The 71,751-nt window shown below is 43.3% G+C and overlaps 6 protein-coding genes and 1 pseudogene across 6 annotated transcripts; 4 read left to right on the top strand and 3 right to left on the bottom strand.

The window, feature by feature from the left end:
• Nucleotides 1–5,605: 5,605 nt before the first annotated feature.
• On the top strand, nt 5,606–6,445 carry LOC130474420 (olfactory receptor 2T33-like). The gene has a single exon (XM_056846026.1). It carries the CDS (start codon nt 5,606–5,608, stop codon nt 6,443–6,445), a length of 840 nt encoding a protein of 279 aa, XP_056702004.1.
• Nucleotides 6,446–18,145: 11,700 nt separating this feature from the next.
• Nucleotides 18,146–19,018, top strand: LOC130474412 (olfactory receptor 2Z1-like). The gene is given in 1 exon segment (XM_056846013.1): nt 18,146–19,018. A coding segment is annotated over 1 exon segment (873 nt).
• Nucleotides 19,019–34,715: 15,697 nt separating this feature from the next.
• Nucleotides 34,716–41,303, top strand: LOC130474402 (olfactory receptor 2T27-like). The gene is made up of 2 exons (XM_056846001.1): nt 34,716–34,827; nt 40,342–41,303. The coding sequence occupies exons 1-2, from the start codon at nt 34,716–34,718 to the stop codon at nt 41,301–41,303; spliced, it is 1,074 nt and encodes a 357-aa protein (XP_056701979.1).
• Nucleotides 41,304–46,239: 4,936 nt separating this feature from the next.
• LOC130474393 (olfactory receptor 2T27-like) lies at nt 46,240–47,166 on the bottom strand (annotated as a pseudogene).
• A 2,988-nt stretch (nt 47,167–50,154) lies between these two features.
• On the top strand, nt 50,155–51,081 carry LOC130474373 (olfactory receptor 2Z1-like). The gene has a single exon (XM_056845955.1). The coding sequence runs from the start codon at nt 50,155–50,157 to the stop codon at nt 51,079–51,081; it is 927 nt and encodes a 308-aa protein (XP_056701933.1).
• A 5,916-nt stretch (nt 51,082–56,997) lies between these two features.
• Nucleotides 56,998–57,924, bottom strand: LOC130474354 (olfactory receptor 2AJ1-like). Its single transcript, XM_056845933.1, has one exon. It carries the CDS (start codon nt 57,922–57,924, stop codon nt 56,998–57,000), a length of 927 nt encoding a protein of 308 aa, XP_056701911.1.
• Nucleotides 57,925–64,634: 6,710 nt separating this feature from the next.
• On the bottom strand, nt 64,635–65,573 carry LOC130474346 (olfactory receptor 2A1/2A42-like). Its single transcript, XM_056845921.1, has one exon. The coding sequence runs from the start codon at nt 65,571–65,573 to the stop codon at nt 64,635–64,637; it is 939 nt and encodes a 312-aa protein (XP_056701899.1).
• Nucleotides 65,574–71,751: the final 6,178 nt, after the last annotated feature.

The raw sequence follows: 71,751 nt of genomic DNA, 5'->3' as shown, positions 1-71,751 counted from the left end.
ACAAGGTCTACCGGAAACCAACTCACACAGATCGCTACTTACACAAAAACTCCAACCACCACCCCCGACAGAAAAGAGGAATAATCAAAACATTAATGGACCGTGCAAGACGGATCTGTGAACCACAGTTTCTCAAGGAAGAAACTAACCATCTAAATCACGCACTGCTAGCAAACGGCTACTCCAAGAATGAAATCAGAAGGGCCATTGAACCAAACAAAAATCAGAAAACTCAAGAAAAACAGTCTCCCATAGGAAAGGTATTCTTGCCATTTATTAAAGGAGTCACTGATAGGACGGAGAAACTTTTGAAAAAACATAACCTACAAACAGTGTTTAAACCCACCAAGAAAATACAACAAATGCTACGATCAGCAAAAGACAAAAGAGACCCCCTCACCTCTGCAGGAGTATATCGTATACCTTGCAGCTGTGGAGAAGTTTACATCGGGACCACAAAACGCAGCATACAAACAAGGATAAAAGAACATGAAAGATACTGCAGACTTGGCCAACCTGAGAAATCAGCAGTGGCTGAACATGGACTGACACAAACAGGACACAGGGTCTTATTCCAAGACACTGAAAGACTGGACAATTCTACCAACTATTTTGTCAGATTGCACAGAGAAGCCATTGAAATTCATAAACATCAGCACAACTTTAACAGAAAAGAGGAGAGTTTAAGAATGAATAAGGCTTGGCTTCCTGCCCTGAAAAACCTCCAGACAAAGACAACATTCAACAATAGCCATACAGATTAGTTTTGGATTACACACATTAACAGATCACTTCAGGATACAATGGTTCCATATTAACATACCATACCCTCATTAGCACATTATCTTGATACTTACAGGACAATACTTTTGCAGGACAATACTCAGCTCAAACCCAACCCCTTTCTGACTATATATTACTCTTCCTACTCCCTTGACACTGAGAGACACTGTCCTTCAGTGTTACTACTCTGAAGATGCCTGCCACAGTTGCTGGCGAAACGTCAGGAAAGAAAATTCCAAGACCACGGTTACACAGCCCGGATAACCTACAAGAACCATATTTTCCCAATTTGTCAACTAGAATACTATGTGGAACCTTATCAAAAGCATTACTGAAATCAAGATAAACAATGTCTACAGCATTCCCCTGATCCAGCAAGGTAGTAACTTTCTCAAAAAGGAGATAAGATTAGTCTGACATGACTTGTTCTTGAGAAACCCGTGCTGCCTCTTAGTGATCAGATCCATCCTTTCTAAATGCTGAAGGACTGACTGTTTGATGATTTGTTAAAAAACTTTTCCTGGTATAGAAGTCAAGTTGACGGGTCGGTAGTTACCCAGATCCTCTTTTTTCCCCTTCTTGAAGATGGGGACAACATTTGCCCACCTCCAATCTTCTGGCACCTCTCCTGTTCTCCAAGACTTCTCAAAAATAATGGACAGAGGCTCAGAAATTACACCTGCAAGTTCTTTGAGTACCCTTGCATGCAATTCATCTGGCCCAGAGGACTTTGTTTTGTCACAGGCTCTGACATATCAGCACATGAATTAAAAGATTGTGTTGTACATATGCAGCAATTATTCATTGTAAAACCTAAACTACACATACAAACTACACAAACTGAACTGCAAACAGAATACAGCAGAGGTTTCTAAGACAGAAAAGCCTGGATATTCATTGTTAGAGATTTGTGCTTTTACAATTGCAATGTCAGCACAGATGTAACTTTTTCCTTCTTACTCTATGACTCATTGCCAGCTGGGGAAAGGAAAATAATTCTCAAGATAAGTTTAAATCTCATGACATTTTAATTCTCATGGCTAGTTCTCATGAGTGAATATTTTTATACAACAACAAGCAGCTATCCAGATGGTATGATAAGCTGACTGAGATGTAATAATGCAATGTAAGCAATAATTGTATTTTATTATTTGAACATGTATACAAGATGCTATTGATTCATGAATGGGTTTAATCAAAGCGTATTTTGCTGGAGATGAGAATGATGTTAAAATTGAATATGTAGAGTGATAATAAAGCTCAAAACTGATTGTTTATAGTTAGGCAAAATAGCCTGATGGACAGGATGCCCATATTTGGTAATGGGAAGGAGGCACGGGCAGTAAAGAAGGAAATTTTTATTCTTTCAAGATCAGCATCATTCAATATGCCTGAAACAGTATAAATACAGGCACAGAAAGGCTAGATCTTCAGACCTCTCTCAGAGGGTCTCAAGAAGAAGGCTATTGGTATGTATGGCTTTATAAATATATTATTCTAGATATTGTGAATTAGATACTTTGAACTAAATCCGACTTATTTGACTGTTATAATTTGAAGTTGGATTTTAAAAATAAATAGTATGTAGACCTTGCTTGCTTTACTGCATACATTGTAAAATACATTGTCACTGCATACATTGTCTGTGAATGTTAAGATTTTGTAACTTGCATATATATATATATATATATATATATATATATATATATATATATATATATATACATACATACATACATACACACACACACATTTTACTGTTAGTACACCAACAAAAAGACTTGCTTTTTAAAAGTAGGTAAAGTCGTTGAGTCCTGCTTAGTGGGTGACTGGCTGAATAAGATAACATATCGCTTCTCAGAAACTGGTCCTTTCTAAGAGCCTGTCACTTCAACAGCCCGACCCGCTTCAGTTTCATTTAAAGAAACTAAGTATTTGTGCACTACCCCAATGCCAATCCTAGGCTGTAAATCCCTTCCCTCATCATGTGTTCTGTTTATGCCATGTTGAGCACCGCTTCCCTCGCAAGAAAAGACTGAGGAAAAGTAGGAATTGATGAGTTCTGCCCTCTCTTCATCTCCTGTTACAGTTTCACTTTCTGATTCTCACAATGGGCTTATCTTGTCCTTGTACTTATTCTTACTCTGTACATAGGAAAAGAACCCTTTTTTGTTGTGTTTAGCATCTGTTGCTAGCCTAAGTTCATACTGAGCTTTAACGTTCCTAACACTCTCCCTACACGCACTAGTTATTTGTTTATATTCATCTTTGGTTATAAGGCCCTCCTTCCACGTCCTAAATGAGTCTTTTTTATTTCTTAAATCTTTAAAAAGATGTTTATGGAGCCACCCTGGCCTCTTTAGGCTCTTCCCATTTTTCCTTCCCATAGGAATGGTTTGTGATTGCGCCTTATGTATTTCATTTTTAAGAAACTCCCACCCTTCTTGAATTCCCTTCTCCTTAAGTATTTTTGACCATGGGATTCTACCCATCATAAGTTTAAGTTTGTTAAAATTTGCTCTCCTAAAGTCCAACCTATATGTCTGATCACGTACAGTTTTTCCTTTCCCCAAGATTGTAAATTCCAAGATTACATGGTCACTACTCCCCAGAGTGCCTACTACTTTAACCTCATCAACCAGTTCTTCCCTGTTGGTGAGAATGAAATCTAAGATAGCAGATCCCCTTGTTTCCCTGTCCACTTTCTGAAATAGGAAGTTGTCAGCAAGACAAGTCAGGAATTTATTGGATCTTGCAACTTGACAGCACTTTCCATCAGGATACTTTCCCTGTTGGTTCTCTAGAGGAGCCAGAACTACATGTTATAGCTGCCCTGAGGCAACCTCAGAAACCCCAAATCCTTTCCTCATTGCCCCTGAAACATTTAGAAAGGAAAAGAAAGCATGATGTGACATCTGGTCCACTGGAAACCAAAAGTAACAGGATGTGCAAAATTCAAAGTTTTATTGGCGAGGAGTAATGCTTTGTGTTCTCAAACGTAGAACATAATTGAAACCAAAAAGATGTTATACTCAATGATATAAGCATAACACAAAACAAAAAACCCGAATGCAAACTCTGCAGGGTAGCAATTTCCCACTTCTGACATGGCTCCTTAATTAAAGTCTTGGGGCTAAATTCCCCAAAGGTGGTGGAGGTTCAGAACTTCTTCTGTAGCTAAGCAGAATCCCCACCCCAACTTGAGGGCATGATATCATCTATGGGTTAGCATTTCCTTATCTACTTTCCTTTAAATCCTCTCTTGAACTCCTGTTTTGCTTGCAAAGTTATCTTGTTATGTGCTAATGATACAATATTTTGAAGGCTCTTTAATGCAGAAGTTGGGACATCTGGGTTGGCTTGAAAACAAATATGTTGACACTATGTTTTTTTGGGAGGGAAACAAACTGAAGGTGCATAATGAAGAGATGTGTAGAAACCCATGCTTGCCCTTTAATATGCCTTGTTTATTTGAATGCTTTACTGTGTGGCAATGTAAATGTCTCTGAGATGGGAAAAAATGGTTCTTTGATATGGAGGACGTTCCTGCTCATTTGTTTCCAGCTGTGAGATTTCATCGTCACACTTATGAAAAGCAAAACTTTGTTGTTCTTCTTTGTTGGGATTAAAGCCTATCTTTGATGCTCAGCGGTGTGGAGCAGAAATTTGTATGAATGTAACATTTTGTTTCAAGCTGATTCTAATCCATGCCCTGGCTTAAATATGGGCAGGGAAATAGAAACGGGCTACCTTCTAAAGAGCAAAAGGAAAAGGAGGTGCCTTCTCTCCATTTCATGAGGTAAGTCAAGCTGAGAGGTACAGATTGGTCCTTTCTGCAAGTTTCTCTTTGGTTACTCAATGAGGCAAACTGGTAAAACGGGGGAGCTTGGCTCATTTGAACTGTTTCATCTTAAACATGGCAACCCCCCCATGACACCTCTTTGACTATGCGTGTGTGTAAAGTGTCATCAAGTCGCAGCCGACTTATGGCGACCCCTTTTTTGGGGGTTTTCATGGCAAGAGACTAACAGAGGTGGTTTGCCAGTGCCGTCCTCTGCATAGCAACCCTGGTATTCCTTGGTGGTCTCCCATCCAAATACTAACCGGGGCTGACCCTGCTTAGCTTCCGAGATCTGTCGAGATCGGGCTATACCATGCTGCCCTCCCTCCTCTTTGCTTATAGCCAGTACTTTAAAATGGCATGCATGCACAAAACCTTTAGTTCACAACTAGTCCCCCTAGTTTTGTATATGTGGGGGCATGCTGTCAATTTATGTTTCTGTGGTTTTTATTGTAATGTTTTGCCATTTGTTAGCCCCTGTGAGCCTTTGGAGGAAGGAAGGGCATTTAAACGAATAAAGGTGCCGCGTGCTACTTGAAAAGCAGCAATCACATGAAGCACCTCTTGGGAAGGGGAAGCCTGAAGGCTGAATAGGATCCCTGAGTGCTCCTCTTCCCTGCCAAATCACTATTTGATGGTATTTTAGTGTTTAAGAAGAGCTTCCGTGCGCGCAGTTCAACTCATTCATATTTGATTGGATTGCATTAATACAATTGAAAAAATATTGGGAGAAGAAGAGCAAATGTTCTTCTAAGCATATTACATTTTGTAACACACTTTGTTAAATAAAAACAAGATAGGATATAAAACTAACTGTTGTCACAGTGTGACTTTAGTCCTCATTATCTCCTCATCTCTTTAGATGAAATATAGACAAACGAAAGGAAAATGCGAGAAGAGAATACTTCATGGACAGAATTTGTTCTCGTTGGTCTCCAGCAGCAAAAATCGCCCACCATCTTTCTTGGTGTGAGTCTCTTCATGTTCTTTCTTGCTCTGCTTGGAAACAGCCTCCTTCTGCTTCTCATTAAAAATGACTCTGGTCTGCAGACCCCAATGTACTTTTTCCTCAGCCAGTTAGCCTTCATGGACCTCTGTCAGGTTTTATCAGTTGTTCCTCAAATGACAGTGGATTTTGTTACCCAGAAGTATACGATTTCACTCTATGGATGTGTCATCCAGATTTTTGTCACATTGGTCCTAGGAGGAGCAGAATGCTTCACCCTGGCTACCATGTCATATGACAGGTATGTGGCCATCTGTAGGCCTTTGCTATACCCAGTCCTCATGAGGAGAAAAATCTGCTACACCTTGTCAGTGGGTGTCTGGCTTTGGTCTTCTGTACAAGCTTTGTGCTGTTCCATTTATGTCCTGCCTCTTCCCTACTGCAAGTCCAATGTGATTAATCATATTGCTTGCGAGTATACGGCCCTCATGCAGCTTTCCTGCTCTGACACCTCAGCATTTGAAAAGGCAACCTACCTTGGAGATTTCCTGGCATTTCTCCTCCCCATTTCAGTCATCCTTGCTTCCTATGTAGCCATTCTTCTGCAAGTCCTGAGGCCTCGCTCCTCTGAGAGAAGCTACAAGGCCTTGGGCACCTGCTTGTCTCATTTGTGTGTGGTGGGGCTCTTCTATGGAGCATCCATGTTGACGTACATGACGCCCGTATCCTCCTATTCAGCACAAAGGGCCATGATTAACTCAGTGTTCACTACCCTGTTCCCTGCCATGATGAACCCTTTCATATACAGTCTGAGGAACCGGGATGTGTTAGCAGCCCTGAGAAAACGTTTTGCAAAATATGGATTGCAGAAATGATTTGACAGAATTAGGAATCAACAAGCCCTCCTTTAGGAACCTAGGGGATTATGCTAAGATGAGTGCAACTGAAAATAAACTATGATATGATTACAGAAGCAAAATTTGTCTGATTGTATTTTAATTCTAAAATGCGATTTTTCACCAATGATAAAGTTGTTGAATAGGAAGGGGCCTTACAGGCCATCTCCTCCAACCTTTTGCTCAATACAGGAAATCAAAATCTAGAGCATCCTGACCTGGACATATGCCTGTCTAGCCTCTGCTTGAAGACCTCTATTGAGACCCTCCCCCAGTTTATTGGTTCCACTGTCAAGCTGCTATTTATGCTGGAAAGTTTCTCCTAATGTTCAGCTGAAATCCACCCTCATGGAACTTAAACTCTGTAGTCTTGCCCTCTGGAGAAGCAAAGAACAAGTCTTTGGTCTCTTCCCTATGGCAGCCCTTCAGGTACAGGAAGAGTTCTGTTTTGTCCCCCCCCCCTCAGTTTTCTCATCTTCATGTTCAATATACCTAATTCCTTCAACTGCCAGACTGTTGCAATTTGTCTACAACCAACAACGAAAAAATGTATTCAAATGTCACCTTATATAACATTGTTTAGGAACATTATAATATAATACTATCATGGCTTGGTCTTTAGCAAGCCATGATACACCACCACCACACAGAGCTAGGGTATATGTTTCTTCAAATCCGCGGGAACCCCAATGTTTGCTGAACAATATTAGAAGTTTAAAAAATAAAATTGTGGCATTAAATAGAATGTTGACCATAGGTCTCATAATCAAATGAATGACCAATTTTGCCAAGAAACTAGGACAATAGTTCCAACTGAACAAAACCACTGAATTGGTCTTTTTGATAAGAAAGGTTATATTCGATTTGACTTTCCAATGTGGACAATGTGCATAAAGTTCCAGCAGAATTCTGCAGGTGTCCTCCTCACCTTGATCTCTGAAACTCGGAAAGGGGGAAAAAAGCCAAAGGCTTTGCTTTTGCATCTGGCGGGCAGGCAGGGAAGGAGAGATCAGGAGGAATACAAGCAGTGGCCCATAAGATGAAAAAGAGACCAGTGTTAACAAATATCCTTGGAACTAATTCTGCTCAACACAGCTGCTGAATCAAGATCTGAGATCTCACAGGCATGTTTTTTTCTACTTTAAAGTAGAAAAAGTTGTGAGTTGAGAAAAAAAGGCCAGAGTCCATCCATGCATGTGTAAAGCAAGGTCTTTGTGTGTATCTCTTTCTCATCCTAGCCAGATCACTTGAGTGTAGGTGTGGTGCGAAACCCTTAGTTCGTTGTGCATGGTTCTCTGCCCGCTTCACTTACCAAAAAGCAACCCAGAGAGATCTGGAGAAACACTCTTACACAGCATACAGAACAGATAAAGTAAATCATGCAGCTTTATTATACTTACAAGGAAATATAAAGCAAAGAGAAAAAGCAATACTTAACTGAATATATATATATGACAGAATATAACAAAACTTACACACATGCAAGACAAACAATTACAGAGGCCCCTGGGTCGCTTCCAGAGAGAGAGATGGCATCAACTGGGAAGCCTGATCTCTTTCCCTAGAATGACAAAATACCAGGATTTTGGGAGGCTTTTTTATAGTTTAAACAGTGGGAGAAAGAGTTTTACAACAGCCCTCCTTTCAAGCTCTCTCGGAGATGGAATTGCCATATTTTTGCTTTGAAGCTTTCTGTTCCCAGAATGTTATTTTCAACAGAGTCTCTGACAATTTGTTTGTTTGTGACAAGTTTCCCCAATTTAGCAGGATAGATTGCTGCCGGACAAAATGTCCGTTCTCTCCTTAAACAATTACAAGCATCCTGGTGTGTTTTCTTTTGGGTAAACTAGCTCCTAGCCTGCAATTTCCTTTAAGATCAGAGGCCCTAATTGGAAACTGGGGTCAGCTAAAAAGTCAGGTCTTCGTGTGGCTATAGGTTATAATATTAAGATATAAGTGTGGTTATTTTTAACCCAAACTCATTTAATATAAACTAATATATTTAATAAGAACTAATGTTCAGTACAAAAAAAATTCTCGCTACAGCAGGGTGTTCACCCTCCTGTACCTATTTGAGATGAGCCCTGCTTATGCCTGCAATAGCAGACTTCCACTTCTGTTGGTGTATACATGAAAGTGTGAAAACGTCTCAGTAACTAAAATATTGTCGAAGGCTTTCACAGTCAGAGTTCATTGGTTCTTGTAGGTTATCCGGGCTGTGTAACCGTGGTCTTGGTATTTTCTTTCCTGCCGTTTCACCAGCAGCTGTGGCAGGCATCTTCAGAGGAGTAACACTGAAGGACAGTGTCACTGTCCTTCAGTGTTACTCCTCCGAAGATGCCTGCCACAGCTGCTGGCGAAACATCAGGAAAGAAAATACCAAGACCACGGTTACACAACCCGGATAACCTACAAGAACCAACGTCTCAGTAACTGATGAGAAGAATTTCAATGCCAGTCATTGTGAGGGTCTGTATGCCTGTCCCCTCTTGCCTTGTATGTTTTCCCCCTCCTCCCTGGACTCGTAAAAGCAGTCCAGGCCTCTTGCCTTTCCTTGGTTCAGGCGCGGCGTCTGACAGGGCCCAGGTTGGAATGTCTCTCCTCTCTTCCCACGTCCCTCCCTTTCTCTCTCTGACTCCCTTCCATCGGCTGTGGCCTTGGAGGGTAGATAGTACTAACAAGCTCCTTGAGTTCTTTGATGTTTTGTACCATGCACAGTTATCACTTCCCATAACATACGCTTGACGTCTGCTTCCCTGTAGGGGTTATAATTCTGTCTTTGTGAAACTGTATTCACTTGCAACTTTACCAGTGTAAGGCCTGTACTACCTGAAGCTTCCAATAAAGATCCTTGTTTCTGCATGACAGTCTGAGCAAGTGATTTTATGGAGTTTGCACAGGGAGGTTGGGAACCCTCACATTAAGTTGCAAGTCCTTGCCTTGTTGTCCTGCTCCTGTACCGTTCTTGGACAGCTATAGCAGGCAACGGGGATAACGACGACAAGAAGGACGACGCTGTACCCAAACAGCCCGACCTGGCCCCTTCGGAAGGGAAGTCGACTGGGAAGACGCCCAGTGGAGTTGACTCAGGATCGGATTTGGGTGCAAAGTCCAAGCCCACCCGCTTGGAGACCTGGCTGGAATCCCCCCGGCATTGGTCACTCCCGCAGAGCGACACGCAGTCAAGACGGACTGTAGTTCATGGGTTGGGGTTCGAGGAAGTTCCCGCCCGAAAGGATGCCCTGCTGCTTCACCAGATGGATGAGGAGTGGCAGCGCTGGCAGAAAGAGCGCCAGGAGTTACTGGAATGGATGGATGCCATGAACGCAGTGATGCTGGACATGGCCCAGGCCATGGACGACCTGAAGGTTCAGACCCCACCCGTGGCTCCGGCGGACGGAGGGCAACCAACAGGCCCACCCGTGGTCCCCGCACCTCCCATCCACCCCGCTCCACCGGCCCGCCGAGATCTGAAGGTCACGTGTGACGGGTCGAGTGACCAGCTGACGTTTTTTATGGTGCAAGTGGACATTTTTATGCGTGAACAGGCCTGGACTTTTGCCTCGGAGGAATCCCGGGTCCAATACGTGGCGTCCCTCCTACTGGGTGAAGCGGCCGCCTGGATGGTACAGCAGTATGAGCTCCGCTCCCCGGTCTTGCGAAGTCTCGATGACTTCATGGTCGCCCTCCGACACCGTTTCGAGGACCCGCATTTGGGTGAGCGAGCAAAAACCGCCTTGCAGCAACTGCGCCAAGGGACTAAATCTGTCACGCAGTATGCAAGCGAGTTGCAGTCGCTCTCGAGTCGCATTTTGGACTGGAGCGAAGCTACCAGGGTGCAGTGTTTCCGCGAAGGTTTGAACCCGGAATTGCAACACTGGGCCTTCATGCAAGGTAACCCTCCCGATGTTGAAGGGTGGGTTCGTCACGCCGCTGACATCGAAAACCAAAAGCAACTGCTGCTCCTGTCCCGGCAGCGCACCGGACGGGAGACCAAGACCCGTGGAGACAGGCCCGGCGGTCCGAAGGACTCTCGTCCCCCCTCGGGGGGAGGACCCTCCATGACCGAACGCCGCAAACACTTTGAGAGCGGGGTCTGTCTCGTTTGCGGGGGGAAAGGACACTTTGCTTCTCAATGCCCTTCACGACCCGGACGTCCGGGACCGTCTCATCCAGCAACGACCGAGCCTGAGAAGCCCCCTCCCGAGGGGCAACCTCGCCGCCGGAGCGGCGCACCGAGCCGACGAAGCGCACCCTCGGCCTTGCACGCACGCACCAAGGTCGAAGCCTCGGACTCTGCCGGCCCATCGGGGTCACGGATTACAAATGAAGCCTTTGACTCATCGGAGTCACGGATTACAAATACTGCAGCTGCTTCCTCCAGCGAGGAGGAGGACTGGGACATGCCGGCAAAAAACGCCATCGGTCTGCTGTAAAGGGGGCTCCTCAGCAGACCGCTCCGAACATTGTGCAAGGAGCTCCACTGATGGTAAGCGCTCAGGAGGACAATGTGCCTAAAGGGGGGCCCACGTTAGAATTTACGGCCCTAGTTGACTCGGGTTGTGCCCGCACCCTAATAAGCGAAGAGGCTGCCCAACAATTGCGCGTTAAGCGAAAGCGGCTACCTGAACCCATCCGCTTTTCCCAGATGGATGGCAGTGACTTTAAAAAAGGACCTGTAACTCACCGCACCGCCACGGTCGTCATGGCTATAGGGGAGCATTGGGAACGACTTTATTTTACCATTGCCCCCATCATCGCACCCATTGTGTTAGGGATGAATTGGTTGCTGGGGCACAATCCCTCCATAGACTGGGTTGAGCGGACGCTCACCTTTCCCCGCAACCCGTGTGATCTGCATGATAAAGACCGAGTACTGCACACTCCCGCAGCCGCCCTCGTAGGGGCCCCTTCTGTCGGGATTCCGCTGCCCCAGCTTCCTAACGAGTATTCCCAGTTTGCCGATGTGTTTGACGTGCGGGAATGCAACGAACTGCCCCCCCCACGGGAAACGGACTGTGCTATCGAAATAGTGGGGGATGGCAAATTGTCCAAGGGGAAGGTCTACCCCATGAGTCCAAATGAAAAGGCGGTGCTGCGAGAGTACTTGGACACCAATTTGGCGCGGGGTTTTATCAGCCCGTCTAAGGCTCCATACTCGGCTCCCGCCTTCTTTGTCAAGAAAAAGACGGGCGACTTAAGACTGTGTATTGATTTCCGTAGACTGAATGCTGTCACTCAGTCTAATGCATACCCCCTCCCTCTCATTCCAGACCTTCTCGCACAATTGAAAGAGGGCCGGATCTTCACCAAATTGGATTTGGTGGAGGCTTACCACCGAGTCCGCATACGGGAAGGGGACGAACCTAAGACTGCCTTCTCCAGTTGTTTTGGAATGTTTGAGTATTTAGTGATGCCGTTCGGACTTTCGGGGGCTCCGAGTGTGTTCATGCAATTAATTAATGAAGTGCTTCATGATTTATTGTTCCGCGGGGTGGTGGTTTTCTTGGACGATATTCTCATTTATACGAAAACCATGAAGGAGCACGTACAACTGGTGCGCGAAGTGCTGCAGCGGCTGGCCGAGCACAAACTGTTTGCTAAGGTTTCTAAATGTGATTTCCATCAACCCTCCATCACCTTCCTGGGGTATGTGATTTCCCATCAAGGCTTAGAGATGGATCCCGAGAAAGTTCGGGCAGTTATGGAATGGGACCCCCCCATTACGCGCAGACATTTACAGCAGTTTTTGGGCTTTGCTAACTTTTACCGAAACTTCATCCCTAATTTTGCCCAAGTAGCGCTCCCCCTCACTTCGCTCCTGCGCACGAAAGGGAAAGGGGCAGGAGCCGCCTTGCCCTCGGCTCGATTGCAATGGACTTCGGACTGCCAGCAGGCTTTCGATACGCTCAAGCTGCTTTTCTCGTCCGAACCCGTTCTTGCGCACCCTGATTGTGAAAAACCTTTCGTGGTCCAGGTCGATGCCTCTGACGTCGCCATGGGGGGGGGGCCCTCTTGCAACGGGACGAGACCGGTCAGCTGAGACCTTGTGCCTATTTTTCTAAAAAATTCTCCCAATCCGAAATCAACTGGGCCATTTGGGAGAAGGAAGCCGCTGCTGTTAAACATGCCCTCACCATTTGGAGGCATTTTCTGGAAGGGGCAGAGATCCCTTTTGAGGTTTGCAGCGATCACAAGAACTTAGAGGCTTTAAAAGGGGTAGAAAGCTCACCGCGAAACAGATTCGTTGGGCTCAGTTTTTTGCCAAATTCCGCTTTGTCCTGAAATATGTGCCAGGGAAGGACAATGCGTTAGCGGATGCGCTTTCCAGGCTTCCCCAATACCGCAATGACTTTGACCGGCCGGTGGATTCCCTGTTTACCCCTGAACAGAGAGGGGAAGTCTCAGGACTTGCAGTAACCACCCGGTCTCAGTCCCACTGCCAGGATTTTCCTCCCCTCAAGGGAATCCCGGAGGCTTTTCAACAGCGGCTCCGGGACGCTTCTCTGAGGGAAGCGGATCTGCAGATTCTCCCTGCACATCTCGACCAACAGGGCTCCTTGTGGTTGCAGGGGGGTAAGCTTTATGTCCCCGAAGCGCTCCGAAAAGAGGTGTTGGGGCTGGTTCACGGGGCCAAACTTGCGGGGCATTTTGGGTTTGTAAAGACTTTGCATCTATTGAGGCGTCAATTTTGGTGGCCAGGTATGAGGGCCGATGTGGAATTGTACGTGCGCAGTTGCCCCATCTGCGCCACGGCAAAAAAGCGGATGGGAAAGCCCCCCGGACTCTTAAAGCCTCTGGAGACCCCGACCATGCCCTGGGAAGTGATCGCCATGGATTTTATCACTGATTTGCCCCCTAGTCGGGGAAAAACCGTACTGTGGGTAATAACAGACTTATTCTCTAAACAGGTTCACTTTGTTCCTTGTGCGGGGCTACCCTCGGCCCAGAAATTGGCTAAACTGTTTGTTAATTACGTGGTGAAGCATCATTCGATCCCGAGGAAGGTCCTCTCCGACAGAGGGGCTCAATTCGTAGCCAAATTCTGGAGGGCCTTCCTGAAAGTCATGGGGGTGGAAGAGCAAGGACTCTCTTCAGCCTATCATCCCCAGACCGATGGCCAGACCGTACGTGTCAATGCTGTAGTAGAGTGCTATCTAAGATGCTATGTCAATTACCACCAGGATGATTGGGTAGACCTACTGCCTTTTGCTGAGTATGCCTATAATAATGCCCCCCATTCCTCCACAGGTTTCAGCCCTTTTCATGTGGTTTATGGAAAGGACTTTGGGCCCTTTGGTTCTCCTAACATCACTCCTGAACTTGAAGGGGTACAGGAGGTCCAGGATTGGATTCAAGTAGTGCAGACCACGTGGCCCTGGCTGCAGAAAAACCTGGAAAGGGCCAAGCGCAAATACAAAGACCAGGCCGATAAACATCGGTCTCCAGGGTGGGAACTCAAGGTGGGAGGGCAGGTTTACCTTTCCAAGAAAAACCTACGGTCACTTCGGCCCTGCAAAAAGCTTAGTGACAAATATGTAGGTCCTTTCCCCATCACCCGGGTAATCAATGACGTCACGGTGGAGTTGGAACTTCCCAAGTCTCTTCGAGGGGTGCATCCGGTGTTCCACATCAGCCTACTTAAACCGTATGTCGCTGCCCCTCAGTTCCACCCCCTCCCTAAGTCCGAAGTTCCTACAGTTGTGGGAGGGGAATCGCATCTTGAGGTTTCTAAAGTGTTGGACTCTAAGCTGAGAAAGGGAAAACTGTTCTATTTGATCCGCTGGAAGCACCTGGGCGCCGCCCAGGATGAGTGGGTGGCCGCTCCCCATGTGGCGGCACCCCGCCTGGTTCGAGAGTTTCACTCTGCCTATCCTGACAAGCCTCATCCGCCCGGACTCGGGGGAGGGGGGCCTTAAGGGGGGCAGAATGTGAGGGTCTGTATGCCTGTCCCCTCTTGCCTTGTATGTTTTCCCTCTCCTCCCTGGACTCGTAAAATCAGTCCAGGCCTCTTGCCTTTCCTTGGTTCAGGCGCGGCGTCTGACAGGGCCCAGGTTGGAATGTCTCTCCTCTCTTCCCACGTCCCTCCCTTGCTCTCTCTGACTCCCTTCCATCGGCTGTGGCCTTGGAGGGTAGATAGTACTAACAAGCTCCTTGAGTTCTTTGATGTTTTGTACCATGCACAGTTATCGCTTCCCATAACATACGCTTGACGTCTGCTTCCCTGTAGGGGTTATAATTCTGTCTTTGTGAAACTGTATTCACTTGCAACTTTACCAGTGTAAGGCCTGTACTACCTGAAGCTTCCAATAAAGATCCTTGTTTCTGCATGACAGTCTGAGCAAGTGATTTTATGGAGTTTGCACAGGGAGGTTGGGAACCCTCACAGTCATGAGTTTGGATCCAGCAGGGAGTTTATGGGATTTCTGTGTGTGGAGTGCAACCTACTTGCCTCCCCCTTGCAGCCCCCAGTGCACCCCCAAATACACCCCTAGATGCTGCTGCTATGAACCCCAGCAACAGCATTTCAGGGGTCATTTGGGACTGCAGAGGGAGGTGAGAAAGGTCTGCTACATGGGCTGAAATCCTCCCAAACATGGAAACACTCTGCTGGATCTAAGCCACCAGCAAAAATCCACCCCCAAAAGGGATTTTTCTCAGTAGAGAGGACCTTCCTCCTTTTCCCCCTCCTGCTGCATCTCACAGTGTCCCAGAAATAACAGCAGGTTGGATCCTGTGCAGAGGTGGGCAACTGGATATTACTGACCTAATAAAATACCCAATATTTTCAGTATCAGTATCAGATTGGTCAGCAATATGTGATATCCTGAAATACACCTCCCCAATCCACTTCTGATAATATCAGAATTGGGAAATGCGTTGGGGAGGTAGGAATACCTATGGAGGAGGGATAGAAGGTAGGAGAGAAGAACAATGTCTGCCACTTTGGGTACCCATTTGGGAGAAAGGTGTGGTACGTATAAACAAACAAACAAACACATTGTAACTATACATTTTAAAATATTTAGCCTGGAATTTATATAGTTGAAAAATCAGTCTTATCTCAGTTATCTCTTTTAAAGAGAGTTCTAAAATGGAAACAGGGCTTAGGCTGTGATAATCTCCTACTAAAGACACAAATACATGCAAATAAATAAATTCAGCCTCCCTCTTTTTAGAAAGATCTTGGAGTCTTCAGAAGGGAAATGTGTTCATCTGAAGGATCTTGCTTCTACTGTCAGCCATTTAATTAAAGTCTTGGGACTGTATTCCCTAAAGCATGACCAACTTTACCTTGGATGATACAAACAAAGCTTGGCATTTTTAATCAACAAAAGCTGTCTTTAGAACCAAGATAATGGATCATTGAGTTCAAAGACATTGTCAAAAAAAGCTACAGAAGTGTATTTAAACACCATTACCAAAGAAAGATCTGATTTTAAAGGAGCTGCTACAATGTTGGATTCTCATGTTGTGCAGTTTAGGATTCAGAACAATACAGGTATGGCTTTGCTTCAGGAGTCCGAAACTTGCTCCTGCCTAAACTGGCTTAGATGGGAGTAACTCTTTTTAGGATTACACCGTTAGTTCATTTATTCTAGAAGCAAGAACCATGGCTGAGCAAATATGAATTTTCTCTCTGAGCTTTTACTAGTCACCTTTTTATACCAAGCATTGCTCTAGGAAACATGTTAGTAAAATTAAAATGATTTGGATGATCAAAGCACATTAAAATTAAGCAACATGTGAACTACTCAAAATATCATCTTAAAGTATTAACTATCTCCATATACACTAGAAAGTCAAACACAATGACCAAGGTTTTCTAATCAAGTACAGACTATTTCCCCACTGGTCTGACGCTGAGTTTAGTTGCTGGTTTATAGTGGGCCAATCAGGATGTCACCATGCCTTTTCACCTCATGAAAGGTGAATTTATAAAGTTGTCATTTAGAGAGAACCACCAAATAAAAATTTTCTATGATGGAATAGTTTTCTAAAACTGCAGCAAATCTGCTCTTTGCTCCTTTTGCACAGAACTGAGTACTAAACGTCTCTCACGTGCATCTCAACATATATGGAGCTTTGAAAAGGGAGTGTTTAGAACTGTTGTGGCCCATGGTAAATTTCAGGGCATTCACAGCTGACCCAGTTATTTGAAAGGATAGTCATTTGAGGATTCCCTCCTCAAATCCAAATGAAGTGGGACATCTTTTAAGTGTAGTGATTTCTATATGTATTGAAGCATTCCTTTTTAAAAATTAAATTCAAGGTGGGATAAAAATTATTGTGACATCTAAAAATGCACATTTGAATGAATTGCTTTATTTATTTTAAATAAGCTGATGATCTGGACAACATAAATCACTCTATTACCACTTTCACTGAAGGCAAAATTTTTGCCACAGCCAGTGTTATACCAAAATCAGTACCAGCTAGCAGAAACCCGTGTTATTTGATGCCTTGACTGTTATTAGTACAACATTTGTGAATCACAAGTAAAGTGGTTTATTCAAATGAGTCTGTTTAGAGGACCATGCTGAAGGAATGTAGCTAAATGATGCAGTCTAGTTTTTCTGCGAAGTTTGACTCTATTAGGCACATGGGAAGGGATTTTGCCTTCCCCATGCAGGAGCAGAAGGCAAGTGATTTTTAAACACTATTTATAAGAATGTTGGCTACATATAGATTCTTAATTGTGTGTGTGAGCGTGCCGTCAAGTCACAGCTGACTTATGGCGAACCCATAGATAGGGTTTTCAAGGGAAGAGAAGTTCAGAAGTAGTTTGCCATTGGCTGCCTCTTTGTTTTGATATAAATATCTGTCCTGCTCCCATCACGGAGGAATTCTAACTGAAAAAGAAGGTAGGCCAGACTAATGATATTTTTTTATTGTTCCTTATTTTTCTTAAGTAAAAAGTTAAATACTAAGAACCAAACACAAGTAAAAGATTAAATGAGACAATAATTGAGTAGGTTGGTCCTATCCTTTCAAATAACTGGGTCGGCTGGGAATGCCCTGAAATTTAGCCTGGTCTACAATAATTCTAAACATTCTCTTTTCAAAGCTCCATATATGTTGAGAGGCACATGAGAGGCATATAGTACTCAGTTCTGTGCAAAAGGAGCAAAGAGTAGAACTGCTGTAGTGCTGTAGTTTTAGAAAACTGTTCCATCATAGAAAATTTCCAAGTTTTTCTTTGGCGGTTTCCTCTAAATGTCATCTTGAGTGCAATTTAGCAGCAACCCGAATTCAATTCAGCTTTTTGATAAGAAAAAAAATCTAATCCATTGGATAAAGGCAAGTTAACAGTTTCAATATAGAGAGAGAGAAAGTGGGGGAGAAAAAATTACATTGTTACTTTTTTTCTTTAAAAATAAGTTTTTGAAATCACTGATTATATTTAAACAAAGTAATGCAAAGTATCAGACATATAGGGGTATCTTTGGAATTCTTATGTAAATGCTGTTTGGATCCCATAAAAGCTACAGAATATGACCATTGCTTTTATTTAAAAAAATGTTGAATTAAACAAAAGAATAATGCTAGCATTCATAGAATTCATTTCCTTCCATTTCTGTCCTCTCGTAAGACCCCAGAGAACCAGCTGAAGAGGGATCAGAAAATAACAATTCCACATCATGGACAGAATTTATTCTCATGGGGTTTTTAAGCCAGATGAAGACCCCTGCAGCTATAGTTACCCTGCTGGTTTTTATGTTCCTTATGGTGCTCTCTGAAAACAGCCTCCTTCTCTATCTTATACAAGTGGACTCTGGTCTTCGTTCCCCAATGTATTTTTTTCTGAGTCAATTATCTGTCATGGATATCTGCCAAACTCTTGCCATTGGCCCCAAAATGACAATGGACTTTTTAATAAAGAAGAATGTTATTTCTTTGAATGGATGTTCAGCTCAGATATTTTTCACGCTGCTGATGGGTGAGGCAGAATGCCTCATCCTTGCTGTGATGTCATATGATAGGTATGTGGCTATATGCAAACCCTTGAAATATCCTGTCCTCATGAGAAGGAACGTCCTCATAATTTTAACAGTAGCAGTTTGATTTGGTGCTTTTTTGCATGCGCTGGTGCCCAGTATTTATGTGCTGCCACTGTACTATTGTGGGTCGAATGTGATTCATCATATCTACTGTGACCTCCCATCAATGCTGAAGTTGTCTTGTTCTGATACATCTCACTTTGAAAAGACTTTGATCTTCAGTGGGATTACTTTGCTGGTCATCCCTTCTTCCATCATCTTGGCCTCCTACATGTGCATTCTGGCAACCGTCTTGAGGGTCAACTCAGCCGAAAGGAGTCACAAGGCGCTCAGCACTTGCTTGTCTCATTTGTGTGTGGTGGGACTATTCTATGGGTTAGCCATGTTCAAGTACCTGAGACCCAGATCCTACCAAACACCATTGCAAGATGATATGGTTTCGCTGTTTTGTACCATTGTCACCCCCACGCTGAATCCACTCCTATACAGCCTCAGGAACAGGGATGTGCTAGCGGCACTGAAAAAGCTGTTCACGAAAAAAATTACATAAATAACAACCTAAAAATTTGACATCTACTTTGCCTGTAATACTTTAATTTAAACATGAATATCTCATACTGCAGCACTTCCATTTGCAGCCCACAATGATGGAATTTTCTTTGCCTTGTTACCTGGGACTTCTTTCTTAGACAGATGTCTGCTGCCTGCTCTGACTCGATCATTGGCTAAATTTGCTTTGGCTGCCATTTTAGGAGCTAGTAACATCATGCTTTGGAGAAGATGAGGTCAAGGCTTTCCTGAGGCTATGCTAATGATAGGCCAAAACTTTGGGCAGGAGACCAAGTCACTGACAGGACATCTGCATTCCTACCCATTGTCATGGGGGTTTGCAAAAATGAAAGAAAAAGGGGAATGAAACCCAACCAAGAAAACATTCTAGGTTTGTTTTACCAAGTTGATAATTGCACACATTTTATATGGGAGACATATTCAGCCCAGTATAACAACTTGAGACAATCTTACCAGATGTTTGTTTAATTGGTAATATATTATACAACCTATATACATCCCTGGTCTGATATATATTGTCTGTATATGTATATAAATCTGTAAATATGTGTGTATGTTTTACAAGGGTTTCGATTGACCACTGAGGAAGGCCAACAGGCCGAAACACATCTGGCATGTGGTTATAATATATCAACCATTGTGCTGTTTTAACATTTTTAAATAATGTTTATCTTGACATTCTGCCTTAAATAAATTATATTTTCATTATCTATATATTTTATTTATTCCACCCAACCTTTGGTACCCAGCATGGGGGCTTGCAAAACCAGGCACCCACAGAGATCCAGCAATGTAATTTAGGGTCAGGAATTTGGGGCCAGGAAGCAATTTCCCTCTAGGCCAGATTGGCCAGGGATCCTGGAGGATGTTTTTACATCTTCTGAGCATGGAGTGGTGGTTACTAGAGGTGTGTGGGGAGGTAGCTGTGAATTTCCTGCATTGTGTAGGTAGTTGGACTAGATGACCATGGTGGTCCTTTCCAACTCTATGATTCTGTTATTCTTCCTGAGTACAGAATCAAGATAGGCTTGATTCCTTTTACTGACCTTGCCTGAATGTCTCCTCCCAACTTGACTCAGGCGTGGGTGAAGCCTCCACCCCGCCAGCCCTTTTGTCCACTCTGCCTAGATTCAATCACCTTTAGTGACCTTTCTGGGAAGCCCCCCCCCCCAACTCAATCAAAGACAGGAAACCCACAGCGTCTCATCCTGGATTCACCCTGAATTCCTGGACTTAACAGTTATTTCTTTTATGGTCTATTGTGCTGGCTCTAATAACTACAGCTGTTCTGCCACCAGAAAATGTGTCGAGTGGTGGACTCTAATCTGTAGAACCAGGTTTGATTCCTCACTCCTCCACATGAGTGGCGGACGCTAATCTGGTGAACTGGCTTGGTTTCCCCACTCCTACACACGAAGCCAGCTGAGTGAACCTGGGCCAGTCACAGCTCTCTTAGAGCTCTCTCAGCCCCACCTACCTCACAGGGTGTCTGTTGTGGGGAGAGGAAGGAAAGGTGATTGTAAGCCGGTTTGATTCTCCCTTAAGTGGTAGAGAAAGTTGGCATATAAAAACCAACTTTTCTTCTTCTTCTTCTTCCTTCCTTCTTCTTCTTCTCCTCCTCCATCTCATCTGCTGGCTTAGAGGCTGCCCACTCTGTTTTTCTTTCTCTGGGACCTGGGACATTTTATTGCTACATCAGAGTGTCTCTCACCTTCACTAGCCTCTTTATTATCTATTTCAACAACATTCTCTACTCAGCTCATCAGATTGATAAGTAAACTTCTTATCTGTCCACTCATTTTCTCTTAAAAACTCTCCTTTCCCTTTTTCCAACCCCCCCCCCTTCTCATGGCCATTCCCAGGTGCAGAATTCTCACTCAGCCAGTGGCTGGGTTCTCTTTTACCTTCCCTTTCTCTCCTCTCATGTAACTTCATATGCACGTTGTTTTGAACACAGCAATTGCACTGTTGTTATGCTTGAGTTCCTTTTCAATCCCTGTACCCTTATATTTCCCTCAATAAATTCTAACCCTTGCTTTGGACAAGATCTGGTTGTTTCGTGGTTTCTGGTAGCCTACTAGAGGCACTTTGAGCTTGCTTGCCCACTATCCAGGTAAAGATTCTTAAATCACATGTTCTGCTCCTCCTCATTTTGGTGAATGTGTCAGTTTTCCAAGCTAGCTAGGCTGTGGAAGCAGGAAGAGGTTTTCCCCTGACACAAAGCTGAATTCTCCCACACTGGTTCTGGGCGAGTGTCCCAAACCCAAGACAGCGAGTCCATGTGTGTCAATACATGTGAAAAGGAGCACATGTAAACCCCTGTATCATGTTGTACTAGGGTTGCCAACTCCTGGTTTGGGAAATTCCTTGGGATTTTTGATTGGAGCAAGGGCAGGGTGGGGTTTGGGAAGGGGAGAGATCAGAGCAGGGTGTAATGCCTTAGACTCCACCCACCAAAGAAGCCATTTCATTCTGCAGAACTGATTTCTGTGATCTGGGGCCCAGTTGTTATTCTGGGAGATCTCCAGGCCCTACCTACAGATTGACACCCCTTGCTGTGAAGCTCATTTTCCAGGTCCCTAGAGCTCCTTGAAGTCATTTTTAAAGCAGCTGAATACATGAAACTGCTTAAGATCAAATCAGGCATTTGGTCTATCAAGGTCAGTGCTGTCCGCTGTGACTGGTAGTGGCTCTCTGGAGTCCACCCCCTGATCATCCTGTTAACTATAAATTCTGGGGGATTGAATCTGGAACCTTCTGCTGGCAAAGCAGAGGCACAAACATTAACTCGCATTATCCATTTCTGTTTGCGTTATCTGCAGAATAAATGCATGCGTGTATGGCTGGCTTTCTTTGTCTTGTGGTCCCCTAAACACTATTAGAGCCCTCCACTAGGTGGCTTTCTCAAAAAAGGATCAGGGGGAATCTTTTTGCTCTATTGGGAGCAGCCAAGGGTAGGGACATGCAGGGACAAGCGCAGCAAGTAGGAGAGCATCCACACATGGAAGGCAGTTCTGCCTCCAAATCAGCGGCTGTCTGAGGAAGAGCAGCCAGGCACATAACAGGAGGGGGCGGGCAAGTCAGGCAAAGCTTCCCTTTTAGTCAGTAGACACTCCATCAGCAGAAAAAACACCACGCCTCTCAAACTCGGGTGCAGCCCTCTCACCATACACCCGACCCCCACCCCACCCCCACACACGGAGGAACAGCACAGGGCTTTGGGGATTCTCAAGTGGCCCTGGTGTGAAGACCAGCCATATAATCCAGGGTTGGGAAAACTGCAGCTAAAAGTGGGGAATGGTAATAACATGGCCTTCTTGCTGTCTAAGCAAGCAGGGTCCTCCCCAAAAGCAGCAACAATTTGTCAGCTTTATAGGTGCTCATGACTTGACAAGAGAAACTCTGTCACCCACCTGAGGGACTCAAGCCCAGGTCCAAAGACCATTAATTTAGAGCCACGTCAGTTGTGTTTTCCATCTTGGCATGGGGCACTGGGACAGTCCTCTCATTCCTTACCAGCTAGAGTGCATTGATGACAGGGCTTCTCTGGGAGCTCTGTTGTAGACTCTCTAGGATTCATGTGGATCTCTGCGGTTAAAACCATAGGGTTTCAGGAGAATCCTAGAGCATCCAGCAACACGGTAACATTACTTCCAGTTACGTGGCTAGAAGTGACTTCATGACAGTGTGGGATGCCCTTTCACCCAAAGCACAATGTCAGGACATTGGCCACCGTAAACCTGGCCAGCCTATTTGGCTCTCATTGGGGGCATGGGGGTGTATAGCCAAGAAGCCTAGCCTCTCTAAGAACACTATTTCAGTGTATTGGTGGTGAGAACTGAGGGATGGCAATATAGCCACACTGAGATTTGAGCCACTGCAGATTCGCCTCAGCAGCACTGATAGCTAGACAGGCTACCCTCAGTTAAGATAACCACTCTGAGGAACTCTAATGAGTTGCTGATGCAGACCTGCTACAGCAGGGGTCCCCAGCGTGGTACCTGTGGACACAATGGCACTTCTTAACACCTTTCCTGGTATCCATCAAGGGTTTTCAAAACCATCTGGTCAAGTGGAGCATCTGCCTGAAATGTTGAGGAGTTACGATTAGAGTTATGCATACTTTCACTCCATGCCATTTTGTGGTGGTCTCCGCCTCCTGTGGCATCCATTTTGTGGTTGGCTCGGCCTCCAGAAAGAGCCATTTGGTGGATGTGCCCCACCACCTCTGTCAGAATTCCAAAGTCGCTCACAGCTTGAAAAGAAGACACCCTGGGAGGAGAGATTCTGCCCTTGCAAATCAGAAACTGTTGAGCATGCCCTCCTGAACTGCAATTTTTATACATTACCCCGTTCAAAGTTTATTGAGCCCCTCTTATCGAGAATGGGACCTGACAGGGCAAGAGAAAGGATTGAGATGCTCCTACAAGGGGATAATCCTTCAATCACTCTTCAGGTTGCGAAATTTTGCATGACAGCAATGAAAATTCGACACCATAGAACAGCCTCTTAGCGCAATTGACAGATGTGTCCCAGCTGTAATTTTCTTTTTAAGTGTTATAAGACTCGGACTGTAATTCTTTGTTTGTAAGAATTTATTAGCCCATGTTTTCTGTTTTATCTTGTTTTATCTGGCTGGACCATAAATAAATTATCTATCTATCTATCTGGTTGGTGACCCCTGCACGATAGCAATACTTCATTGTCTGGAATGGATTGTCTTGTTCTCAGAGGAAAAATGGGTTGTGAATAATTTCTATTGTGCAACAACGCATCAATAGCTAGCAATGTATGGATGCCGTATGAGTCTCATATCTTCATTTTGGAGAATGTGTGTACATGAGTGTTCCAACAGCACTCACTGTGTAGCCAGATTTGTTATATTTCTCCTGAAACAAAAATCCAGATTCTTTTAACTTCAGCCTTTGTGAATCCTAGGCTCTAGGATGGATGCAGCGATCTGCTAATGTAAGGACCATAGATGTTTGCACAAGGATCACAGACCTTCTAGGACCTTCCACACTTTCCCCTCTCCCCAGAAACCATTTTACAACCCAAGGAAAGCTGATTTTGCCAGGAGTAATAGCAGTGGAGTTTGCTGGGCTGCAACGAGGAGGGTTAAAGGAGTAAACTGAGCTCTTCCATCCATCAATGGAGCTCCTCCACTAAAGAAGAGCCAGACGGCTGACAGAAGAGGTTGGAAGGGCAATTTCACCCCTTCCCCTCCTCACTGTGCCCTGTGGAATTATATTGATATTACTCCATGTGGGTGTTATGACCCCTGGAATTAACTTTACCACTGTTGGAAATGACTGCTGTGGGAAGGGAAGAAGGGAAGGTGCGTGACCATCAGGGCTTTCTTTTAATGGGTTGCTGGATCCAACCTGTCAGCGAGGGCACCCAGTCGGACCCCGGATAGCAAGCTTCGTGTTCTTCCCCCCTTCCCGGTCTCGTTGGAAAGTATCTTCAGTTTGGGAGGAAGGTGTTAAGGCCGGAGGCACAGATGCTTCCTATTGTAAATCTGCTATCTGTTCTCAAGGTGTTATTCTGCCGGAACCCTGGCATCTCTTGAAGTTTGTAAGAACCCTGATGTTTTGCATTTCAAAGCCATTACGTGTAATCAATTCTAGTGTGTGTCCCCTATAAAGATGACCTGTAGTTTTCCCATCTTTATTCTGACCTTAAGTTTGTATAGACCACTGAACTCGTTTGCTTTCTTAATAAAACTTTTAAACTCTCTGCAGCGTCTGGAGCGAAGTTTATTATTCCTGAGATGCAACGAGGTCCTGGAGTCTGACACAACCCAATGAAAATTACCCAAGGTACCCATTATAAGACCTCTCCAAGCAACACACTAATATAATTATAAGGATTTTTTCCTCATAATTAGCAAGTGTTGCCAAAATAGAACAACACCGTGCAACACTTAGGACGTGGAAAATACCATGGACAGCAGCCCAGCTTGCTTTTGCACTGCAGATTTTCCTTGGGGAGTTTAAGCCTTTCCCCCCTCCTTTATATCTCATCCAGCAACCTAACACCGAACTAGCAAAGAAGAAGAAAAAACCCGGCTCTTTCTTGAAGATGCTCCTTCTCCTTAAGTCCTATTTTTATATTTAGATTGTAGTAACAGTATAGTTCAGTGTGGCCTGTTCCTCTGTCCGTGATCATTGATAGCAGAGTGCATTCCAGTATTACAAATGTCATTATGATCAGGGACAATAAAAACTGCACTGCCCTTCCCCTTTCTATGAAGACGTGTGAGGACTGTGACTGTGACATGTCTCTAGTTTCATGTTCCAAAAATTCCTTTGTAGAAAAACAGGATTTCTTCCGGAGCAATGAATGCAAATTTCTCTAGGAAAGGTAGGTTGTGTGTGTGTGTTTAAAGTTCCTACAAGTCGCAGCCAACTTATGGTGACCCCTTTTGGGGTTTTCATGGCAAGAGACTAACAGAGATGGTTTGCCAGTGCCTTCCTCAGCACAGCAACCCTGGTATTCCTTGGTGGTCTCCCATCCAAATACTAACCAGGGTTGACCCTGCTTAGCTTCTGAGATCTGACGAGATCAGGTTAGCCTGGGGTAGGTTGCTTCCTTTTAAAAATTTTCTCAGTTTACTTGGACCAAAGTTTAAACACAAGTATCTTATGCAAACCCTCTCCAAGCATCATCTTGACAGATTCAATAATTTTACATCACTCTAGTTTCATTTGAATGTTACAGCAGGTTGAAGTTTGAATAGTGATATGGGAGAATTTGCTGAAGAATGTTTCTCTAAATTCGTAGAAGCCCAATATCATATTTGGACAATGGACGTCCATCTATTTTAGAATTAAGCTGGTCAAGGCCACTGAACCAAGTCTGACCATGTCCACTGAGTCAGGGTACTGACATTTTATCCAATCTATCAAACAAACAATGTGTGTTGCAAAAGCACAAAGGGACTTTGGAATGGATCCAATGGATTCCTTGTTCCAGTGAAGAATTAATTAAAATGATAATTTAGAGAGGAGCCTTCAGTTAGAGGGAAGAAATTTTTCTCTAGTAGAAGCCTGTTCATTTAGTAGGAGGGCATTCTTGGATCCAACCCTATATTTCTCTGTAAAATTAGTGACAGTTTTGTATAGGATATACTATTATAGAACATCTTTCTCAAGTATGAAAACTGCTTAGTGTTTTTTGTTTGGCAACCTGCTCGGCTGACAGGTGAGTGGTTATATCTCCTCTGGGGGTTTCTTTGTATAGGCAGCTCAGTTGTAGAATTTCTTGCCCAGGGAACCTCGCATTCTCTTTCTCTCTGTTGTGTGTTATGTTAGAAGGCTAGCAAACCCAATTCCCTTTACATACTAATTTGCCATCTGGGAAGCCTATCAGATAGTCAGTCTGTCCTAGAAGCAACTCTCACATTAAAACCAACTGAGAGTCTCTGTGTGTATGTGTGTGTTTGTGTGTAGAAAATGTCCTTTTTTCTGAAGCCAAAATGGTGTTTGGAAGTCATCCCCTAATGAGAAAGGAGATACAAAGAAATAGACACACAAAAATGGTACAGATGTGTTTGTTTTAGGATTGTTGTTCATGACGTTGCTTTGTTATTTCACTGTCAGCCACTTTACTATGAATTGACCAAACAACCTGAGAAATAAACACACACACACATTCATATAGTCCATTCCTTATTATTGTCTTATTTGTTTCTAATTCAGTTAACTATTTCACATTAGAAAGTCAATTTTAATGGGAAAGGAGATATATGACTCTTCCAACATCCTCAGTCTGGATCTACCAGGCATTGCCATAAAACACACAACTGGTCCAAATAAAATTATCAGCTGCAATTTCCTGTTGGGCTGTGCTGAGTACTTCCAGCACCATAGAATCATAGAGTTGGAAGGGACCACCAGGGTCATCTAGTCCAACCTCTTGCACAATGCAGGAATTTCACAACTAGCTCACCCACACACCCCCAAGTGACCCCTACTCCATGCCCAGAAGATGGCCAAGATGCCCTCCCTCTCATGATCTGCCCAAGTTCATAGAATCAGTATTGCTGACAGATGGCCATCTGCCTCTTATTAAAAACCTCCAGGGAAGGAGAGCTTACCACCTCCCGAGGAAGCCTGTTCCACTGAGGAACCACTCTAACTGTTAGAAAATTCTTCCTAATGTCTAGATGGAAACTCTTTTGATTTAACTTCAACCCGTTGGTTCTGGTCCGACCTCCTGGGGCAACAGAAAACAACTCGGCGCCATCCTCTATATGACAGCCCTTCAAGTACTTGAAGAAGGTTATCATATCCCCTCTCAGTCTTCTCTCCAGGCTAAACAGACCCAGCTCCTTCAACCTTTCCTCATAGGACTTGGTCTCCAGACCCCTCACCATCTTTGTTACCCTCCTCTGGATACGTTCCAGTGTCAGTACAGACAGACAAAACCTATACCTAGGCTTAAGACATTTCAAAGCCCAAACAGTCATATAATTTCTGCTAGCCAGAGCAGTTCCAACAGTGTATGCCCAGAAGATTTAGTGTTTTAGAAGAGTACAAGGCTGGACACAGGCCTTCACACCTCATTCACGAACTGCTATAAAACAGAAAAGTAAGGTGTGGGATTTCTAGGGTTGAAAAGGCCGGGGGGGGGGGGGGAGAGAGAGCCACAGCACACCTTGTTGTGTCCTCACAACATTTTTAAATCTCTCTTAAATGAAGGAAGCTTCCACAGGTTGGATCTTTGGATCCTGCTATGTCTATTTTTGCCTTGATTTCCTTGGAAGAAGTGAGCTAAAAATTAAAAATGTATATCAGGGAAGGAGAAAAAAGAAAGTATAAAGTTAGTCTGTGGGATGTGTAAGATTTTAATTAATTTAATTTTAGCATATTAGAAAAATGTTATTTTTCTGTTATATTTGTAAGCTGTGGTTATTTATATAAGTCAGTAGAAAACAGTATTGTTTAACAAAAGTTTAAGGCTTCTTAATCTTAACACTGTACCTTGGGACGAACTGACACCAAGAAAACAACATGTGATCACGAAAATGAGATCATAACTGGGATGGACTTAGAAGGAGGAAATATTATAATGGCTCTTGTAATTTGATCAAACAAAGGGTTCTGGAAAAGTATAAAATATGGGAAATAGGCGGGGTTGGTTAGGAGACTTTCACTTTTGAAGCCGAAGGGCTGAAATTCTCTCCACTTTTGCCTGGCAAAATAAAAAAGCTTTTTTCCCCTTTTTGCTTCTTAATCTGGTGTCGTCTCTGTTCATGGTAAAACACCAAAAAAACAACATGTGATCACGAAAATGAGATCATAACTGGGATGAACTTAAAAGGAGGAAATATTATAATGGCTCTTGTAATTTGATCAAACAAAGGGTTCTGGAAAAGTATAAAATATGGGAAATAGGCGGGGTTGATTAGGAGACTTCCACTTTTAAAGCCGAAGGGCTGAAATTCTCTCCTCTTTTGCCTGGCAAAATAAAAAAGCTTTTTCCCCCTTTTTGCTTCTTAATCTGGTGTCGTCTCTGTTGATGGTAAAAAATCTGGCTACTAAACAGAGTGCAATTGCATCCAACAAGTCTACATCTTTCTCTTCAAATCATTTCATTCTCCTTTCAGACTGAATAATGTCATGTGGAGGAGAAACTGGAACGATGAATTCAACATCCTGGACAGAGTTTGTACTCCTGGGGTTTCTGAGCCAAACAAAAATAGCCACCTTTGCTTTTGCTGCAATCTTCCTTATGTTTGTTATTGCTTTAGTTGGAAATAGTCTCCTCCTGCTGGTCATTCAAGTCGACTCCGCTCTTTGGACCCCAATGTATTTTTTCCTCAGTCAGCTGTCCTTCATGGATATGTGCCAAGTCCTTGTTATTGTTCCTCAAACCACGGTAGGCTTTGTAACACAGAAAAAAACAATCACACTTTTTCAATGTGCCGCCCAGATATTTTTCATGATGAACATAGGAGCAGCAGAGTGTCTCCTTCTAGCTATCATGTCCTATGATAGATATGTGGCTATCTGTAGGCCCCTTCAATATCCAATTCTCATGAGGAAGACAGTCTGCTTATTCATGTCAGTAGGTGCCTGGGTTACACCTTTTCCATACGCGTTGGTAAAAGCAATTTATTTATTATATCTGTCATACTGCGGCTCAAATACGATGAACCATTTCTTTTGTGAATTTCCAATTGTGATCAAGTTGTCGTGTTCAGATACATCCTTCTTTGAAAAGGTGCTCCTATTCTTCGGTGGCAATTTATTCCTTCTCTTTCCCTTTTCAGTCATCGTGGCCTCCTATATATCTATCCTTTTGCAGATCATGAAGGTACAGCATTTGGCTGAAAAAAGCCACAAAACTCTGTATACCTGCTTGTCCCACTTGTGTGTGGTAACCATCTTCTATGGGTCAGCCATACTCAGACACCTTAAACCATCATCCTCTTACCCAGGAGAACAAATGCAGGTTTTTTCTGCACTGTGTACGATTGCCACATCCACAGTGAATCCTTTCATATATAGCCTGAGGAACCGGGATGTGTTAGCAGCATTAGGAAGGCTGTTTAGGAAACTGAAGGTACCAACATAATTTCAGGAAAAACTTAGAATATGCTCCTTATTTTATTGAAGGCTGTGCGTCTTTTTGAACAGGGGCCATCTTACCACTCTATTTAATGCTTTTATAGCCTTCTTTTGTAAGACTTGGAGATGACTTGGACGTTTGAAATAGTGCAAAATGCAACCTTTGCAAAATGCAAACGTTGTCATCATTTTAAATAAATATTCCTCTGATGAAAGCTTTAAATGCATTGCATAACATTGGTCAGCTAACCAGAAGTAGCATTATGCGGAAAAAATCATCAATATTTAAATGTATTAATTCTTGAACATCTTCTCTCTGGACAAGGAACAGCTTTTGGATTTTTGTAAAGTAGGCATTACACCTTCTATAAGCATGTCTGGTTTCTTTTATTCATTTCTGTTAGTATCAGAACAAATGTGATATCCATGATTATTTCTGATTTTTAGCCATCCTTGATGGCTCATATCATCCCAAAAGAGATCACGTTCAATCGCTACAAATAAACATATCATCCAATATAGCTAATGGACCACTCCATGTATCTATAAAACAATTTTACGAGAAGCTATTGCAAAGTGTAACATTCAACTATTTCTTATAAAGGGCAATAAGTGACTTTAACAACTATAAAATACAGAATCTACCATCAACTCCATATAATAACTAGTGACTCAATAAGAAAGGTTATGATTAAAATGTTAAAGCTAATATATCTATGGATATCAATACACTCATCGTGCCAGTAGGGTGATATTCATATAGTTTGGAGATCCCCTTTTACAGCACAACACAGTGCCTGGATTTTCATATCCCCACTGCTTACTTTCCTCTATTGTAAAAACATTATCTTTACTTCTACCAACACCTTCCTGTATTGTAAATGGTTATTAATTTACCTAGTTCTTTTCATTCCACACTACCTAAAAAAGCCCAGGGCAACATGCATGGTTCTCCATTCCACATTTAACCTTACAACAGTCCTGTGAGTTCGGCTAGGCTGAAAGTATATGGCTGGCCCAAAGTCACCCAGGGAACTTCTTGGCAGTGTAACAGTTCTCACAAAAATATACCAGTACTCATATTTAAAGTTGCACCAATTTCCACCAGTTTCTTCCTCCCTGTTCAGATCCCCACTATACTGTTTCTGAGGGTCCACTCTCTCTTTTTCTGGCCGAGTATGGCAGGCTGGCACACAAAAATCAGGACTTGGTAGGGTCTTGAACAAAAATGCCAATCCCCAATACTAGTGAGTACTGCCACCAAACGCCCTGGTACAAATACTTCTGCCAACTACCAATCCCCTCTTGAATGCACACAATAACGTGGTGAGGGGGTGATACCAGGGCTCATAGTCATCCATAACGGAACCCCCATATTAAAGTAAAGTTAAGATGGGGCTCCAGCAAAATTCCATTGAGTCGGAAGGCACTCCCCAGCAGGACAAAACGGAAGCACCCTGAACAGTTCTGCATGGGAGTTAAGTGAAGGACTTCCTTCCCCATTAAAAAAAGCAGGCAATGTCTCAATGATCAGTTATGATAACACCCCCTTAATGCACAAAAGGATCAAGTTGGCAATTACCCCTATCTTAAGCCTATTGTTTCCCCAGGGTATGACTATCAGTTCATACCCGGTTCTTTGTCCAACCTCTAGACCAGCTAGTGACCAGTTTATTCCAGTCACCCCCAGCCTTTGGTGTGTCATTCTTGCATCAGCAATTTTCCAGCCTGGCAGAATCAAATTGGCCAGTAAGAATCAAACTTTTTGGCTCCAAACCTATCTCTGCTTTGGAGCTCACTAGCAGCTCACCTTCCAACATTTTTACAGTACAAATATAGCCCTCAAACCCCATAACTTTGCGGCAGCTGTTACCCCTTGCAGACAGTCTCCGTTTGAGTTGGGGGAATTAGTGTCACCGAAACTGCTCTCTGATTGGGGAAATTAGCATGAGCAGTGGCACTAATCTATTTATATAGCAGAATCACCCAATGTATACCAGGGTTGCTTTCAGTGAGTCTCAGAATAACGACAGACCAAGGAATTCCAGATTAAAAGTGTTTATATATTCATTCATTCAGTGTTGCAAATATATACATACAAGAAACTAAGAATAAAAAGGAGGTAGGATTAGGGACGTTTCTCAAGGGAGAGGATGTTGTTGATGGGGTAATATGTTACCGATCTAGAAGTGGAGATGTCCAAAATCTGTGGCATATAGGTACAAAATGAAATATAGCAGGGGATGGGAGAGGGAAGTATCGGAGCTTTGAGCCAGCCAAGTCACCGGGAAGGAGGGGGTGTGGAGCTCCGCAAAACTCAACACACACGGTAGGGCAGAACCTTCTGCTTTGTCAGGGAGGGCAAAATATACCCTTCTCTGGGGTGGGGGTGGGGTTGAGTTTCCCCATATGGCTCCTATCTAAAACAATAGGGATCAAAGACTTCGGCTGCAGGGATCGGACAGAGTAACAATTTGTAAACTAAGCTGGCACCAATTATTTGCATATCTCCGGGATGGCTTGACTCGATCTTCTCATGTTCGACAATACCTCAGGAAAGTGTGAATCTCTATACTCCAGGGATGCGGCAGAGGAGTTCTTCCTAGTTGTTAATGTAGATTGCGGCTGATGTTTTTCTCACAGGATACTGGGGGGGGGGAGCTGCAGGAGAGAGCGACGTGATGCTCTCGCTTCAGAGTTATGGCTTCCCTTTGGATCAGGAGACAATCAGGATCATGGCTTCCCTTTGGCTGGTTCTGCAGGGGTGACCCACTCTCTTGTCCTGGACAGCCTGGTAATGCAGCGGAGCGCTAGCCCAGAGCAGCAGGCTATTAATGCTTAGACAGTACAGTGAGTCTCTGAAGTAGTTGCCAAGACCAGGGTGGGCGGTCAGGTAGCGCATGTGGCAACATTAGCTTTTTGGAGTCTACACTTAGCAAGAGGGAGAGGTACGGAATCTTTTCTCCTAATTTTACGACGATGAGCATGCCAGTGAAATAACCCTTAAATGAGAAAACATTTTATAATTTTAAGGAACTTTATTGAAAAATAATCTAAAAACGCACACATACAACTACAGTATCACATGCCCAATACACTCAAAAGCCTAAGAAATAGAAGAGGGGGTAGACACAAGGATCTGAGGGCATTGAGGGCAGTGCTGAGCAGCTAAGGAACTACCAGCGTCTCTCAGAAGGAAAGAGCCTTATGGATGTAAGTGGTGCAGCATTTAGATCCAAGAAAACACGCCCACACTTGAATGGTGAAGGGGCCAATGATTATACCCAGAAATGAGTCCTGGGGCAGTATGCTAACTGGCAACACAAAGGGTTTTGCCAGGGACAAAAGATTAATTACTCCTTGAGTAGTTGAGATATTATAGTATGAAAAAACATGAGGTAATGGCAACAGAGAAGACTTGGTTTTCCTGATTAAAAAGGTAAAGGTCCCCTGTGCAAACAGCGGGTCATTCTTGACCCATGGGGTGATGTCACATCCTGACATTTTCTAGGCAGACTTTGTTTACAGGGTGGTTTGCCAGTGCCTTCCCCAGTCATCTTCCCTTTACCCCCAGCAAGCTGGGTCCTCATTTCACCAACCTCAGAAGGATGGAAGGCTGAGTCAACCTTGAGCCGGCTACCTGAAACCAACTTCCGTTGGGATCGAACTCAGGTCGTGAGCAAAGCTTTGGACTGCAATACTGCAGCTTACCACTCTGCGCCACAGAGCTCCTGTTTGCCTGATTAAGTACCAATAAATACATTAGTATAGATTTTTAGATGTATGAAGATGTTTGGAATATTTTCCCAGGAAGGGAGGAGTGGACAGGAGATGTCTTGGCTTTAATCTACTCTGCAAGTTAGATGGAGCTGGAGGGTGAATCTAGATATGCTAAAAGACTGGTCACAGTTCTATGAATGGACTCTGATAGCTGATGGGAATAAGGTGCTGTGCTATCATTCCCAGATGTCTGCTTGGAATGTTTCATTAAGGATGCGAGGAAGGCACATTTACTTCCTGTTGTTCCAGCTTTTCCACCTTGAGATCAGAGGAATGCAAAGCAACCCATCCCTGTCTTACAGCATCCAAAGCTTTACACAGGTCACCAAGATGGCTTCCAGAGTCCTGGAAACTTTGGTTCACCTTAGTAGAGCAGTGCCTTGCCATTCCCTATTCACCTTGGTCCCATATGCCCTCGTGGCATTCCAGGTTGTTGGGATAGATAGGTGGCCAACAAAGCCATCCCCTGAGCTTCCTTGCTACTGCCCATGTGTATCTTGAACAAAGGCCCCTCAGAGATCGGGATCTGGCCTCAGACTCTGTCCTGCTTCTTTTGCCTTTGCTGTCCTTCCACCAGGACACCCTCACTGCTTCAGACAGGCTTATATATTTTCATTTAACTCCCTCTATTTTGTGCTTCTATTGCCTAGGTGTTAGATTGTCTGCAGTTAAGCTTTAATGTGTGTGCGCACGTGCACCTTTAGACTTTGATTCTATTTTCTACTTGCTTTAGCTCTGGAATCTCCCCATTCTCATAGTGAGGTGCTACTACCAAATTCTGGACCTTGAGATACACTGGCAATGGTCCCTAATTTAATTTTACCTGGATACATGTGTGTGTGCTCTTAACTTGCAAGGGTTACATTCCAAGTGCTTGGAGTCCCACACAGGTAGGCTATTTGGATAACAGGGGTGAGAGTGTGTCAATGAAACTGAGAGGAATACCATCAGGTGTTTAGATTCAATCAAGAGTCTAAACTTCTACCAGAGTCACTCATGGCAGAATGGTCAAAGCTGAGATACCAGACTAAGATACATCCACTTGTTCGAAAATAGGGTTGCCAGCACCAAGTTAGGAAATACCTGGAGATTTTGCTGGTGGAGCCCGAGGAAGGTGGGATTTAGGGAGGGGAGGGACTTCAGTGAGGTATAATGCCACAGAGTCCACCATCCAAAGTGGCCATTTTCTCCAGGTGAACTGATATTTGTCACCTGGAGATCAGTTGTAATCCCAGGAGATCTCCACCCACCGCATGGAAGTTGGCAACCCTATGAAGAATCAACAGTCACATCAGAAGAGAACTGGCAATTCTAGTGTTGATGGAGGAGGATGAATCCTTGAATAGTAGCTACTGGGCAGCAGGAGTAGCAAAAGGTGACAGTGGCGGAGGATCTTTCAGAGACAATGATAGTGATACTTCAGCTAACCCTGGTTAGTACTGTGCAGAACAAGGCAACATGAAATTATTGTGATCATTTTATACCTCAAAAATCCTACGATGAAACAACCCAAACCCAAAATGGAAGAACATCTAGTACTGGAAAACATGACCGCTAGGTCAGAAAACACTCAGCTACTGGGGTAAAGCCAAGGACAAGTACGAATGGTGCTATACTTAATGGTGCATATGGATTAAAACTGAAAGGACGTTCGTAGCTGATGCAGTTCACACAGAAGAAACGGTGTTCCTCTGATAGAGAGGCGAAAAACAGCACAAGCAATCAGGGGCTATAATGCAACATCCGACTGAATGCAAAAGAAAAATCTAAAGCTGTTTGATGCCTATTTCAGCCATGTTGGTCTGCTGTAGAACCGTTAGATTCCAGTCCAGTAGTGCCTTAGAGACCAACAAGAGTTTCGGGGTATAAGCTTTCAAGAGTCAACACTCCCTTTGTCAGACATGAGTACAGTAGAAACAGGCATCTCTGAGTCCTTTTATCCTAGTTAGAATGTGGAAGGGGTGTTGTAAAGAATGCTTGTAAAGGATGCAAAGGTATAATGCATTTTGTAATCAGATTAATTAGAGCAGAGGGAAAATGCTTTGGGAAGCAGGAATGTGGCATGTGAGAAGTATGAATCCTGTAAACTTGAAATCATGAAATAAGAAATGGAATGTTTAAATACTGTAATCCTGGGAATGGGTGAACGAAACATGTTCAGTCAGAAAATTACTAAGTGTTTTACTCTGGAAATGATGAACACAGAAGAAACAGTGTTGTTCTAATAGAGAGGCGAGAGATAGCACAAGCAATCTGGGGCTATAGTGCAAAAGATACCATTAGCATTTTTTCTCACTGCATCACTCTGGCTGCTCATATTTAACTTACAATCTACCCATACCCCAAGATCTTGTTCACTCACACTGCTACCCCGAAGTGTATCCCCCATCCAGTATGCATGTCCCTCATTTTTGTTACCCAGATGTAGAACTTGGCACTTATCTTGGTTGAATTGCATCTTGTTCACATCTGCCTACTTTTCCAGTGTGTTCAGATCTCGTTGAATTCTATCTCCATCTTCTGGTGTATTCTCTGCTCCTCCCAATTTGGTGTCATCTGCAAATTTAATGAGTAGTCCCTCCATACCCTCATCCAGATCATTTATAAAAATATTGAAAAGTACCGGGCTGAGAACCGAACCCTGTGGCACCCCACTGGACACCTGTCTCCAGTCAGATGAAATGCCATTGACAACTACTCTTTGAATGTAGTTCTGCAAACAGTTCTCTATCCACCTAACTTCCTAGGGTCCAGTCCACAGTTCTCTAGTTTACCCATCAGAACATCATGGGGAACCTTGTCAAAAGCCTTACTGAAATCTAGGTAAACAACATCAACCTTATTCCATTGATCCAGTAAACAAGTGTATAGTAGAGAGGGATGGTGGGGGGAAGTGGGAGGTGATGTAATGATTAATGTCCCTTCCGCTCCCCTCCTTTCCCACACCATTCTCCATGTTATACCACAGGTACGGAGCTGGAACCAGCATACTGAAGAAAAGCATAGCTCCACCATTAAACCCCATTATCTGGCAGGAAAAAGAAAGAAACTGCCACAAAAAAAATTTAATTGAACAACAAAAATGGTATCAAACTTTGAAAGGTGGCAGCTTAAAACTTCTATAACTGCCTCCTAATTAAAGTCTTGGTGCAAAATTCCCTTGAGGTGGTGAAAGCTGAGAATTTGTCGTTAGAGGTTTTAAAAACTGGGTGATGAAAGTGCTGCTCCTGATTAGGATAGAACTGAATGAAAAGGCACTTTTTATGTTCTTCTATAAATAGTAGCTTAATAAAGGTTGTAACTTAGAAAATGTAATTTAGAATGTACTTAACTTAGAATGTAACTTAAGAGGTAATTTAGAAAACATCACTGTTACAATAAATGAATTTTTCCAAGTCCGTGACTATCTACAGGGGGCTAGCAGTATAGTGGCCAAGTTTGCAGATAACATGAAATTATTCAGGATGGGGAAAACCAAGGATGACTGCGAAGAGCTCCAGAAGGATCTCTACAAATCGGGTGAGTGGGCAACAATGTGGCAAATTAAGTTAAATGTTGGCATGTATAAGGTAATGCACATTGGAACAAAATCCCAACTTCCATCATGCTAATAGGGGTCTTGCAGACACTGAGAGGGAAAGAAACATGAAAATACATCTATTTTCCTAATGCAATTCGCTGCAAAATATAAATATTTTATGCTGAAGTGCTATATTTGATTTTGAAACACTGAAAACATTTTAAGAGTACAAACCATGGAAAGTACTAGGGTCAGCATTTGTGGCTGAAGGTTTTACTGCTTCATACAGACTAAAATATTTAAAATCATAATCTCTAAACCTTTTGACTTCAGATCACTTGCAGTAGCAGTACACAAGAAGAACCCTGCTGGATCCGATGATTGTTTTATCTAGTTCAGCATCCTGTCTCACACAGTGGCCAACCAGTTCCTTTGGAGGGCCAACAACAGGGCATAGAGGGTATGTAAACATTTTTGACAAAATCAAATTAGATAGTTTGGAGAACCTACAAAACAGATAAATCAGAGAATTAAAACATTTCCTCTGACCATTTGCACCGTCTATCTGCTCTTGTAAATATATGCAGTAGGCTCAAGTATGTGATTCTTAAGTGATTCGTAAATTCTGAAGGAAAACACAGCCAGTGTAGTATAGTCGTTAGAATCCTGGCTTTGAAAGATCTGGGTTCAAATTGATGCTTAGCCATGAAGCTCACTGGGTGATCTTGGGCTATCATATTCTTTTAGCCTAATCTTCCTGACAGGGTTGTTGTGAGGATAAAAAGGAGCAGAGTACTATGCATACTGCTCTTAGAGTAAGGGTGGGGAAAAATTGATAGTTTTATAGAAGGCATACCATTTTTGTAATTTGATATTCTGTAATGTTACCTGATGACAATATTTTTATACCCAATTTTTTGAGTGAAAGACAGGCAGACCAATCACCATCAAATGGACAAGCAAATGTATAGGTTTACTTTGAAAGGTATATTTTGTTCATATTTTGTTAGATCTTGCAGAAGTATTAAATGTTTTCTTATTCTTGACAATTAAAACATTTGTTGTTCTTTGGATTTAAGAAATACACACTAGAGACAGGTTAAGAAATACACATTAGAGACCTAATGTCGCTCATGCTCGGTTTAGTTATTTTGAAACTTTATAATCATTTTAATAACACAATTTTCAAGGCAGAGAATAAAAGTAAAATGAAGATACAATTTAATGCATCATTAGATCTATTGGATTGAGACAATAATCGGGGGGGGGGGGAAACCCAAGTACAACTTAATAGGATCATATACTATTAGCATTTTTTCAAAAAAGTAAGACTTCAAATGAGCCAGAGTCTTAAATCTGGAAAACTCAAGAGGCAATGGGTTCCATAATTTGGGGTCTGTGGCTGAGCAAGCTTTCCCCAGGGTAGCCATCACTGTTATAGAAGATGAAACTTCAGTAATTTTATTGGTACTACACTAAAGGAAAGATACACAGGTTAGGAGAAGGCATTCCTTTATGTATTCTGGACCCAGAACTATAAAAAGACTTTAAAGGTAAGCACCAACCTGCAGCTGCTGGAAGTATAAATGTGGGTGAAATCAGGATGGTGTGTGCATAGTCCCCCAACTTTATATTCATAACAACCCTGTGAAGTAGATCAGGCAGAGATGTAGTGATTGATCTTTTTTCCAAGTTGCCTGGTTGTTGTTTTTGTCTAAGCAGATAACAACTTTCCAGCAAAATTTGCGTAGTCTGTAGATAAAAATAGCATCTAATCCATCTTTCTGGCCACTATTGCATTATAATGGAGTCTACACAAAAACCTAAGAATTGATAATCTAGTTTTGCAAAAAATGTACAGATTTGGGGTCTGGATAGATGCAATTGTACACCGTACAGAAGTACACTGTTTTGTCAGTGATCGTCTATTTACCTTTAAAGTTGAGAAAAGAAAATGTTCACAAAATGGAACTAGATTCATTCAGCTCCATCTGAACTCTCCAGATATATTAAGCAGCATTTATTCTTGTGATAATCTTCCCAGGATCTGGGCTAAATGAAGTTTTATGGGTGAAAACATAATAAAAGACTGGGCACCCAAGGTTGGGTGGAAAAGATAAAAAATATAATAGAGAAATATATATATTATTTTAAGGTGCTAAATCAGAATTAAAACATTTAAAATGTTTTAAATTCTAATTTAACGCCTTAAAATAAAAAATATATTTCTCTATTATATTTTTTTAATCTTTTCCACCCAATCTTGGGTATGCAGCTTTTGGTTTTTAGGCTGGGTTTCTTTCCCCCTTCCCCCAACCCCCCAACATAATAAAAGGCTTCATAAACATGAAATATTTTTGTACGTTCTGTTTAAATCCAGCTGCAGTCTTTCCACTTACAGTCCACTTAAATCCAGATTCCAGCTGCAGTCTTTCCACTTACATTTCACACTGGTCTTGTTTAGCATGTAATGGTCATGTCGGGGGGACCCTCAGTCTGTTTAGCTAAACTAGATGGAAAATTCCTGGAGATTTAGGGGCAAAGCCTGGAGAGGTGAAGGACCTTCACAGGATATAATGGTACCGAGACCACCCTCCCAACCAGCTATTCTCTCCAGGGGAACTGATCTCTGTAGTCTGCAGATCAGTTGTAACTCTGGGAGATCTCCGGACCCCAGCTGGAGGTTGGCAACCCTAAGCTAAACTGACATGATGCCACAGCCAGCATCATGGTTTTTTGTAAAAAAAATCCCACCTCCACTCATATCAGCAGTGGACGGTGGGAACAGGGAGCGGGGGATCCCTCAACCCCACTGGGAGAATGGGAATTCTAGCAGTAGGTGATGTGAAAGACCGAGACCCGAGACCCTGGAGAGCTGCCAGTTTGAGTAGACAATACTGATTTTGATAACTCCATTCATGTTCAAATAAAGCAGATCGCCTGTCTGCATACATATGGCTAAAACCTTATTTTGATAAAAACAACAACAAAGATTTGTGTGAGGATTTTAAAAAAAAAAAATTCTTCTTTTCATAGATAATATTAATAATGCATTACATTCAAATTTTGCCATAGCTTTTAATGACTGATTCCATGGAGAGCCAGCATGGTGTAGTGGTTAAGAGCGATGGTTTGGAGCTGTGGAGTCTGATCTGGAGAACTGGGTTTGATTCTTCACTCCTCCGCATGAGCGGCGGAGGCTAATCTGGTGACCTGGATTTGTTTCCCCACTCCTACACATGATGCCAGCTGGGTGTCCTTGGACTAGTCACACTCTCTCAGCCTCACCTACCTCCCAGGGTGTCTGTTGTGGGGAGGGGAAGGTAAGGTGATTGTAATTCGGTTTGATTCTTCCTTAAGTGGTAGAGAAAGTTGGCATAAAAAACCCAATTCTTCTTCTACTTCTTCTTATCTTGTTATTTTTAGGTGAAATGCTGGCAAATGATGTCCCAAAGGGAGAGGCGAATACAACATCTTGGACAGAATTTGTTCTTGTTGGCCTTCTGTATCATAAGGCACCCACCGTGTTTCTTGGAATGAATCTCTTAATGTTTCTCATTGCTTTGATTGGGAATACTCTCCTTCTGATCCTAATTAGAATAGACTCTGGACTGCAGACACCAATGTACTTTTTCCTCAGCCAGTTAGCCTTCATGGACCTCTGCCAGGTGTTATCCATTGTTCCCCAAACAATAGTAAATTTTGCAACCCAGAAATACAACATTTCACTTTACGCGTGTGTCACACAGATTTTCATCATACTGGTCTTGGGAGGAGCAGAATGCCTCATCTTGGCTACCATGTCATATGACAGGTACGTGGCCATATGCAGGCCTTTGCAATATCCAGTCCTCATGAGGAGAAAAATCTGCTACATCTTGTCAGCGGGTGTCTGGTTTTGGTCTTCTGTACAGGCTTTGACCTGTTCCCTTTATGTCCTACCTCTTCCCTACTGCAAGTCCAATGTGATTAAACACAACATGTGTGATTATCCAGCCCTTGTACAGTTGTCCTGCTCTGACAATTCTGCATTTGAAAATACAGTATACATTGGGGATTTCCTGGTATTTCTCATCCCTGTCTCAGTCATCCTTGCTTCCTACATAGCCATCCTCCTGCAAGTCTCAAGAGCTCGCTCCTCTGAGAGAAGCCACAAGGCCTTGGGCACCTGCCTGTCCCACTTGTGTGTGGTGGGGCTCTTCTACGGAGCTTGCATGTGGACATACATGACCCCCGTATCCTCCTATTCAGCACAAAAGTCCATGATTAATACTGTGTTTTATACTATTGTGCCTGCCACAATGAACCCTTTCATATACAGTCTGAGAAACCGGGACGTGTCAACAGCACTGAGAAAACTCTTTGCAAAATGTACATTGCGGACATGATTTGGTAGGGCTAGGAAAAACAAATGAAGCTGTGTAAGCTATGAGCCCAGGTATGTATGTAAAGTGCTGTCAAATCACAGCTGACTCATGACAACCCAGCAGGGTTTTAAAGGCAAGAGGTGGTTTGCCATTGTCTGCCTCTGCATAGAGACCCTGGAGTTCCTTGGTAGGGTTGCCAAGTGCCAAGTGGTGGCGGGCAAACCCCCGCCAATCCACCTGGCTGCCCGCTGACCAACTGAGGGTCCGCAGGCAATGCATGCACACACGCCTGCCCGAGGCGCCGTGACACTTCCGGTTGTAAACCAGAAGCGCTGCATCGCACGGGGCCCTTTACCGCTCAAACTCCCAGTTTGAGTGGTAAAGGAAGGCCCTGTTGTGATGCCACACTTCCGGGTGTCAACTGGAAGTGCTGCGATCGTGTTGGCACTGCCACCCGCGTGCACGCGATCTCGCTCACCACCCAAAAAACCTCCTGCCAGAGCAGAGGAGGGACCTGTAAGCCTATTCCTTGGTGGTCTCCCGTCCAAGTACTGACCAGGGTCAACCTTGCTTAGCAGTGAAGATCTGACAAAACTGGGTTAGCCTGGGGTATCCAGGTCAGGGCCTATGAGCTTGTAGCAGGGCAAAATGCAAGAGAAAGCAACTTATGATAACAGAAGCAAAGTTTGCTTGACTTTCATTAACATTACAGGCAAGTGTTGTGGATTTAGAGATATAAAGTGCTTTGAGGTGCCTCGAGAGAGTTCCTGAGAACTCAACTGCCAGGGAGACAGGATGGATAGATGTTGTAAAACATAATCTGGGATATCCAGATGTGAGCTATGTGACATTCAACCTAACTGGAGAGAGTTTTGAAGTATCTCCCATGAGGGGCAGGTTCCCTAAGTCTGGAGTGGGGAAGCAGCCCACAAAGTAGGCAGCAAGATTTAAAAGGTAGAATCGTTCTTTGTTCAAACGCTTCCCCCAAATGCTGGGATCACATGCTGGGACCTAGAGCTGTCGATTCGGTTCCACCCGAACCGGAAAACCGCCGAACTTCCCATGGTTCGGCGGTTTTGCGGTTTGGATGGAACCGAACAGCAAAATGGCGGGAAACCGTGGTCCCAAACTCGCCAAATTCGGGGGACCGCGGAAAAAATTTGGCAGGTTCGGGATCTTTAAACAGATCCCCGTGAAGGTGCCCGGGGTGGGGAACAGATCTGTGTCTCCCAGCTGGGAGGCGCAGATCTGTTCCACACCCTACAGCGCGCCTTCAGGGGGCTTCCGTGAAGGCGCGCGGGGGGATCTTTAAACAGATCTGTGCCTCCCGGCCTGGAGGCACAGATCTGTTCCCCCCCCCCCGCGCGGGCCTTCAGGGGGCTTCCCTGAAGGCACACGGGGGGCCCTTTAAACAGATTTGTGCGTCCCGGCCGGGAGGCGCAGATCTGTTCCACACACCCCTGCGTGCCTTCAGGGGGCTTCCCTGAAGACGCGCGGGGGGGCCGAATTTTCCTCCGAACTCGGGATCTCGCGCCGAAGTTCGCAGATCCGAAATGGGGAAGTTCGGACTTCGGCATGTCCTGAATTTAAACGGGCTGAATTTTGCCGAAGCCGAACTTTACCGAATTTTTTTTTTCAGCAGCCCTGCTGGGACTCAGACTCCTCTGCAAGGGAGTAGGGTATTTGGGTATTTGGGACCTGGGTATTTGCTCCATGACAGCCAGGTGGGCCATCAAAGGTACATGTTTTGATTGTAACCTAGCTTAGACCTATGTTAGTTATTTTCCTTAAATCTGTAACAATTAGGCATGATAGCTATTTTCCATGTATGTGCTCTAGCTTAATTGGTAGTTATAAAGAAGGCTGAGAGGGGATATGATAACCATGTTCAAGTACTTGAAGGGCTGTCATATAGAGGAGGGTGCCGAGTTGTTTTTTGTTGCTCAAGAAGGTCGGACCAGAACCAATGGGTTGAAATTAAATCAAAAGAGTGTCCGTCTAGACATTAGGAAAAATTTTCTAACAGTGCGGTTCCTCAGTGGAACAGGCTTCCTCGGGAGGGGGTAAGCTCTCCTTCCCTGGAGATTTTTAAGAAGTTAGATGGCCATCTGTCAGCAATGCTGATTCTGTGACCCTAGGCAGATGATGAGAGGGAGGGCATCTTGGCCATCTTCTGGTCACTAGGGGTGTGGAGGGGGGAGGAAGTTGTGAGTTTCCTGCATTGTGCAGGGGGTTGGACTTGATGGTCCTGGTGGTCCTTTCCAACTCTATGATTCTATTATTCTAACTTGGAAGGCTTTAAGAGGGGAGTGGACATGTTCATGGAGGAGAGGGCTATCCATGGCTACTAGTCAAAATGGATACTAGTCATGATGCATACCTACTATCTTCAGGATCAGAGGAGCATGCCAAATATATTAGGTGCTGTGGAACACAGGCAGGATGGAGCTGCTGCTGTCGTCTTGTTTGTGGGCATCCTAGAGGCACTTGGTTAGCCACTGTGAGAACAGACTGCTGGACTTGATGAACCTTGGTCTGATCCAGCATGGCCTTTCTTATGTTCTAATGTGTGCTCACAAGGAGAGAGACTATTTTTCCATGCTATGATCCCTTATTCTATTACTTGAAGCATTTTCCTCATGACCAGATTCCAATACCAGCTGGAATATGAAAAAAATGACTAAGCAATGAGATACAATGGAAGTTTAGTGTCCCTCATTGACACACACCATTTTATTTAAAAATATACTCCAACCTCCCCCCCTCTTGAGGATCTACAGAAAGGACAAAAAAAAAAAAAAAAAAACCAACCCAATTCATGCTCCCCCATGCATTTTATGTGAGAGTTTTAATTTCCTCAAAAATGGAAATGAGTTCTTCCATCTGCCTAAAATGTAGCTGGGAGTAATCCTTGCACAAGAGGTACACTCTGAAAATTTCATTCCAATTGTATTGGGGGGAGAGTTACAGCCTAAATACTCTTCTACCTGAAACTGGTGACAGTGTACATGTCTGCGGTCCATCAGAGGATCCAGCTTTTTATGCCACGAGAGTACACTTACTTAGGGGCTTCTTAAAAGGGCTTCATTGAAAGGTTTTTTGAAAGTCCAAGCACTGTGCACTGAATCACTCCTATCAGCATTCTCAGTGACACTCTCAACAACTCCAATTGGTTGGGCAAGGTAGGACTTTTGAAAAACATTATATAGATTTAACAATACAGCAATTATGTATATCAGATTCTCTGAATTTCCAGCTTTGTAAAAACAAATAAGTCTGTGGCCCCTTTGGTTGCAGAGATATGCATTTTCCTTTAGACCTCAGCAATGGAAGAGGCTAGACTTCCTTTTTTTAATTATTATTTACCATCTTGACGGAGTACATTTAGACTTACAGACAGAGGATTCCATTTAAGGTACCTATTATTTTCCTTTTGCTCAAATGTTGTAGTACAGGGGTCGGCAAACTCATTAGTCAAAAGAGCCAAATATCAACAGTACAACGATTGAGATTTCTTTTGAGAGCCAAATTTCTTAAACTATAAAGGTAGGCACACTGTTTATTAACAATAAACTTTAACTAAAGTTTTAAGTCTTAATTAAACTATAGGTACACTGAATAAAACTTGATATCATATTTAATAGTGATCTTATTTATTGATAAAAATTAAATTGTAAGTCCCTGCCATTTCCCCTTCCCCGTCTGGTCCTCGTCTGGAGGCCTGGTCTACCACCATAAAAGCCTATTGGCAGACCTGGCCTCCGGCTAAGTCCCATTGGGAGGCCAGGTCTACTCATTGGCTTTCTTGGCAGTAGACCTGGCCTCCGGAGGCCCATAGAAGCCAATTAGTAGACCTGGCCTCTGAAGGGGGACTTTTCCCCCCTCCTTGGAGTCCAGGTCTACCGCCAAGAATGCCAGTGGGTAGACATGGCCTCCCAATAAGACTCAGCCAGAGGCCAGGTCTACCAAAGGAAGCCCTCCCCGCCCAACAGCTGATAGGCGGGTGGGGCGGGCCAGGAACCACCAAGCCGCCCGCCCAGCAATCGCATGGCTAGAGGGGAGGGGAGGCTTTAGCCTCCCAACCATTGAGGGCAAGGGAAAGGGGGACCTGGCCATTCTCCACGGCGGGGGGGGGGAGACAGCACGCCCACTCGCCTGCTCTCTTGCGCTTGCTCGCTTGCTCTCTCTCTCAGGTGCGCCGGCTCCGCAGCCTGGCTGCCGGCTTGAGCGGGCACAAGAGCAGGGGCTCCGAACCAAGTTCGGAGAGCCGCACTCAACTGGCCAAAGAGCCGCATGCGGCTCGGGAACCGCGGTTTGCCGACCCCTGTTGTAGTACATTGTTCTCAGCTGTATATCATTTCTTTTTCTCTAATTAATCACTGCTAATACAACTAAAGATACATTTTTCATTCCTGAAATTGCAGGGAGTAATCCTTGCACAAGAGGTACACAAGAGGTAAAGCCTAGACTTGGTACTCACTTATTAAAGTACAATGGAAATCAGGGAGATCATGCTAAACCTGGAATATCTTTAACAAAGGGAGATTCCAGAGTGTTCCCCTATCGCCATGGTCATTTGGAGACAGGAAGAGGATTCTAAATTTGAAGGGAAAATCTAGTTACAGGTCACAAAACAAGTGGCCCTCTTGTTATCCACCTATGGGTGTTGGAGCACAGTAAAGCCTGGAAATACTGGGAATGGAAGAACGTGGAAAACTTGAGACCTCATCAGTCTACAAAAATGCATGTTCTCCATGATACAAAATTGGGTACCTGCAGGGCCTACTGTACCACAATCCAACTAAAGTTGTTATTCCCAAGCTGCCACCATTGGTACAATGTTGTCAAGATAGCCTCATGTTGATGACTTATAACATTTGGGACTGTTAAATCTCCCAATGAATCACTTATTTTATCATAAACGGAGGATGTGATACATATTTTCTGACATCATCGATCAAACTGTATGTTTCCTGCATAATTTTTTTGCTGCTTCTAGAACATCTCAATTTCTCAGGCTGTAGATGAGTGGGTTTAGCATGGGAGTGACAATGGTACAAAACAGCGGGACCATATCATCTTGGAACGGCGTTCGATAAGACATGGGTCTCAGATACTTGAACATGGCTGCCCCATAGAAGAGTCCCACCACTAACAAGTGTGACAAGCAAGTGCCAAGAGCTTTGTGGCTCTTCCCAGTTGACCTCAGCACTGTAACAAGGATACAAGTGTATGAGACCAGAATGGTTAACAAAGAGGGGAGAAGCACCTCAGCGCTAATAAAGAATGACACTCGTTGAAAGGCAGACAAGTCAGAACATGACAACCTCAGCATTGATGGCAAATCACAAAAGATATGTTGAATCACATTTGAGCGACAGTAGTGCTGCAGCAGCACATAAACAGCAGGCACCAAGGCATTCAAAAAGGCACCACACCAAATGGCCACTGTCAGAGACAGATAAATATTCCTGCTCATGAGGAGGGGATATTGCAGAGGTTTGCATATTGCCACATATCTATCATAAGACATCACACCAAGGAGAAAGAATTCTGCAGCAGCCAACAATACTATGAAAAATAGTTGAACAGAACATCCTGTCAGGGTAATGTCATTCCTTTTTGTTAAAAAATTTACAGACATTTTGGGGCCAATGGCAAGAGTTTGGCAGATATCCATGATAGACAGTTGACTCAGGAAAAAATACATGGGGGACTGAAGACCAGAGTCCACTTTGATAAGGTAGAGAAGGAGGCAGTTTTCGGAAAGTCCCATAAGGAACAAAAAGATCAGCAGACTGAAAACAGCAGCAGGGGCCTTTGACTGGCTTAGAAACCCCAAGAGGATAAATTCCATCCATGAGGTTGCGTTGTTCTTTTCCATTTCTTCCTCAGTTGGCTCGTTTGGATCTTACAAGAGAATGAGAGAAATGGAGGGGAAAGAAGTGGTGACAAAAATCCTGTGGCTTTGGCAAGGGTGGAACAACAGTTTGCATGAAAACTCAGTCAGTTGTCCCCGTGTGTGACAATATTTTGTTAAATACTGTTGGCTCGAATGAATCCAAAAGATACTTTTTGACTGAAACAATTAAAAATGAAATTCCAGATACAGTTTTGTTTGATGTGAACATTAATGTGCTTATCAAACCTTAATCAAATGCCTTTGTTTTTCTAGACAATGAATCAGTTTTCACATCAACCATAGGTAGTCTACAGTTGCCACCTTACTGAAATTGGGATGGACTGTGAAGTTTTCCTATGACAGAATCATTTTCAGAATTTACTGTCCACCTGACTTTCTATTCCCTTTGATTCGAACTGAATGGCAGAAGTTTCTGGGTGCAAAGTGGCACAGTTCAGATGTATGTTTTAGGAGCCACTGGAGAAAATACATCTTTGATAGGACTCTTATTCTTACAACAGTTGTGTGCAGAGAAGTCATCTGCAGTGAACGGACCATTTGTTAAGTAGAAGAGGCATAGATATTCCATGAAAGGTTCCCCTTATCTGTGATCAAAAGTGTAAGTGGTGTAGTGGTTAAGAGTGGTGGTTTGGAGCGGTTGACTCTGATCTGGAGAACTGGGTTTGATTCCCCACTCCTCCACCTGAGCAGTGGAGGCTAATCTGGTGAACTTGATTTGTTTCCCCACTCCTACACATGAAGTTACAGCTCTCTTAGAGCTCCCTCAGCTGCACCTACCTCACAGGGTGTCTGTTGTGGGAAGGGGGAGGGAAGGTGATTGTAAGCCAATTTGATTCTTCCTTCAGTGGTCGAGAAAGTCGTCATATTAAAAACTTCTTCTTCTTCTTCTTCTTCTTCTTCTTCTTCTTCTTCTTCTTCTTCTTCTTCTTCTTCTTCTTCTTCTTCTTCTTCTTCTTCTTCTTCCATCCCTGGATACGGAGAAAAACTTGGAGGGAACACAGAAGATGAGATTAGCTTCTGCTCCCTCCACCCCAAATTCCTTGGTGCCCTCCAGCCTTGCAAGAAGAAATGTGAAACTTAAATGGAGAAGCTGGTTCTCAACTGAACACCCCAAGCAGCTGTGAGCTGACTTTTGCTTTTCCCTCACAAAATTTGTTCCTGAATCCCTGCAGTGCTGTGTTGCAGCAAGACGGTCATGGCAAACAGCCACAAACAGCTGACCCACACTCTGTGTGCCATCAAGTTGCAGCTACAGTGACCCCTAGTGGGGTCTTCACGGCAAATGATTAAGCAGAGGTGGTTTGCCATTGCCTGCCTCTTCAAAGTCTTCCTTGGAGGCCTCCCTTCCATGAACAGGCCCAGCTTAGCTTCCCCGAGATCTGATGAGATCAGGCTACATTGTACCATTCCACATCCCTGAATCATAATACTACTGGCTATGTACCATCATGTCTACAGATAAGGACAGTACCCAGGAATGTCAGACCACAGCAACACTTTGCCACTGTAACCCTGGTAGTGACATGGACATGGGTGGCATGATAGTCTGACATCATCAGACATCATCATATTAGGGGCGGAATGGGTTGTTTGTTGGCGTGCTAAGTGTCCCAAGCTTCTGTCGTAGCAGGCGTGTTAGTGTAAGGTGCTGCTGGGATAGTTTGTAGCCTTGACTTTCCCATACATGATCTTCATTCATTAATGTCTCCTTGTGAATTCCTGTGAAAACACTCCACCGACTGGTATCTCCATCTTGCTGCTAAAACACTAGAACCTGATGAAGTTGGTAATGCCCTATGAATGCATATGTTCTCGTTATTTAAAAAAAAATCACTCACACATAAAGCTGTCTTATATTGAGTCAGACTATTGGGCTATCAAGGGAAGCATTGTCTACTACTCCAACTAGTAGGAGCTCTCCAGGTTCTCAGGTAGATGTCTTTCATGTTGTGTGTGTGGGTTAAGTGCCGTCAAGTTGCTTCCGACTCATGGCGACCCTATGAATGAAAGTCCTCCAAAATGTCCTAACTTTGACAGCCTTGTTCAGATCTTGCAAATTGCAGGCTGTGGCTTCCTTTATTGAGTCAATCCACCTCTTGTTGGGTCTTCCTCTTTTCCTGCTGCCCTCAACTTTTCCTAGCATGACTGTCTTTTCCAGTGACTCTTGTCGTCTCATGACATGACCAAAATACGACAGCCTCAGTTTAGTCATTTTAGCTTCTAGGGTCAGTTCAGGCTTGATTTGATCTATAACCCACTGATTTGTTTTTTTGGCAGTCCACGGAATCCGTAACACTCTCCTCCAAACACCACATTTCAAAGGAATCTATTTTCTTCCTATCAGCTTTCTTCACTGTCCAGCTTTCACACCCATACATAGTAATAGGGAATACGATGGCATGAATTAATCTAGTCTTGGTGGCCAGTGACACATCCTTACACTTCAAAATCTTTTTTAGCTCCTTCATGGCTGCCCTTCCCAGTCTCAATCTCCTTCTGATTTCTTGGCTGCAGTCTCCCTTTTGGTTGATGGTGGAGCCAAGGAATAGAAAGTCTTGAACAATTTCAATTTCCTCATTGTATTACATTGCACAAGTATTACAGCAGCCTTAAGTAGATGTGCCATGGTAACTCCTTGCTGCTAGCATGATTATGAAATATGCTGCCATATCTTTCACTTAAATGGCAGAAACTAGGCTGCACATTCAATATGTTCCTGGTAACAGGTATCCATCACGGTCAGTGAAGAACTAAGAACTGGCTTGAGCTGCTCATGAACAACCAAGTGGCAAAGAAATGACTTCTTGCTCCCCACTCAATAAGCCAAATTGGCAGGTTTAAACACCCCTAATTTTACCAGTGTTGAATTAAACAAAATACTGCTGTTACCAACACTCAAAGATTCATTTTTCCTTCACAGAAGATCCCAACAACCCAACTGAAGAGCAAATGGAAAAGAACAATACAACCTTATGGACCGAATTTATTCTGCTGGGTTTTTTAAGCCAAACAAAATCCCCTGCCACTGTTTTGAGCCTGCTGATCTTTATGTTCATTATGGTGCTGTCTGGAAATTGTCTCCTTCTCTATCTGATCCAGGTGGACTCTGGCCTTCACTCCCCAATGTATTTTTTTCTTAGTCAATTGTCCTTCATGGATCTCTGCCAAACCCTCACCATTGGCCCCAAACTAACTACAGACTTTTTAAGGAAGAAGAATGGGATTTCTCTATCAGGATGTACAGTTCAAATATATTTTATAGTGACAATGGCTCTTGCAGAATACTTCCTCCTTGCTGCGATGTCCTATGATAGATATCTGGCGATATGCAAGCCTTTGCAATATCCGATCCTTATGAGGAGGACTATCTGCTTGTCCCTGACAGCGGTGGTTTGGGGTAGTGCCACCCTGCATGCCTTGGTGCCTAGTGTTTATGTGTCGCTGCAGCCTTATTGTGGCTCAAATGTGATCCATCATATCTACTGCGACTTTCCATCCATGCTGAAGTTGTCCTGTTCTGATACTTCTGTCTTTGAAAGACTAGCAATCTTAATAAGCATTGAGGTGCTTCTTCCTCCTTTATCAACCATTCTGGTTTCATACATTTGCATCCTTGTTACGGTCCTGAGGTCAGCTGGAAGAAGCCACAAAGCTCTTGGCACTTGCTTTTCCCACTTGGCAGTGGTAGGACTGTTCTATGGCGCTGCCATGTTCAAGTATATGCGACCCATGTCTTATCGGTCGCCATTCCAAGATGATATTGTCTCATTGTTATGCACCATTGTCACTCCCATGCTGAACCCGCTCATCTACAGCTTGAGGAATCAGGATGTTTTAGAAGCACTAAAAAAATTATTCAGGAAAAGCTATCATTAAATGTTGACCACAAGCTGAACCCAGTGCTCTGCTTAGGATAAAATAAATGACTCACTAAAATGGATTCATAATCCCAAATATAATAAGATAATTCATTGTGGCTCTCTTGGTGGTATTGTGGCAATGGCAGGAGTCTGGTAATGACAACATCAGTTGGTATATGAAAAAAGAGATTCCCTTGAGAGACTGAGAGAACAATCATAAACAGGTCTTCTCTGAATCCTTGTCAAGTCTATTCAGTAGTAGTTCCTCCCAGGAAAGTGATTTTAGGATTGCTCTGTGGATCCTATAAGAATGGAAATATAGAGTAATTTGAGTATTGTATCACAAATAAGAAGATTAAATGTTAAGGAGAAATATGGGCAACATTTGGCACAGACTGTGCCCTTTCTGTTCCATTCCATAATATTTTTCAGTAGCAATGTCAGTAAGTTTATTTATTGTTCAGGAATGCACTAGCTTCTCTATATTTTGTTTATAATGAAGGAAAAGCCTTGCTGTGAAGAAGTTCGGGATGGCTTCTCCAAAGGGAAGTCCCGCCTTTCCAACCCTTTGGAATTGTTTTTGATAGTGTCAATGAGAATACTAATAGGGTGATCCAGTGCATAATATATGTGGTTTAAAAAAAAACAAAAAACTTTTGACGAAGTTTCTTATAAAAGTCTCCTGAGTAGTCCCATGGTGAGGGGGTCTCTTTTGTCTTTTGCTGATCGTAGCATTTGTTGTATTTTCTTGGTGGGTTTAAACACTGTTTGTAGGTTATGTTTTTTCAAAAGTTTCTCCATCCTATCAGTGACTCCTTTAATAAATGGCAAGAATACCTTTCCTATGGGAGACTGTTTTTCTTGAGTTTTCTGATTTTTGTTTGGTTTAATGGCCCTTCTGATTTCATTCTTGGAGTAGCCGTTTGCTAGCAGTGCGTGATTTAGATGATTAGTTTCTTCCTTGAGAAACTGTGGTTCACAGATCCGTCTTGTACGGTCCATTAATGTTTTGATTATTCCTCTTTTCTGTCGGGGGTGGTGGTTGGAGTTTTTGTGTAAGTAGCGATCTGTGTGAGTTGGTTTCCGGTAGACCTTGTGACCTAACTGAAGGTTTGATTTACGGATGACAAGGGTATCAAGAAATGGGAGTTTACCCTCAATTTCCTTTTCCATGGTAAACTGAATGTTTGGATGGATATTATTAAGATGGTTTAGAAAGTCCATTAATTTTTCTTCACCATGGCTCCAAATGGTAAATGTATCATCTACGAACCTGAACCAGACTGTAGGTTTGTAAGGTGCTGATTCTAATGCTGTCTTTTCAAAATATTCCATGTAAAAGTTTGCTATTACTGGACTGAGTGGACTTCCCATAGCTACTCCATCAATTTGTTCATAAAATTCTTGATCCCATAGGAAATAACTTGTTGTCAAACAATGGTGAAATAAGGCTGTTATATCTTCTGGAAAAATCTGGTTAATCAATGAGATTGTGTCTTTTACTGGAACCTTGGTAAAGAGGGATACAACATCAAAACTGATTAATATATCCTTTGGATTGAGTCTTAACGGACTGATTTTGTTGATGAAGTGAGTTGAATCTTTGATGCAAGAAGTGGTTTTTCCAATGTGGTCCTGTAGGAGGGTGGTCAAATATTTAGCTAATTCATATGTTGGGGAACCAATGGCACTCACGATGGGTCGGAGTGGAACAGAATCCTTATGAATTTTAGGTAGTCCATATAATCGTGGTGGTTGTGCTTCAGTCTTGCATAGTTTTCTGTGTGTGTCGGGATGAAGAGTGGAATTCTTGATCAGAATGCTAGTTTTCCTGGTAATTTTGCAAGTTGGATCTCGTTTTAGTTTTTTGTATGTGGCAGGGTCCAGAAGTTCCTCAATCTTCTTTTTGTATTCTTCTGTCCCGCAAAGTATTGACTCAGCCCAAACTGAGTATTGACTCAGCTCAAGATAACTCAGCTCAAACCCACCCCCCTTCTGACTATATATTACTCTTCCTACACACTTGACACTGAGGGGTATTCTTCACGGTGGATTTTGCTTCGGTTTCGAATCGGAGCAAACAATAAACCGATTTAAATAGCTTTTTCATGGCAGCGCAGATTCTCCCCTCATCCCAAGGCATTTTCAATTTTTCACAGGAGAAACAGCGCACTTCTCTGCGCTGCTTACGTCTGCTGCCGCTCATGACTCACCGCTCCAAATCCGCCTAATCCTGCCCACTCTTCCCATGTTCCTGTGTGTGTGTGTTTTTTGGGGGGGCATCCTGAGAGCAGCACATCCAAGCCAAAACCCCCATCACCCTTCAGAAGAGAGGCTGCCAGTCTGCTCTGGGTCTCCCTCCAGCCGGTGCAATCCTATTGTGTCGGGCTATGACATAATCATGGTATTTCTGTGAACATGTGCAGAATTAATTCCATATAGAGCTTAAACACATCATGCAAACTGAGCCACTATAGAGGATTGTGTAATGTATAATGAAAGTCTGTGTCATGCTGACAGGCTAGCTCTGTGTCATGCTGACAGGCTAGCTCAAGGTTAGCTCTATCAAAGCTAACTACTAAAGTTACTCTGGCTTTGTCCTTGAAGGGACAGAGCTGAGCACCTTCCCTTGAAGGGGCAGTGCAGAGCACTTTTCTCTTATCTATCTAAGTGTGCAAAAGTCACCTTTCTGACTCAGCTGCCAGATGTCAGAATCTCAAAGAATACCAAAGGCAGAATACTTGGCCTTTTCAAGGTCTTAAGTTATCTTAATGTACTAAGAGTGCATTAATAGCTGAAATTGTGCTTAATATAGCCTAAAGGCATTATAGTTCTCTCAAGATAAGAGTAATATGCTTCCTTGCTCTACTGTAATCTTGCTAGAGGCAATCCTGCTAACTAATGTAAACAATGACACTTTGCAAGTGACAATGTCAGCTATAATTATGTTTCATGAGTTATATAGTTAAACGTTGTGCTACAGATTTCTAAGTAGTCTCATTTAATGCGTATAGTCCTAACGAAGAGGATGGTATAGAAATTAAATATGTAACGTGATCATGTAACTCAGAAATGAGGGTTTATACTTTAAGCACAGAGGAGTGAAAGGAAAGGATGTCCATATTTGGACAATAAGATATCAGAGGACAGGAGCAGATGCCACTAAGCTCCTGGTATCTGATAAGAGAGAATAAAGGTACCCTTTTGAAGGATAAGGAAGAGGGGATAAAGGAACACTCTTAATGGGTCTAGAAACAGCATAAATACAGCTGCAGAACAGCTGGCACTTTAGAGTGCTATGACTGGCAGACTGCAGCTGTCTGATGTAGCACTTCTCCATCTCAAAAGGCTTGAGATGTAAAACATTGAAACTCTGTCCTTGAGTGGACAGTAGTTCTCAGATATCTTGAAGTAACAAGATCTGGATATTTCAACATATCTTACTTACAGTCTTCTTGTGAGACTGCTCTATTCCTAGAAGAGGATAGAGACCCTTAGAATTCCTGTTCTTTGAATGGGAATCTAAGTGCAGTGATCTTTCCATGTATTGGAACACTGAGAGTCCATTGCATTTATGGATTCTTACAAACTAAGCCTATTTGGCTTACCAATGCTAAGAAGCATCCTGAATACAGGGCTAATAGCTAGACCGCTGAGATTGTGTCAGAACGTCCTCTACTTGACAGCGGGACTTCTGAACCTCCTCAGAGCAAGAGACCAGAGAAGTTCCTGAAGAGAAAGGAGACTCTCTGTACTCTGTGAGATATGCACAATGCACATACACAGATTGGCACAGTCAAAGAGACTGTAAACAGCTTTAAGCTAACACATAGTATTTATATATTCAGCATTGCTGTCTAAAACTAGAAAGAGCATGCATAGCATGTACATAGACAATGCCTGATCTTAATGATGATCAGTTAAGAATATTAATAGAAGTCTTTAAAGGATTCAAGACTTAGCAAATACAGATACTCTGGGATAACTTCATATGTTCTCATAGAGCTTAGATTCTTAGAGGACTCCAGATGATACAGATGACACAGCAAGGTATAGTGTGTCTTCTGTACAGAAATGTTATGATGTTTTGAATGGTTTGAGTTAATGCTTCTAACCAAATCTTTCTCCAAAGAATTAACTATATTTTGACAGGATTTCTGTAACCTTATATTCTGAATGAAGGTGCATTGCACTAAGGATACTTTATGAGTATATTCTGACTAAGATACTCCTTTATGGAGGCATAGAGAATGTGAATGATTACTTGCTACATAAACATGTTTAAGACTAATGATGTCTATCCTTATATGATATTTTAAGGCTTTGCAACCAAAAAGCATATATTATATAATGTAAATAAATGTGTTTTTTATATACTTCTACTCTTGTCCATTATTATAAATTTATTGGCGTGTTCAAGAGATGTCCTAGGAACAATAACAAGTTTCTAGGAACCGTTGATTCCGGTCTAGTGGTGTCTCGCTGAATAAGATAACATATCCCTTCTCAGGAAGGGGTCCTTTCTAAGAGTGTAGGCACTTAACGGCCCGAACCGCGACAGTATGTGTGTGTGTGTTGGGGGGGGGGCATTCTGCGAGCGGCAAAGCCAAGCCAAAACTCCCATCACCCTTCAGAAGAGAGGCTGCCAGTCTGCTCTGGGTCTCCCTCCAGCTGGTGCGATCCTATGTGTGTGTGTGTTGGGGGGGGGGGCATCCTGAAAGCGGCAAATCCAAGCCAAAACCCCCATCACCCTTCTGAAGAGGGGCAGCCAGTCTGCTCTGGGTCTCCCTCCAGCCAGTGCAATCCTATGTGTGTGTGTGTTGGGGGGGGCATCCTGAAAGCGGCAAATCCAAGCCAAAACCCTTATCACCCTTCTGAAGAGGGGCAGCCAGTCTGCTTTGGGTCTTCCTCCTGCCGGTGCGATGCTGTTAGAGTGGCAACTCCCCCAGCCAATCACCGTTCTTGGGGGAGGAGAAAGGAGACGTCCCGGGGAGCGAAGCAAACATTTTTTCATGGGCATCCGAGCAACAAAACGCTCTTCTACTGGAAAGTATGGCTCAGAAGTGGTTTGGATTGCCTCTCTTTTAACCCGGCTCATTTTGCTCAGTGGGGAAAACACGGATCTGGAGTGAATAACCAAAATTTGCCTCCGACGCAAATCAGCATCGAAACAGCAGCAAATCTCTGACACTGTGCTTCAGTGTTACTCCTCTGAAGATGCCTGCCACAGCTGCAGGCGAAACGTCAGGAAAGAAAATACCAAGACCACGGTCACACAGCCCGGATAACCTACAAGAACCAATGAACTCTGACCATGAAAGCCTTCGACAATATATTGAGTTAATGTGTATACATTCTTGTGCACTGTAACTTGGGAAGAATATTATACTTTAGCCTGAGCTGTAGTGTTACTTTGTCTGTAACCAGTTCATCATGCTTCCGACAACTTAAAAACAATTAAATCCTTCTGAGAAGAATAAAACCATTCTGTTCTTTTTAACTTTGCCTCAAGAGACTCGGCATCCTGACAAAAAAATACACACTTAACATTAGGGAATCCACTATTTTATAACCCTCAAAACTAAGCCCCACAAAAATGACCATAGAATATAATCTCAAAGGAGGAAGAGGGAGATTGTCTGACACCTGCATGGCTAAACTCCCCTTGCCGGGAATGAGGGCAGGATAAAAATGCAATTAATAAATAAATAAAAGTACTGGAGGCTGTTACAGGGACTAGCTGATAAAAGTTATTACTTTGACAGAACAATGCCTTGTTATTAAAAGGGAAAAACTGAGGAGTTTCAGGGAGCAGAGATCTACATTGTCCTGAATCCAATACTCCTGGGGCTGCTAAAACCTAATGTTTAGCCATTAGATTAACAAACTTTACATTTAACACAAATGTAGGTCTAGCTGTCCTTCATGTGTATCAACTGCATTTTCCAAGCCATTTTCGCAGTACTGCTAAAACGTCTCTGTTTCTCAGACTGTAGATCAGGGGGTTCATTGTAGGGGTCACAATGTCACAAAACACAGAGACAATCTTATCTTGTTGTGGTGTTCTGTATGATACAGGTCTCATGTATTTAAAACTTGCTGCTCCGTAGAACATGCCCACCACACACAGGTGGGATATGCAGTTGCTAAATGCCTTGTGCCTTCCTTCAATTGACTGCATTCCCAGGACTGTCAAAAGGATGGATATGTAGGAAGACAGAATGACTGAAAAAGGACTAAGAAGTATCACAATGCCAGAGAGGAACAACCCCTTCTCATAGGTGGATGTCTCAGAACAGGACAACTTCAGCATACTGGGAACTGTGCAGAAAAACTGATTGATGACATTTGATTTACAGAAGGGAAGACGGAGCACATAAGTAGTGTGTATCAGAGCATGAACAGAGGCACCGGTCCAGACTCCTGCTGACAAGACGAGGCAGGTCCTCCTGGTCATGAGTACAGGATATTGCAAGGGCTTGCATATTGCCACATACCTGTCATAGGACATCACAGTCAGCAAGAGACATTCTCCCCCTGCCATGGTCAATGTGAAAAACATCTGGATGCCACATCCGGCCAACGAAATTACATTCTTCTTGTTTAACAAGTCCATCGACATTTTAGGAACAATGGTGAATATTTGGCAAATGTCCATAAAGGACAACTGACTGAGGAAGAAATACATGGGGGTCTGAAAATCAGAACCTGTTTGGATCACCAAAAGAAAGACACAATTCCCAAACAAGGCGACAAGGAAGGTAAGTAGAAGAGCACCAAAGAAAACTGTATGGGTTGTTGTGTGGTTCAACCCAAGAAAGACAAACTCTGTCCACGACGTCCTGTTCATCTTGTCCATTTCATTTCACCTAAAGGCATTAAAAAAAAGGCTGGAGATTGAGGCAGAAAGGGACGTCTATGTAAAAAAAAATAAGCAGTTGTATAAAAGGGGGAGAGATATACTATTACACTTATAGTTTTATGATGACATTTGTTATGAGACCAATTCAGTGGGTCCCCAGATCCATTCTAAAAAATAGATTTTTTAGAAAACTATTGTTCAAGATATCAAGATCCTATTATTACCTCAGGTATGAAGACTCGATGAAACGCTCTTATGTTTTGCACTGATACTCAGCGTTATGCCCACAGCCAAGCAGTAAAATGCATCTTATACCCTAGACACCCTTACTAATTGAATACACTGCGATACAACTAAATCAGTTTTTTCCAACACTATGGCTACTGCTTGCATCATCCAGGGAGCTTAAGTCTCACATCTGTGTGTGTGGGGAATATTCTGCCTGACTCTGAGAACTTCAATCTTGACTCCCAAAACTTTTATTCTTATTTGACTGGTGAAGTTGAAATGATTTATATGTGAGATGTAAATGAAGTTACAGAAACAATGAAGCTAAACTGAGTATAGTCACAGTGTTGTTGCTTAGTCTCACTATGATCTCACTGAGTATATCAAGCGCTCCAAGCTAAACTGTCACATCACTCAAAATTGTTTTAAAGAACCTCTTAAGAGGATCATTTTAGAACATAGAGGAACACCAACAGGATGGGGAAGGAAGACTTCCCTGGGGAGGCATTCCAAGTAACAAGAAGGCCTCTTCACTTATAGTTCTCCATTGTATTTCAGATGGTGGTTCATGGAAAACATCTTCTGATGAGGACCACCATGACTTTAGATAATTGTTATAGATAGGGTGCGGGCATGGGTAGGGCAAGGCCCCGAGGTAGTTGGCGGGGTGGCAGTGGGGGAACAGACATGCATAAATGGTCAATAATAAGCTGTTCTGGAGGTCATTAATTCATAGCGACTTGACAGCACGTAACACAAGGGAGAGGCTGTGGCTCAGTTTGTAGAGCATCTGCTTGGCACGCAGAAGAGGTCCGAGCCAGGTTCAGTCCTTAGCATCTCCAATTAAAGGGACTAGGCAAGCAGGTGATGGGAAAGACCTCTGCCTGAGACCCTGGAGAGCTACTGCCGGTGTGAGTAGACAATACTGACATTGATGGACCAAGGGTCTGATTCAGTATAAAGCAGCTTTATATGATGGGGAGGAGCTGTGGCTCAGTGGTAGAGCAACTGCTTGGCATGCAGAAGGTCCCAGGTTCATACCCTGCCATCTCCAGTTCAAGGCACCAGGCAGGTAGGTGATGTGAAAGCCCTCTGCCTGAGACCCTGGAGAGCCACTGCCGGTCTGAGTAGACAATACTGACTTTGATGGACCAAGGGTCTGATTCAGTATAAGGCAGCTTCATGTGTTCATGTTTGTTCATGTGTTCAACCTCCAGATGGTGGTTGGAGATCTCATGCTATTACATCTCCTGGTGACAGAGTTCAGTTCACCTGGAGAAGATGGCTGCTTTGGAAGGTAGACACTAGGGCCTTCTACCCCACTGAAGTCCCTCCCCTCCCCAAACCCCATCTTCTTCAGGTTCCACCTCCCAAATCTCCAGATATTACCAAACCCTGAGCTGGCAAGCCTAATTATGTGTGTGTGTTAAGTGCTGTCAAGTTGCTTCCGACTCATGGCAACCCTATGAATGAAAGTCCTCCAAAATGTCCTGTCTTTGACAGCCTTGCTCAGATCCTGCAAATTGAAGGCTGTGGCTTCCTTTATTGAGTCCATCCATCTCTTGTTGGGCCTTCCTCTTTTCCTGCTGCCCTCAACTTTTCCTAGCATGACTGTCTTTTCCAGTGACTCTTGTCGTCTCATGCCGTGACCAAAATACAACAGCCTCAGTTTAGTCATTTTAGCTTCTAGGATCAAGCCTAATTATAGATACAACTAAAAGCATAAACATATAACAGCAGCTCCACTGATTCAACCGGAAAATCCTTCTAGCCCACCATCCTGCTTCCCATAGTAGACAACTGCAATACAGTTTGTTCTCATGGAAAATTATTGAGTTGGTTTTTATATGCCAACTTTCTCTACCACTTAAGGAACAATCAAACCGGCTTACAATCACCTTCCCTTCCCCTACCCACAACCGACACCCTGTGAGGTAGGTGGGGCTGAGAGAGCTCTGAAAAAGCTGTGACTAGCCAAAGGTCATCCAGCTGGTTTCATGTGGAGGAGTGGGGAAACCAACCTGGTTCACCAGATTAGCATCCACGGCTCAAGTGGAGGAGTGGGGAATCAAACCCAGTTCTCCAAAGTCCACCACTCCAAACCACTGCTCTTAACCACTACACCACTGCTCTTAACCACTACTTAACCACTGATTTGGCAAGAGTAAGCTGAATGTGTAAGCATTATTAATCTGAACACATCCTGGTTTCCATTTTATGGCCTAATAATTGCTTACTCTTGCTTTGCTCTATGACAGCTTTGGCAGATGGTGTGTATGTTCATCTGTGTGGATATGTGTGCAAGAGAACTCCTCTCCCTAATGATATCATACATACTACTATTCAGATCTCTATAAATGTAGGGTGAATAAGGGATGAGTGTGAACAAGCAGGTCTGGCCAAGCCTTTCCTTCCCTAAGAGATTGTGTCAGCCCTAGATAATAGTTTGTAAGATCAAATTTGGGAATAGCAGATGTCTGGTTTCCCCCATGCATAGCATAGAAACCATCTCCTGTAGAGTTGCCACCAGCAGGAAAATTGGGGGGGGGCAGGGGCATGTGAAGGATCAGCTGACTACATAATGTCATGCCTCTCTAGGAAAACTATAGAGTTTTGGGCGATTCCTAGACAGCAGGGCGTAGTGGGGCCAATGGCCTGCTGTGACACAGCCTTTCCAAAACCTATGGGTGCAGCAATTGGGATTGTGCAGCTCTCTGCTAGATGGGGTATAATTACTCTTACAGGGAGCTATCTCTCCCATGGGGGGAGCCCTTACTTCCTAACCCAAAGATAAATACTTGGAGGAGGGAATATGTAGATCTTGTTTAAAAAATATCTCTTGTGTATGAAATCAAGAAAGGGTCCAAAGAGAAACCCAAGTATTTGGAAAAGATTAAACAAAATGGACAAAATGGAGCCAACTGGTTAGTGGTCTACACCATATATATGGGGGAGATTCTCCAGATTCAGCCTTACCATTCATTAAACTTTTAAGCAGGGGTGTCAAACATATGGCCCACGGGCCGGATGCGACCCCTTGAGAGCTCTTATCTGACCCACGAGGCAGCCCCCTCCCCCAATCTTGATCTGGGCTGATGAGCCCACTGTGGGCTCGCCCGTTGAGGCAGGCACCCACCTCCACTCCCGATTGGGGCTGGTGAGGCATGGCCCAGCCCAACCAAGTGACATTTATGCCATATCCAGCCCTCATAACAAATGAGTTTGACACCCCTTCTTTAAAGCATTATTCACAGGGTATTTGTAAGTATGTGGGCACTACATGACTTTAGGTACAATGAAATGATTAGTACGCAGGACATGTGGACCCCAGGTAAACACAAGATAAAGAGGACCAGCATCTTTGGACCCAGTGAATGTGTCTCGCATGACCAGTGGCGGGGCATTTTTCAGACAGTGAACACTTAATGGTATGCCAGTTGATGGTAGAGATGGCACTGGATGTTCTGGCCCTCAATCAATCTTGCTGTGAACTGCCTGAGTATCATCCTAATTCAGATCTGTGAAGTAGACTGTGATGTGTTAGCTGGAGCTGGCTGTACACTAGCAGAATGGGGAGGCTGCTTTAGAACAAAATTCTCATAAGACCTGTCACCTTAGAAAAGAAATGGATACTCTTTATTTTAGACAAATCCATACTGAGATAGGAAAAGCTAGGGTGCAGAGGAATTCTGAGAGCACATATTGCTCTCACTGAGGTGAGAGAGAGAGATAGAACGCACAAACACAGGAAGAGAAGGAGGCAGCAGAAAGGAAGACCCTGAGATATGCATTCTGAGTAAGCAAAGAGACAGCAGCAGAACATGCAAAAGGAAGCATACAGAGGGATCTGACCTAGGGTTGCCAGGGTGGGGACATTCATGTGCGTGTCGCATCAATGTGCGATGTCACTTCTGGTGCGAAATCAGAAGTGAAATCATTGTGTTGGGCTGTCACTCTAGGATCCTACCAAACTCTATGGAAAAACCATATGAGTGTTGGGGAAATCCTAGAGCGTTGCCATGAAACAATGATGTGACTTCTGGTTTCATGCCAAAAGTGTTGTCGCACAATGAAGTGATGCATATTCCCCCCCTTTCCCCCGCCACCCAACCAAGAGGCAGCGGGGCACTGGGGCTGCCAGTGCTAAAGCAGGAGACTTGGCAGCCCTAATATCAGGCGTCTGTCCCTAGCATCCCATAAGCAAACTCATCCAGGCAGGTAGTCCTGAAGCAGTAATACTTTATTAGGAGCAAAAAGTCAGATTAAAGAACTGACTGCTTACATGCAGGTGAGGTTAGTAATGGGGAAACATAGGCAGGTTACATGTTTAAAAGCAATACGGGCTGTGAAAGTAAACATGGCCAAGCAGCCCCGAGATAAGCGGTTACCAGGAAAGGGAGACTAAACATCAGCATAGCTGTGGCAAACAGGACGAACGAAACTGTACACAGATGCTACTGGCATGAGAACCAGGACTTGATGTGGAGCCAGAAACTGACCTAACTCATGTCAAGAGCCTTTACTCCTGCTACAGGGAGCGAGGCCTGACACTACCTTACTTGCACCACTATGCCCCCGCCCCTGAGTAATGGTGTTCTTGGTGCATAATCCTTCACTTCCCACATGACGTTTGAGGGCAGAGTAGTCTGCATAATCCTTCACTTCCCACATGACGTTTGAGGGCAGAGTAGTCTGAGCTACTGTGAAGGGTGGAACAAGTCAAGAACTGGACCCCAAAGTATTATCAAATCATATTATAAAGAATGAGAAACACAAAAGCAATGAAGTCAACGTGTCCTATTGGACCAGTTTAATCCCTTGAAGCAATGCAAACTTGCAAACATATTTTTATTAGGTAACAATTCTGTAAAACCCAGAAGACACGTAGTTGTTGTTATATGTCCAAACTGGTATTCACTGAAGAATACAAGAGCTGCCACCTCGGATCCAGTTGAGTATTCTCCCCCAACAGTGGCTAACCAGATGCCTCTGGGAAGATCTCAAAAAGGACAGGATGGTTGTCTCTTGTTAATTCTTCTCAGCATAGAGGGCCTCGGGGGTTCTTGTTAATGGAGTAAGAACTAAAGTGAATAACAACAAAAGCACATTCTGACTGATACAACATTTAAACACATCTAAATGGAAGAAAATGTCCTTTTTATAGTTTAAGATTGACGTATCACCTTTCTTCATGCCCTGAGAAACATGATCAAGTTTACTAATAAATTTCCGCTTAGCAACATGTGGCTATTTTCCCTAAGTAATGGTGCAGTCAGTTTTGTAGTTTCTGTCCCAGTAGTTCAAATGCAATGTAAAGCTGGTCTAGATTAAATATGGTCCATTTAGAAATGGGGTTTCTCTACTTTTTGCGCTGCATATGCCTAAATAGCACGAGAGTATTTTTCGTGCTTTCTAAAAGTGTCCAAATTCTGTAAAATGTTCAAAATTTATTTTCTACATCGCAATATGAATGAACACGCCACCCCCATTTACTTTTAAAAATAAATAAGCATTCAGTCTCAGTGACCTAATAATAATAACCATTCAATCTCTTATATTTATAATAGAACTATGCAATTATACAAATTAGTTCAAAGTTATAATTTCTTATCACAAAAAACATAAAAGGTAAAAGCACCCATATTCTTTAACTGTCCTTTGCTTTTATTTTACTGGTCTGGGGTATCTCCTTGCCTCTCCCCCCCCCCCCAGAGAGCTAGTCAATTACCAGTTATACATGCCTGAATAATATATGTGCATCAACTTATTCAGAGCATTTGCAAGATACTTTTAAAATTATTTTTTATTGACTTAAGAATTCTGTATATGTATAGAGAACTTTGCCTATGCATATATCTGGACGGCTATTTCCTGTGCTGCCACACCCAGTCAGAATTTGAAGAGATCATGTAAGAAAAGCCAGGCAATTTCTGATCCTCATGTTCATGCAAACGTGGTGTAGTGGTTAAGAGTAGCTGACTTGAGTCTGGAGAATCAGGTTTGATTCCCCACTCCTCCACATGAAGCCTGCTGGGTGACCTTGGGTCAGTCTCAGTTCTCTCAGAATTCTCTCAGCCCCACCTACCTCACAAGGTGTCTGCTGTGGGGGGGAAGGTGATTGTAAGCCACTTTGAGACTCCTTAAAGGTAGAGAAAAGCAGGGTACAAAAGCCAACTCTTCTTCTTCTTCACTACATGGTTTGTGTAATGCACTTATAAGGGACTTGTGATTTTTCAAATTGCCTCTGTCTGTGACCTTAAGGGGGAGAGAAGGTGGCATGGGGTAGCCCAATCTCGTCAGATCATGGAAACTAAGCAGGTCCTTGGAAGGGAGACCACCAAGGAAGACTCTGCAAAGGAAGGCAATGGCAAACCACCTCTGCTTCTCACTTGCCTTGGAAGCCACTTGCTGGGGCCACCATAAGTCGGCTCTGACTTGACAGCACTTTATGCACACACATAACTGAAAGGAAACCCTTGTCATTCTTTACAGATCAGCTTGACCAGGGCTCCCTTGACATCTTTGTTTCTTAGGCTGTAGATAAATGGATTAAACAGAGCAGATACCACATTATAGAAGAGTGAAAACTTCTTGTCCCTCTCTGGGTTGTAGCTGGACGCTGGGCGCATATACATGAACATGGCAGCACTGTAGAAGAGGGTCACAACAGTGATGTGTGAACTACAAGTAGAAAAAGCCTTGAACTTTCCTTCAGTAGAGCGGATCTTCATAACAGCCACAAAAATGAAACAGTAAGACATCACAATCAAAGAAAGAGGGGTCATCAATAGAATCACACCGAGCACAAAGTCCACTACTTCATTGACCCATGTGTCTGCACAGGCCAATTTTAAGATGGCTGGCACTTCACAGAAGAAATGGTTGATCTCATTTGGGCCACAGTAGGGCAACCTCATGGTGAAGCCAGTGTGCATCATGGCAAAGAGAAAGCCACAGGTCCAAGATCCAACAGCCAGCTTGATACATGACGGCCTGCTCATGATGATGGTGTAGCGCAATGGGTGGCAGATGGCAACGTATCTATCATAAGCCATCACAGCATAGAGGATGCACTCAGTTATCCCCAAAGACAGGAAGATGTACATCTGGCCAGCACAGCGAGCATAGGAAATGGTTTTCCTCTTGGAGAGAAGGTGTATTAACATCTGGGGCACTGTGGTGGTAGTGTAGCTAATATCCAAAAAAGAGAGGTTGGCCAAGAGAAAGTACATGGGCGTGTGGAGACGAGAGTCGGTCGTGATGAGTGTGATAATGAGACCGTTCCCCAACAGGGTTAGAAGGTACAGGATCAGGAAGATGACAAACAGCATCAGTTGCATTTTGGGCTGACTTGAGAAGCCCAACAGGATGAATTCCGACACAGAGCTCCGATTTTCCCATGCAAGATCCTCTGCCATCCTTAGTCTAAGAGAGATAAGGTGATAGTCACTTTTTGACAGGGTTATCAGATTTCCATCTCTAAAGGAAGTGCCAAATCAAACTGTTGACATGCCTCAAAGAATGAATCCACACAGGAAAACTAGTTTGATCAAACATGCCACAAATACTTTTTAAAAAGCAGTGCAGGGTCATGGAGAACAGATCCCATGCAAAGGCCTGTAAATGTATGCATAACCTCAAAGGATCTATTGCCATATTTCAAAAATCTGCCCATTGGCCCATGAAGAGTGGCAGGCATGCAGTCTGGCCATACTGCTGTCATCATCTCAGTCAGGGAGACCCATTCCTTAGCGAATATTTTTAGAACACTGTCCTTGATGCAGTTCTGGAGGTAAAAAATGCTGAATGTATGAATGAAAGTTACATTTTAGATGCATGGTGATAAGAACAGTAACCACAACAGGAGTTTTAAACAGTTCATTCTGGTGCCACTTTCTCCAGGATAACTGATCTCTGTAATCTGGAAATCAGTTGTGATTCCAGGAGATCTCCATGCCCCTCCAGGCTGGCAACCCTAAACATGAGTCATAAAACAGAAAAACAAAAAAAGTGAGAGCAGGTTTGTCACGGCTTGTGGCGTTAAGGGGTCTACACTCCTAGAATGTACCATTTACTAAGAAATGGAGTTATCTATTCAGCGAGACCTCACAGCCAGAAGTCAATGATAATTCCTACAAGGACTGTAGGCTTTCTATTGAGAAGTGCCAGAAAATTTATGAACAAGGGACTTCCTTTAAATAACATTTATTTCACATAAAATATATATGCATGTGAATACATATTCTCAAAACATGTCATAAAGTACAAACATTATGATTCTTTAACATGTTCAGTTATGTTAACATATGCAAGCAGTTTCATACAATCTTTATAAGCAATTTCTCTATGTAAGGTTTCCTAACCTTAAACCTTTAATACATTTCTCTTTATGAGATTCTAACTAGTATCTCTAGATTCATTCAGAATACTACAGTTACAGAATCTTGTAAAAACTTGATTAATTTCACAGAGAGAAGATATGGTTAAACATAATGGGAAAAAGATCTGTTATAGCAAAAAGCTTCTTTATCCAAAGTACCTGAAATATAAACTATAAGTTATAGTGAATTAAATACAACCTTATATTATTTCTAAAACCTCTCCAGCTCATATGCATAGCTGATATTTAGGATATTGCAAACCTTTTCTGTAAGGACATAGACTTTTCCCATGCTTCTATGTCTTTACCATATCTTTGATTCTCTGGTTCTTAGTTTATTTAAGAATTATAGTCCAAAGCTCATTGAGTATTTCATGCCAGTTCAGGTTCATTGAAATACTGTTCTGAAGTCTATTTATCAGAGAAAGCTGAAATTAGAGCTATTTGAGCTATAGTCAATTATTACAGCTAAGTGTAGTATCTTTACCCATTGCAGTGTGCAGAGGATAAGATACTATGATCTTTATATTTAAACCATTCTATGTTTATAGATGTCTGATCACTTTCAAGATCAGGAATGCTTCATACATGCTGATGGTATGTGTATCTCTTAACAGTCAGCAATGCAGAGCTTATATATTATTTATTATGTGCAAGCTTAAGGCTGTATTAGTGTTTATATGGAAGACTCAGCTATTCCCTAGCTTGTCAATTTCAGTGAATATGTTTCCTGAACTAAGAGTCTCCATGAATAGGCCTAATAGATTTTGTATATGTTTTATGTAAGCATTTCATATGTGCCTTAAGCTTCATTACAGAGAAAAGAGATTCTCCTTTTCCCCCAGGAACATCTCTTGCCTCTTATTCTGAGTACAGAAGCCTCCCCTATGATGTTGGGGGAGCCTCTGACTCCTTTCTTCCCTGTTTCTGGTTCTAAGAACTGTATGGACCAGTTCTGTAGTTTAGGTTTTACAACTTCCATGTTTCTCAAGAAAAGTCAGACTATTTAGATCATTCAGTGAAAACCCATCAACTCCTTACTAGAATTAATGAGATGTCAGTGTTTCCAAATAGTGTTTCAAAAGAGCCTCCATTATATGGAATAGTCTATCGGCAATCATTTCAGATATCCAGCCTTAGCAGGTCATCTTGAAATGAATCCCTCTCAAAGAGAGTCTTTCCCATTCTCACAAAGAACCTGTGAAATGGTATAGTTTCATATCACGCAAGACATGAAATAATAAAATATAATGGAAATGAGTTATGGCCAGACAGACTTGCTGCCCTCTCTGTAACTCACTTCATGTGTCTCACGCAAGAGACAAGTATAGGGAGTGAGGTCGGTCAGCGTCAGCCAACTTCCATCAACTCTCTGCTTTCCTAGTTTAACATCTTAGGAGGATGTCCAGGAGATCTAGCAGCCAGACAGCATTCAGCTGTCCTCTACCAGTCCTCCCCCTTTTGGCCGTTTGAGGCTTCCTTATATCCTCTCAGATCAGTGGTTATCTGAGCTGAGTCAGGAATCTTCAGGCCTCTGTCATGGATCCAAATCAGGATCCATGGCAGTATCATTTTCACTCATCTATGGGGAAAATATTAAGTCACCAGGTTTACAAGTGCAAAATCCCCAGTACAAGGTTTATTGTACTGCTGCACTGTCTTATCGGACAGCGGCATAATTCCGTCCGACAGTGGCATAATTCCGTCCTTTACACTGTATCTTAGAGCAGAGACGAAAAAACCCCAAAACAGAGATGACCTTCCATTCTATGCCTGGAAAAGCACCTCAGATAAGCAAATGCCGACTTTTCAGACTTAACTATCAAGCAGGCAGCATGAAGTGCCTTTAACCTTGTAGCCGTGTAGTTATTTCAAAACAGCTATAAGTGGCATAACGTTTACCCCACATTACTGCATTAGGTCCCAAGGAATGCTTTTTATTATTTAGATCCAGAGGAAAACCATATGCTCAAGCCAATTATTGCCACGGGCTGCGACAGGTTTTGCATAGTAATCAGCATCCTTCAGTGTTACTACTCTGAAGATGCCTGCCACAGCTGCTGGCGAAACGTCAGGAAAGAAAATTCCAAGACCACGGTTACACAGCCCGGATAACCTACAAGAACCAAAGAAATAGTTTATTTGGAAAAATTGATGGATGAGGTTTGCATTCAGCATCCAACGTGTTCACTAGATTAGAGAACAGGAAAGAATTGTCAAGCCAGAGTTAACGGTGATACTGTTTTTGCTCAATCCAACTGTTGCAATCTAGTGCTTGCCTTTGTCTTGGACTCACTTGTTCCAGGCATCTGGATTTGGTCCATTGTGCCTTACTTTTCAAGAGATACTTTTTGGTGTGGTGCACCTTAGAGTTTAGTCAGCTGCATTGTCTGCTGGCGGCACATTATACTACAGCGAACATGGACTAAGGAGACAGTGTACAGTGAGGGGGAAAAGGATTTGATCCTTTGCTAAATTTGCCCGTTTGCCCTCTGATGAAGAAATGACCAGTCCATAATTTTAATGGTAGGTTTATTGTAGCTGTGAGAGACAGAATAACAGCAGGAAAACCACAGAAAGCCAGAAGACAAAAGTCAGAGATTGATATGTATTATAATGAGTGAAATAAGTATTTGCTCCCCTATCAACCAGCCAGATTAGGGTTAGGGTTCTGCTGTTGACAGAAGCAATCAATCCATCAGATTCCAAACTAGCCACCATGACCAAGACCAAAGAGCTGTCCAAGGATGTCAGGGACAAGATTGTAGACCTGCACAAGGCTGGACTGGGCTACAAGACTATTGCCAAGCAGCTTGGTGAGAAGGTGACAATCCTAACCCTAACCCTAACTGTCAAACTCCCTCGGTCTGGGGCTCCATGCAAGATCTCATCTCTTGGAGTTGCAATGATTATGAGAGCGGTGATGAAGCAGCCCAGAACTACACAGGAGGAACTTGTCAATGATCTCAGGGCAGCTGGGACCATAGTCACCATTAAAACAGTTGGTAACACACTACGCCGTGAAGGACTGAGATCTTGCAGAGCCCGCAAGGTCCCCTTGCTCAAGACAGCACATGTACAGGCCCGTCTGCAGTTTGCCAATGCACATCTGAATGACCCAGAGGAGAACTGGGTGAAAGTGTTGTGGTCAGATGAGACCAAAATCGAGCTCTTTGGCATCAACTCAACTCGCCGTGTTTGGAGGAGGAGGAATGCTGCCAACGACCCCAAGAACACCATCCCCACCGTCAAACATGGAGGGGGACATATTATGCTTTGGGGGTGTTTTTCTGCAAAGGGGACAGGACACCTTCACCGCATCAAAGGGACGATGGACGGGACCATGTATTGTCAAATCTTGGGTGAGCACCTCCTTCCCTCAGCCAGGGCATTGAAAATGGCTCGAGGATGGGTATTCCAGCATGACAATGACCCAAAACACACGGCCAAGGCAACAAAGGAGTGGCTCAAGAAGAAGCACATTAAGGTCCTGGAGTGCCCTAGCCTGTCTCCAGACCTTAATCCCATCGAAAATCTGTGGAGGGAGCTGAAGGTTCGAGTAGCTACACATCAGCCTCAAAACCTTACTGACTTGGAGAGGATCTGCAAAGAGGAGTGGGACAAAATACCTCCTGAGATGTGTGCAAACCTGGTGGCCGCCTACAAGAAACGTCTGACCTCTGTAATTGCCAACAAGGGTTTTGCCACCAAGTACTAAGTCATCTTTTGCAAAGGGATCAAATACTTATTTCACTCATTATAATGCACATCAATCTGTGACTTTTGTCTTCTGGGTTTCTGGGGGTTTTCCTGTTGTTATTCTGTCTCTCACAGCTACAATAAACCTACCATTAAAATTATGGACTGGTCATTTCTTCGTCAGAGGGCAAACAGGCAAATTCAGCAGGGGATCAAATATTTTTTTCCCTCACTGTACCTCTGTTGCTGAGAAGCAATAAGAGGGGGAGACTACTGCATTTGTACCCTGCTGCTTAGCTTTCTGAGGTATCTAACTGGCCACTGTGGGAAACAGAATGCTAGATTCTTCTTATGTACTTAATGTGTAATATGATTATTAATGGATGAACAATGTTGCTTTGGGAAAAAGTATTGGATTTAACACCCCTCCATCCTCGTGATTCTATCCCTTTTTTTCTTAACTTTCTCATAATCCCAGAACGCTGGGTCATCTACTGAAGCTGGAGGGTGAGAGATTCGAAACAGATAAAAGGAAGTATTTCTTCACACAACGCATAGTTAAATTGTGGAACTCCCTGCCCCAGGATGTGGTGATGGCTGCCAACTTGGAAGGCTTTAAGAGGGGAGGGGACATGTTCATGGAGGAGAGGGCTATTCATGGCCACTAGTCAAAATGGATACTAGTCATGATGCATACCTGTTCTCTCCAGTATCAGAGGAGCCTGCCTATTATATTAGGTGTTTTGGAACACAGGCAGGATAACGCTGCTGCAGCAGTCTTATTTGTGGGCTTCCAAGACTGCTGGACTTGATGGGCCTTGGCCTGACCCAGCATGGCTTTTCGTATGTTCTTATGTTCTTATCTACCCTGAACCAGAAGATTTTATGACTGTTAAGAAGTATTTAACATCTTGATGGATATCTTAAAGTTTCATTCTTTTGGTGTTCATTAATGTTTATAAGCCTGGGAAAAAGCAATAATACCTGTCAGAAAATTCACTTACCTTTACCTCTGCATCTGGAAAGGAATTTTTCAGCACTCAGTGGCCACTCTCCCCAAGAATGTCGCTTATATTTTATAGAGCTGAAAAGTTTCTCACCAGGTTCTTTCCTCCAATGCAGTTTATAAGTCTCCTTCAGCTGTCAGAGGCTAGTGCATGCCAGTTGCACATGCTACAAATGATAATAATTAAAGTAGGCTCACATCCAAAAGACAAGATGGTCAATGTATAATATGATGAGCAAAGCTGTTTCCTTCCACAGTTTAGTGATGAAGGTGTGAGCCGATGACTCAAGGGAGGGGGGGAACAAAGTAAGGAAATGAATTATTTCCTTCAACTTGCAGAGTAACTATTTCGCTACTCATTCAGTTATGTAGAAGAACTTGGAAGGTGGCTTAAGTACTTCAGAGATGTCCCTCAGTCCCAAAAGCATTTAATACTTCATTGAGGCAATTAACTGAAGACTAAATAACTTCTTGTTTTTGGATCACTAATGTTGATTACAGAGACAGGGAG

This window comes from Euleptes europaea, chromosome 1, assembly GCF_029931775.1.
Source record: "Euleptes europaea isolate rEulEur1 chromosome 1, rEulEur1.hap1, whole genome shotgun sequence".
Lineage (NCBI taxonomy): Eukaryota > Metazoa > Chordata > Lepidosauria > Squamata > Sphaerodactylidae > Euleptes > Euleptes europaea.
The sequence above is the reverse complement of the archived record's forward strand: the minus strand, read 5'-3'. Positions and strand labels throughout refer to the sequence as shown.

Coding starts and splice junctions, on each gene's coding strand:
- LOC130474346 (XM_056845921.1), bottom strand. CDS start 65,573: ATGGCAGAGGATCTTGCATGGGAAAATCGGAGCTCTGTGTCGGAATTC.
- LOC130474354 (XM_056845933.1), bottom strand. CDS start 57,924: ATGGACAAGATGAACAGGACGTCGTGGACAGAGTTTGTCTTTCTTGGG.
- LOC130474373 (XM_056845955.1), top strand. CDS start 50,155: ATGGAAAAGAACAATACAACCTTATGGACCGAATTTATTCTGCTGGGT.
- LOC130474402 (XM_056846001.1), top strand. CDS start 34,716: ATGGAGGAGGATGAATCCTTGAATAGTAGCTACTGGGCAGCAGGAGTA. Junction 34,828..40,341: donor TGATACTTCAGCTAACCCTG/GTTAGTACTGTG, acceptor TGTTATTTTTAG/GTGAAATGCTGGCAAATGAT.
- LOC130474420 (XM_056846026.1), top strand. CDS start 5,606: ATGTTCTTTCTTGCTCTGCTTGGAAACAGCCTCCTTCTGCTTCTCATT.